The sequence below is a fragment of the Homalodisca vitripennis genome, chromosome 6 (assembly GCF_021130785.1).
Source record: "Homalodisca vitripennis isolate AUS2020 chromosome 6, UT_GWSS_2.1, whole genome shotgun sequence".
Lineage (NCBI taxonomy): Eukaryota > Metazoa > Arthropoda > Insecta > Hemiptera > Cicadellidae > Homalodisca > Homalodisca vitripennis.
Genome location: NC_060212.1, coordinates 154,393,234 through 154,465,322, shown reverse-complemented (window position 1 = coordinate 154,465,322; position 72,089 = coordinate 154,393,234).

The following is a 72,089-nucleotide window of genomic DNA, read 5'->3' as shown; positions in this document are numbered from 1 at the left end:
CATTGCCACTCTGAGCAAATATAACGTAGGGAAAGCTAATTTAGTTTTTTGAGTATATAATCTTTAACTTTGGATCCTTAACTATACTATATTTTAAGACTCAATAAGTAGAGTTTTCACAGAATAATTTAATTATATAATTATGGTTGAAATGTATTTATGCTTTATGGAAGAATATAACTGTAATAATCGTGTAACAAAACTTTACTTAATCTTTTAATAAACTGCATCCAGACCGATACAAGAGGAAACACTACATTTCATGTTATAAATGTTATTATACAAACACTTTCTTCTGTAATTATCTATAACATCTAACCTCAAAGTCAGTTAAAAGAAAAACTTCCTAAATGGTGAAAACATATAAATAATAGCATATACAGTTCGTAATTATGATATTTTATTTTATGATAAAATAAGTAAATCATACTGTTTAATTTTTCATATTAGGCTAGAAACATTAAGATAACGGTAAGTCATAGCACGCATTAGGTTAGAAATGAATTTGAATAAAATTAAATGTACGTTTTAAACTCTTTCTAATAATACATTTGATATATAAAAATGTTAAAAAGTTGTCTAAAATACATTTTCAGAGGGCTTCAGGCGAACAAAGACGGATCCTGAAGTTGGAGACCCGCCCTTCCTCCACCGACCATCACTAACTTCCTTGTGTGAATACAAATGTGGATCATTTTCTTTCAGTATATATGACGTCTTCCACACTTCGTATTAGAAAATGACCATATTGCAACTGAACTATTTTTCTCAGATTTACTTGCATTCTAACCGCTATTACTATTGAATGCGTACACCAGACAATTGAAGGACACGAATACTAAATAAATGTTAGCTTTCTGAATATTCGCTAAATTATTAATGCACGTGACTTTGCATACAACACGTGCTTATATCCATTTTAATATTTGACATAGGTAACTCATTTTTATGTTCCATACATGTCGTTATTTTAATTTTCAATTATCAAGGGTTAAATACCTAATATAACCTACAGATTTAAAATTTTTTTATAATATAGCTCGTATATAAACACATATGTATTATAAGTTTCTAGATTTTGTGCACAGTCATGCCATATATATATATAAAACTATATATTATAAAACTTTGTTGTTTTGTTAAACAAATCTGTTCATTAATGGTGAAATTATTTTTATGCTAATTTTAATACTCAAAGGCATAACTCGTTTTAGTAAATTTAAAGCCAAAAATATATTAAAATTATTAACACGAGCTAAATTTGTAACTCAAAATAGGTTTAAAATTATAATGTTATAAAATTACTTCAATGGAGGTCCGTTAGGCGGATACTTTCTTTTATAACACAGTCCCGAATTGCTAAATTGTGATCCAAAGTGCGATTATGACTTACTTTTGGGCCTTCACATAAGGGTGGACGTAATAATAGGCTATTAAAAGTCTGGTAGCTATTTTATTGCTGGCGAATTTTTGACAACACAATGTTCACTTACGAATTAATCTCTATCCATCCAAGAAACAATAAAAGAGTGATACAAAAAATAATACTCTATTAAAGCGTTATAACAGTGGTCAATGGGTCGTAACAGCAACCAGAACGCCCCCCTCTTGATTGAAACTTTCAGTATTAACTTTAAAACAAAACCTTAACAAAATACTTTGGTCTATGTATGAAGCAAGATTTACTGTATCTGGTCAGGTAATAATATTTGTAACAAGCACTTCAGTAATTCATCGCAGTGTACAATTATATGCGGCATCACTCTACATCGGGGCATTCGAGACATAGGCGCCTAATGATCGGAACTATTCAGGCAAACGGGTTAATAACGCATATTATAAAATTACACTGATGACACTATGATACGTAATTTTCTTTCACTTTCCTCTATTTTTAATACCTTCAGTTATAACAGTGGTTAAGCTACTGGATATAACCCCTAGCGCTTATTTGTGTGAGTTTTAGGTGTAGAAATTTATAGATTATACCGTGGGGAAGGTTTAAATAATTTTGAAAGAAAAACTACTGTTGTAATTAATTTTTTTTTTTACTTATGGACAACTTAGAGTGCTCTGAAAAATACAATATTAAAATGTATTTGAAAATAACTGAGGGAGTCAACCAATTTTAAGTAGGAAAATAGTAGAATGGTATTACAGTCACCTTCCTCCAAGGTGGCTTCGTAACTTCTCTCATTAAACAGATCAACGTCTTCTAAGGTCACTGGTCTCATTACGGGGCATGGTCACCTGAGGAAGCATCTACACAGAGTTGGCATCCTCCAGGAGGATCCGCTCTGCGGAAGGTGTAATGAGCAGGAGGAGACTGCTGAGCACCTGCTCTTTGATTGCCCTGCAATAGCAAGAGAGCGGTATGCCATCTTTGGTAGCTTGGACAGGGGTGGTGAATTTTCCCAGGAGGACTTGATAAGTTGTTTTCGGCGGTTTGTTGAATAGCTGAAGTTGTAGACTGGTGGGCCTCATGGTGTTTCCGGGGTGCGCAAAAAGCCCTTGAGGCTTAAGTGCATTGCAGTAGGCCGCCCCAAGAAAAAAAAGTAGGAAAATACGAGTCTTTTGAGTCATGGAGGGCGGGTTGACCAGGTAGGTACAGAAGTCGATAAAGGGAAGGGAATCGGACAATACGAACGCAGTAGTCGACTAACTATGTTTTGCTGGCAGTAATACGTTTTTTATCACAGTACAAGTATTATTTTCCGGAGATTTACCGAACTACCGAAGTAAATGCATTATTGTATATTAAAGCAACAATAAAATGATTCGTTTCTGTTTATCTTTTTGTTTTTCTTTTCTTTTCCTTTTTTATAGGTCTTAAAATAAGGTTTCGCACTCTTTAAGCATATCCCGTATGTTGTCTTACTTCTTATAGCCATAAAACTTCATATACTAGAATTTGTTGCATCTTTGTCATGTCGTTCCATTATCATAACTGATTAAATTATTACTTTTTACACAGCTTGAATTTAGTTAATATGCATCCAAACAGAGTATGTTTACTATTTAGTTATCTTTAGTTATCTTTAAATCATACAATTGTAATTTTGTTCTAATATTTACATTATATATTAGTATTATTGTGATTGCAAACTCGAGTGAAGATGGACTCGGTTCTCACACACAGGCTTTTGCCCATGTGGGTACCTTCTCTTGTATATTATTATCACATGTTTGTATTATATGTAAATGAGATAAATAAATGAAAATGAAATGAAATGAAAGATCAAATATCCAGCACACGCGCAAATGCGCGGGAATTCACGCTTTCACGCTATGACGTACAAGTATACGGTTCAGTATTTTTTCTACAGATTTGGTGCATTTTAATAAATCAGACCTGTTTTCATAATATGATCATTGAAAAATTAGAAAAGTATCTTTTATATAAAAAATATTGATCAGGAAACCAGCAATAAGGCAGTGGTCATAATTATTTTCTGTATGTCACGTGACCTTACTGCGTCTTTGAAATTACACTTTATCGTCTGTGGTTTGGTAAAAGTTTATAGAGTTACCTTTTTACAATTTAGGTTTTGAGCTATATATTTCGTCTGTATTTAAACTTGCAAAAACTTATTGGATGAAAACCACTGGTGATTTTTATGGTTTTTTACAGAATATTATACCATATTTTCAGTATGTATGTGACATAATTCTATATTACTTATAAGTTATAACTATTTTGTTAAGCTTAGGAATTTAGAACATCATAGCGTTAATAGAATGTTACTACCATGAATGCCTTTATTTTGTATAGGGAGAAATGCTTTTATTCTATTACAAGAAAAGCATTCTTTTTTTCTAAACGGGAATCTACTTGAACTACCACTAGGATTAAGTGATGGACGTTACTAGTGATGTTACAACTTGGTGCAACGTGCAAAAGTTCTAATGGCATGTACTTGACATTTGATACTATAAGAAAATAGTAATTTACCACTGTTATTTTGAACTGATAATATCTTTTTCTGTTCAAATCCTATTAAAGAAGGTTGTCTTCAACAATCAAGAAAGCAAAAATGGGACGATAACTGAAAACTTCACAAGAAGTCCCACAGAATCACTACTGAGGTGTCTAATTAAAAAAAAAAAAAAACTGTGGAAACCATACCATGTTGACGATAAATCACTTGAGATATGGTCGATGGCTAAAATAAAAAAATACAATCGTGGCTTTGGTTGGTGCAATCAGCTTGAAATTTATTACAATGTTGTTGGGATAGATGAAGATACTGAAAGTTTTATAAATACAAATATACGACAGCACGTATTTAATATAAAATTTTTAAAGAATTATGATTGAATGGTAACGTTATACTCAAAGGCGGTATTAATATGTAAGTAACGGCTGATGTATGTTATAAATCTGTACAGCGTAAACAATTTTAAACTGTATTTGAAAATTTAAAATGACGAATTGCGGCTACAGGTACACCACAGTATATTCCTAACGTTTAATACCTTCAAAGTTCTCACCCGTGTTATGCCAAGAACGTCAGAGAGTGGCTTCACAAGACTTTCGCTGGCATGTGGATCGGAAGCCAAAGGATGTGACTATCAGGCCAGGTCACACCACTAACTTTACTCCCTGTGACTGTGACTAATAGCAGATTGACCGAAAAAATCCTAAATACATACATCTCAATAATTAATTACGTTATTAGCAATGTACGTACTCAATTTTGTAACAATTCTTTTTACAAAACACGGAAAATAGAAATAGACATCTCAAAGCTTATAGATTATTACAGATTTTTATAAAAACTATCAATGAGAAATTATTTAGAAAAATTGTAAACCACGAGGTATATTTTGATACTTTTACCCTTTAATCAGTCAAGTATAATTAGCCTTTAAATGAAAATGCATTTCTCGTTTCTAAACAGGATCAAAATTTAAAATAAGCTGTTGCAACATTTATTCCAAAATGTCCTCATTATAGAACTCCAATTATTAAAACGATTTAATACAGCAAGAAAAGAAAGAAAACTGAAACATCATTTTCAGTAAAATATTTAAAGAAGATGGAACTTTTTCATTGTCTCTTCAGCTTTATTATTTTCTTTTTAAGTATCCTGAAAGTTCTAAGGTGCAGTAATTATAAAAGGAATACTCATTTCTTTGAATTCAAGATTATTTAAAATGGAATGAATATATTTAAGGTTTTTATTATTCCGTGTTCTCTAAAACATGATTAAATAAGACGGGCATATGCTTATATAAAGCTCAGCGCTTAATATTCAATGGTATGGCGAAATTAATTGTTATAAGCCTAACTAGAAGTAATTTTATTGCCAGTTCACATTATTTTAGCTGAATAAAACCAAGGTATATCCCAAAACACTAAATATTTGTATCTTTGAAGTACCAATTTTTCCTACATAATAAAATATGATTTTCATTAAATTTAAATTAAAGAGTGATTTCATACCACTCTTTGATAAAAGTTTATAAATGCCCATCAAACCGTTGAGCTGTAGATTTATAAAATTTACACCACTAACTCATAATTTGCCATTATGAGTATGGAAAAATTGGTTTAGTAATAAACATAAAAAATATATGCATGAATATATGCATGAATATTAATTCACCACTTTTTTCTCTATTAAGAAAAGATTTTAAAAATTAGTCTCATAGATAAGAGTCTAACTGCAAAGAACCCCATAGCGAGGCAACTGAAAGGAACGAAGAATCCTACAGCTAGGCGCCTTGCTGTGGGACTCCAAGCTATGATACTCTTCACTATGGGGATCTTCGTTACAGGACGCCTCACTGTGAGACACCTCCTCGTATGATATTCTTCGTTATGGGATTCTTGATAGATCCCTTGCTATTGGATTTTTCGCTGTAGGAACCCACGAGTTTAATTACGTTTGATTTGTGTAATTATTCTATATTTGGTCATGTAAAATCGGTGTGTGTTTTATAATATTCATTACTTTGAAGACTTCCTTTTTAATGAAGAGAAATGCATATGTTTTACCTTTGATTGTATTAGTTCTACAGAAGAGAAATAACTCATTTAGATAAGGTGTGCTGTGGAAAGGGGATTAGTATGTTAGCTATAAGGCCTTCGGATACACTTCGATAACCGTGAGTCTATGTTCAGTGCCTACGATAATATTTTCCAGCAGTTTAGAAAAACAAACATCCTGTTTGATTAGTACTCTAAACACTCGTAGTTAATGAAGTGTCATTATAGAGTGACACCGTAGTCGCGATCACCGTTCCTCTTACACCGTCAATAGCACTTGAAAAATAAAATATATATGACACTTTAGTTAGCAGATCCGAACAAAGGCATCAGACTGTAGGTACTTGCTACACCATACACGTAGGGAATAAGATATATATGACTGAATCACTTCACAACTGGCTGGGCTCGCCTCAGTACTCTGGCCTGTCACTCTAAAGTGTCCGAACGCACACTTTGGCCATGCCTTAACTTATATGGGATGTGTTACCTCTTGTGTGGTAAAATATAATTTTTTGTACCTAAAAAAACATTGTCTGGTTTTTTATGCCACAAGTGTTACCCTATCTTGCTACTATTAATTAAAAAACCTTTATCATTTCATTCCTGTGATATCCCGAGGACATATAGAAACGCAGGCAACCATACAGAAAAGAAAATTTAATATTTTTTCCAGCAAAGAAAAAAGAAATTATACCAGCCTAGTGACTGGCTTCTATAACGCTCAGCAAAAGTTCCATGATTAGACATGGCCCATAAAGGAATGTATTCTAGATGAAGAAATGAGTTAACCCTAGGTTTCATATCATTGTTTCAAGAATCTAAAGTCCGTTGACCTAGAATACTACAACACAAAAGTTCTTTATAATAAAATCTTGTCACCTACTTTTAGCATTGGCTTTCCTTTGCATTATATTTTTACTCTAAAAATATATTATGACACATAATTTCATATCTATAATGTATAAAAATGTCATGTAATTGTTCTCTGTTTGTTTAGAAATGTATTTATTCTACTATCTTCTCATTTGCATCATTGTTGTCATAAGACCACTGTAAGAATTATTGCCAGGTTTAGAATAAGGAAACTTTATAAAACCGAAATAAATGAGTTAAAATTAAAATAAATATATATTTAGTCCTTGCTAACGAAGATAATTAACAGTGATAATTTAGTTTTTAATTTGCTATGGCATTGTTTATAGCTATAAATGTAAACCGATAAAATAATAGACTAAATTTAATGGTCTGTTATATTGTTTTTTTACAAACCATCAAAGTAAGTCATTAGCAGTAGATAATTCATGGTAAAATAATGGAAGAATTTGAACCCAAACGCAATGCCACGAGTCTGTGGTCGATGTGAAAGGCAACAAATTTTGGTTGCAGATGACATTTAATCTCATCCAAATGAACGAGCTAAACACCACCATTATCTTGTAGTCTATTGTATAAAAACAGGGTTCAATTTGGATTTTGGAATTTATTACTTAATATATAATAATCAAATTGTACATATTTAACTACATACACGGAGGAATTTAACAGCGGTACTGTATCCTTTTTTTTTAAAGAAAAGGTGTTCTTTTATAGTGCCAACGAAATGAGTTTGGGCATGAATAGCAATAAAATAGGAAATTATTATACGCGCTAAAATCCACAATATGACTCTTTCATGCTTTGGACTTTTACATTGGCAAGAGGCGGGTGGGCTATCTAACCCTGACCGGCAAAGCAAATCTAAATATGATGTAATTTTCATATATATTTTGTAACGAACCAGAATCGAAATTACCACATTCAAAGTGAAACTGTTTGTAGGGTTAAGCCATAAACCCGTTTCAGACCTATAAAAATGTAGTTTTTTGTTTATTAAGAATTTACATAAAGCTACTACTTGATACTGTGTACTACCTACAAAATATAAAATATACTTGCTTTCTCATAAGGTTTAGTCACAAATAAATAGTGTCTCAAAGACAAATTCAATGAGGTTTAGAATAGTACTTGTATATGGTATAATATATCTATATTACATATGTAACAGTACATATTTACATTAACTACGAGTGTTTAGAGTACTAATCAGACAGGATGGTTGTTTTTCTAAACAGCGGGAAAATATGATCGTAGGCACTGAACATAGACTTACGGTTATCGAAGAGCATCCGAAGCCCTTATAGTTAACATACTAATCCCCTTTCCAATTTACTTGAAGTTTTATAAATAATACATTAACTATGAGAGAGAGAGAACGAGAGAGAGAGAGAGAGAGAGAGAGAGAGAGAGAATTTCACATTACTTTTCCGAAATTTTAAATTTAGGAATATTTTACTATATGGTTTTAGATATAATGGTTAAATAAATTAAAAGGTAACCATGCTCACAATATTGTAAAGTATATATATAAAATATACCTAATGTATTTTATATTTTTAATCATATATTAACAAATATAAAATCGTTTTACAGTATGAAGACGTTATTACGGTAGTTTAATCCATTACATTATTTCAGTGTAAAACCTGAAATAATTAACTAACATAGTTTAGTCCGACAATGTTTGTCCGATTATCTCACAAGAAGTGGCAGTTTAATGTATGAACTGTTAAAATAACATTAACACATTGAAAATAAACTGCTAGCTGTTATTTGTCTCATGTTTATATGTTTATCAAGGCTCATTTTAAATCAGTAAATGTTAATAACAGTTTGTTAATTATATTAATTAACATAAAGAGAAGTAAATTTAGCCATTTGATACTAAACAGATAATAATTTACTATATTAACAAACTTATTTGTAATGCAAATTACTGTAATTGGAATCACCTAAAATCAATTCAAATACAATTAGTTGTTGTATACAACAAAACGTACGTTTAATTAACCTTTACTGGTTTCCTAGTAGCTATTAAACTTACATTGCCACCCTGAGCAAATATAACGTAGGGAAAGCTAATTTAGTTTTTTGAGTATATAATCTTTAACATTGGATCCTTAACTATACTATATTTTAAGACTCAATAAGTAGAGTTTTCACAGAATAATTTAATTATATAATGATGGTTGAAATGTATTTATGATGTATGGAAGAATATAACTGTAATAATTCTGTAACGAAACTTTACTTAATCTTTTAATAAACTCCATCCTGACCGATATAAGAGGAAACACTAAATTTCATGTTATAAATGTTATTATACAAACACTTTCTTCTGTAATTATCTATAACATCTGACCTCAAAGTCAGTTAAAAGAAAAAATTCAGAAATGGTGACAACATATTAATAAGCATACACAATTCGTAAATTAGGATATTTCATTTATGATAAAATAATTAAATCCTACTCTTTAACTTTTAATATTAGGCTAGACACATTAAGGTAACGGTAAGTCTTATTATGTTAGCGTTATGTATTATGTTAGAAATTAATTTGAGTAAAATTAAATGCATATTTAAAACTCTTTCTAATAATACATTTTGATATATAAAAATAATAAAAAAGTTGTCTAAAATACATTTTCAGAGGGCTTCAGGAGAACAAAGACGAATCCGGAAGTTGGAGACCCGCCCTTCCTCCACCGACCATCACTCACTTCCTTGTGTGAATACAAATGTGGATCATTTGCTTTCAGTATATTTGAGATCTTCCACACTTCGTATTAGAAAATTACCATATTGCAAATGAAATTTATTTCTCAGATTTACTTGCATTCTAACCGTTACTATAATGTAATGCGTACACCAGACAATTGAAGGACACGAATACTAAATAAATGTTAGCTTTCTGAATATTCGCTAAATTATCGATTATACTGTATTAAAGCGTTATAACAGCGGTCAATGGGTCGTAACAGCGCCCAGAACGCCCCCCTCTTGATTGAAACTTTCAGTATTAACTTTGAAACAAAACCATAACAAAATACTTTGGCCTATGTATGAAGCAAGAGTACTGTATGTGGTCAGGTATATATTTGCAACATGCACTTCAGTGATTCATCGCAGTGTACAATAATATGCCGCATCACTACATCGGGGTATTCAAGACATAGGCGCCTAATGACCGGAACTATCCAGGCAAACGGTTTAATAACACATATTATAAAATTACACTGATGTCACTATGGTACGTAATTTTCTTTCACTTTCCTCTATTTTTACTACCTTCAGTTATAGCAGTGGTTAAGCTACTGGATATAACCCTCATGTGTGTGAGTTTTAGCTGAAGAAAATTATAGATTATACCGTGGGGAAGGTTTAAATAATTTTCAAAGAAAAACTACTGTTGTAATTAATTTGTTTTAACTTATGGACAACTTAGAGTGCTCTGAAAAATCCAATATTAAAATGTATTTGAAAATAACTGAGGGAGTCAACCAATTTTAAGTAGGAAAATACGTGTCTTTTGAGTATTGGAGGGCGGGTTGACCAGGTAGGTACAGAAGTCGATAACGGGAAGGGAATCGGACAATACGAAAGCAGTAGTCGACTAACTATGTTTTGCTGGCAGTAATACATTTTTTATACACAATACAAGTATTATTTTCCGGAGATTTACCGAACTACCGAAGTAAATGCATTAATGTATATTAAAGCAACAATAAAATGATTCGTTTCTGTTTATCTTTTTGTTTTTCTTTTCTTTTCCTTTTTTATAGGTCTTAAAATAAGGTTTCTTGGGCACTCTTTAAGCATATCCCGTATGTTGTCTTACTTCTTATAGCCATAAAACTTCATATACTAGAATTTGTTGCATCTTTGTCATGTCGTTCCATTATCATAACTGATTAAATTATTACTTTTTACACTGCTTGAATTTAGTTAATATGCATCCAAACAGAGTATGTTTACTATTTAGTTATCTTTAGTTATCTTTAAATCATACAATTGTAATTTTGTTCTAATATTTACATTATATATTAGTATTATTGTGATTGCAAACTCGAGTGAAGATGGACTCGGTTCTCACACACAGGCTTTTGCCCATGTGGGTACCTTCTCTTGTATATTATTATCACATGTTTGTATTATATGTAAATGAGATAAATAAATGAAAATGAAATGAAATGAAAGATCAAATATCCAGCACACGCGCAAATGCGCGGGAATTCACGCTTTCACGCTATGACGTACAAGTATACGGTTCAGTATTTTTTCAACAGATTTGTTGCATTTTAATAAATCAGAGCTATTTTCATAATATGATCATTGAAACATTAGAAAAGTATCTTTTATATAAAAAAAATATTGATCAGGAACCGGCAATAAGGCAGTGGTCATAATTATTTTCTGTCTTTCACGAGACCTCCTGCGTCTTTGAAATTACTCTTTATCGTCTGTGGTTTGGTAAAAGTTTATAGAGTTACCTTTTTACAATTTAGGTTTTGAACTATATATTTCATCTGTATTTAAACTTGCAAAAACTTATTGGAAAACTGGTGATTTTTATGGTTTTTACAGAATATTATACCATATTTTCAGTATGTATGTGAGACATTACTCTATATTACTTATAAGTTATAACTATTTTGTTAAGCTTAGGAATTTAGAACATCATAGCGTTAATAGAATGTTACTACCATGAATGCCTTTATTTTGTATAGGGAGAAATGCTTTTATTCTATTACAAGAAAAGCATTCTTCTTTTTTCCGAGTGGGAATCTACTTGAATTACCACGAGGATTAAGTGATGGACGTTACTAGTGATGTTACAACTTGGTGCAAAGTTCTAATGGCATGTACTTGACATTTGATACTAAAAGAAAATTTTAACTGACCACTGTTATTTTGAACTGATAATATCTTTTTCTGTTCAAATCCTATTAAAGAACGGTTTCTTCAACAATAAAGAAGGCAAAAATGGGATAATAACTGAAAACTTCACAAGAAGCCCCACAGAATCACGTACTCACTACTGAGGTGTGTAAATTTAAAAACTGTGGAAACCATACCATGTTGACGATAAATCACTTGAGATATGGTCGATGACTAAAATAATAAAATACAATCGTGCCTTTGGTTGGTGCAATCAGCTTGAAATTTATTACAATGTTGTTGGGATTGATGAAGATACTGAAGAGTTTTATAAATACAAATATACGGCAGCACGTATTTAATATAAAATTTTTAAAGAATTATGATTGAATAGTAAAGTTATACTCAAAGGCGGTATTAATATGTAAGTAACGGCTGATGTATGTTATAAATCTGTACAGCGTAAACAATTTTAAACTGTATTTGAAAATTTAAAATGACGAATTGCGGCTACAGGTACACCACAGTATATTCCTAACGTTTAATACCTTCAAAGTTCTCACCCGTGTTATGCCAAGAACGTCAGAGAGTGGCTTCACAAGACTTTCTCTGGCATGTGGATCGGAAGCCAAAGGATGTGACTATCCGGCCAGTTCTCACCACTAACTTTACTCCCTGTTACGGTGACTAATAGCAGATTGACCAAAGAAATCCAAAATACATACGTCTCAATAATTAATTACGTTATTAGTAATGTATGTAATCAATCCTTAACACAAATTTGTACAAAAAACGTAAAATAGAAATAGACGTCTCAAAGGTTATAGATTATTACAAATTTTAATATAAATTATCAATGAGAAATTGTTAAAAAAAAGTTGTAAACTATGAAGTACATATTTTAAAACTTTTACCCTGTAATAAGTCAAGTATAATTAGCCTTTAAATGAAAATGCATTTCTCGTTTCTAAACAGGATCAAAATTTAAAATAAGCTGTTGCAACATTTATTCCAAAATGTCCTCATTATAGAACTCCAATTATTAAAACGATTTAATACAGCAAGAAAAGAAAGAAAACTGAAACATCATTTTCAGTAAAATATTTAAAGAAGATGGAACTTTTTCATTGTCACTTCAGCTTTATTATTTTCTTTTTAAGTATCCTGAAAGTTCGAAGGTGCAGTAATTATAAAAGGAATACTCATTTCTTTGAATTCAAGATTATTTAAAATGGAATGAATATATTTAAGGTTTTTATTATTCTGTGTTCTCTAAAACATGATTAAATAAGAGGGCATATGCTCATATAAAGCTCAGCGCTTAATATTCAATGGTATGGCGAAATTAATTGTTATAAGCCTAACAGAAGTAATTTTATTGCCAGTTCACATTATTTTAGCTGAATAAAACGAACTGATATCCCAAAACACTTACACAAAATATTTGTATCTTTGAAGTACCAATTTTTCCTATACAATAAAATATGATTTTCATTAAATTTTAAATTAAAGAGTGATTTCATACCGCTCTTTGAAAACAGTTTATAAATGCCCATCAAAACGTTGAGCTGTAGATTTATAACATTATTATTGGTTATTCAGTAAAATACCTATGCTATTTTATGCTTAAACCTTCAAAAATATAGAAACGGAGTGGATTGTTTGAGATTTTACTTTTTTTAATATAATTACACAAAAAATTGTTCAGGACGTTAAAATTTAACACTTAAATGGACAATAAATTACATCAATACATGGTATAAAAATGTTTCATGTTTTATCAATGCTTGACATAACATGAATTTATATTTGCAAAAATTTAGACGCAGGACTATTTTATTTGTAACACTTTGATTAAATGTAAGGTCTAAAAGTTGTAAAAGATGTAATTATATACTGAATTATTTACCCAGGTTAATGAAGTACTGTTATACCTAATTATTTTAAGTATTTTAAAATTGTATATGTAAACTGGAACAATTATTTTTTAAAGTGAGATAATTGAAAGAGAGAGAGAGAGAGAGAGAGAGAGAGAGAGAGAGAGAGAGAGAGAAACTTTATTACATAAGCTTTGAGCTTAGAAATGGTGTCACAAGGTACATTATTTTAAAATTCTCGTCACATCTTTAAACAGTTTTTGATTTTGATGTCTTCAGCGTGTTGGCCTTCTTTCACAGCGGGCCACAAACTCCTCAATGCTATATACAGGGTCCTCAAGCATCCACTTCTGAAGTCTTCTCTTGAGTGTCTTCGGGTTCCCGCATTTTAGGTCCACTGGAAGGAGGTTAAAAAGTCTGGATCCAGCATATGACGGCTTCTTAGAAAATCTGGAGGTTCGGTGTACAGGGAGATTGAAATTATCACGGTTTCGGGTGTTGTGTTGATGCAAATTTGAATTTCTTGATAAGTTGAGGGTAGTCGAAAAGGCAACAACCTCGCAGATGTAAATGGCAGCTAATGGAAGGACTTGGAGAGTTCTGAAGACATCCCTGCAACTATCTTCCCTCTGAAGGCCCCCAAGAACTCTAACAGCGCGCTTTTGAAGAACAAAAACTCGCTGGGTGTTTTCCTTTGCACAATTTCCCCAGAAAATTATCCGGTACCTCAGTTGGGATTCAACAAGTGCATGGTGTGCTGCCCGTGTTGCATCAACTGTTCCAACACTGTTGATTCTTCTCAGGGCAAAGATGGAAGAGCTGAGCCTTTGGCAGAGGTAGTCGATGTGGGCGTCCCAACATAGTTCTTGATCCAGGATTATTCCGAGGTGTTTGATTGACTCAGTAACCTGAATGTCTGGAGGACAGGTGATGTCATTTTTAAATTTGCCAAAGAATACCTGTTTAGTTTTGTTTTCATTGAAAACCAGGTCATTTTTGGCGCAGTATTCCATGGCTTTACTGATAGAGATAAAGTTGCTGATCTCCAGAGGCTCCAGTTCTCTGTTGCTGGTCAAGAGCACCGAGTCATCTGCAAACATGACGGTGTGGCTGTAGGTGTCCATGTATTTGGGGAGGTCTGCTGAAAAAAGTGCAAATAGGACAGGGCCCAACACAGACCCCTGGGGCACTCCTCTAGATACACCCAACAACTCCGATCTCACTACACTAGTGGTTCCCTTAACAGTATGTTTGATCTCAACTAGCTGCTGCCTGTCAGAGAGGTAGGATCCAAACCAGGCGAGTGCTGATCCAACTATACCAAAAGTTCGAAGTTTTTCTAAGATAAGCTGATGGTCAAGGCAATCAAATGCCTTGCTGAGATCCAGGAAGGCTGCGCAGACCGTGTTCCCCGCTTCTAAGCTGTCAAGGATGTGCTCTACTATATCTGCAACTGCGGTGATGGTGGATCTACCAGGTATAAAGCCGTGTTGTCCCCTTGGCAGAAGGTTGTTCTGGTGTAGATACTTCAGGAGGCGAACCAAAATCACTTTTTCTAGTACCTTGGAAAAAGTGGGGACCAATGATATTGGTCTATAATTCTATTGAAACATTGATTTAGACGTTAACCTAGTAAACTTAAGGAGTTTAAATTATCCATTTACCTATGTAAATTACAGCAACTAATGTAATGTATAGGTTTATTTACGAATTGGTGCGACATAGTTATCACTAACTTCTTTTAAAATTTTAAATCAAGAGTACGCAGATATTGTCTTCGTCTATGGTTTGCCAATGGAATTTGTTGTACAGCTAAACGTGAATATGAAATAGATTTCTGAACATAAGAACACCTTCTCACGTAAAATTTGCATTTGTTTTCAATAACTGACGAACAAATGAATATTTGTTTGAAGTTTATTTTTTATGAATTTTTCCGGACATTTGCAATTTTTAGTGATACAAAAAATCAGTAACACTACGTTTCGAGATCTGCAGTCTGATCTCTTCTTCAGAAAATAAATAACCTAATAAATAATTTTACAAACTAGGTAAAAATAAGCTAATCATACCAGAGCGTTGTGAAACCCTTAATTCCAGGATCAAAACCACCATGTTGTGTGTCAAGTTCGATAACTTTTAAACATGCACTTATTAAAAAACTAAACACAACACTAATTATTAAAACTGAATTACAAAATACAGATCACAATAGGCCTGCATTCGTCGACTAACCACCTACGACTAACCAGAGGCCAATAGCAAATGGCGATCGTCACGGGAGGAACAAGATGGACCTTTTCCAATTGTTAATGGTTCGATAGAACTTTCTATAATACATCCTGTTAGATAATATCATTAACATGATACTACGCAGTCCTCGGCCTTGCACTCGCTGACTTTGAATCAGCTTAATTACATCTCGTAGTTACAGTCTGGAGTACTTTGAAAAAAAAAAAAATTTATTCATATCACTTAAAAAGAGTTCATAATCTGCATCCTGGTGACAGTGCATTAAGATTACAATTTTTTCGATAGGTTATTTGCTTCCTTAATTCTTTATTAAGAAGTCCGTAGATATAAGGTTGAATTTACAAAGGTGAGTTGACCATTAACCCACGTCAGGAATATATAGGTGTTTCGTGTTCTATTTTCATGAATTTATATTTGGAATTAAAATATTACAATAACATTAACTTAAATTAAAAACATCAGCACTTTTGCCGACAAAAGTTAAGTGCGTCATCAAAACAAAGGGAAGGCAAGTCGGATTGCGCGTGTGAAGGAGTGAGTGCGTCGGAGCGCGAGGGTCACCAAATCTAGAGCAAAAAATCTCCCTTCTACGAGGGAGAAACTCCCCAAGTAGGAAATATTAATTCATCACTTTTTTTCTGTTTTAAGAAAAGATTCTAAAAATTAGTCTCATAGCTAGGAGTGCGACCTCGTGGAGTCGCGACCGGAAGGTGGGACCTTATAGAGGAATAATCCGTGGATCCGCCACTAGATTCCGTCTATTCCAAAACCTAACCAGCTTTGATGATTAAATAAATACTAATAATTTGGGTATAGTTCCGAAAGGTTCCCTAACAAAATACTACTAAAATCTAGACCACCCACGCTAACTTCTCCCGGTCCACCCTGCTCGAAAGCTGCACAACGACTCTCTGTGTGCACAACCTCCGGTCACAGCCTGAAAACCTAGCAGGAACCATCCTACCAGAACCTGTCCGGAAGAATTCCGGATGGTAGGAGGCTCCTATTGTTTCAGCTAAAGGCTAGAGGTCGGCCCAGCTGGCTATAGCGTTCGCGGCAACAGACGGATAACGCGCACCAAATTCAAAACTGTAGCGGCACTCACCGCATCCTCCCCTCCTTCTCCGAGGAGTTCGAAGGCTTAGCCATTAAGAGTGGTAGAAAGGGTGAGAGGAAAGTTATTTGGAAGTGAACCAGTTAAAGTTAAATTGAGCCAAAAATCTTAAACTAGAACGCAGAGTTTACTAAAATATTCAAATAACACTACCATGCAGAAAGGCGGTGCAGAAACCGCGCCCATTCTCGCTGAACAGCTCCAGTCCTCAACCACAGACAACTTCAACCCATAAGTGGAAAGCAACTAAGATCTATCTATCACCAATATGTCACATACCTGCTAAATACTTCTAACTCTTCCAAGGTTAAGGTTGGGCTTCTTTAAAAAGTTTAATTAAATTATAGAAGATAGTCTAGGTAAAAGGAATCAGTATTCTGGAAACCGTGTTTGACTGAGAATCACGACCTTCATTCAGCCCCATCATCAGACTCAGACTTCCCTCCAAAAATAGGCCAAGTAGGAAAGGAGAAGTTAAGGAAATTTTATTCTTGTGTAACTCATAGATATTTCTTCCATCGTAGCTGGCCATAATCCTAGTCCTGTTCCCCTTACTTCCCTCCCCCCCTCCCGCAGCGGGAGACAAGCCTGCTGCCAACAAGCCAATCTACCGGACGCAGAATGAGAGGGAGTGAAAGGTCCCCATGACCTCTCTGGAAAAACATATACAATTAATTGTTTGTTCATATTCTTTCAATATTTGAAATACAGGAAAGGTGGTGAAAAGATGAAATGGCCATTGGAGAAATAAATCCAAATCTATATGATGAGGTCTCCTAGTGACTACAGTCATAAGAGGCAAGGAAAGAGGAGAATTGGTCTGCTAACAAGTTCTTTAAACTTATCTACCCTATTAGTTTTTCAAGATTGTTTGGTGACATATGGCGAGTAGTATTCCCTAAATGGAGTGTTCAGATCGAGAAGGAATGGGCCAACAAACAATAACTCAAGAGAAAAAAAAAACTCCTGTTGGCTCAGAGTTAGTAGGCCAGGAAATGATTGGTAATAACCATTAATATGTGGATAGGATAACCACTCTGTATAACTAACACATACAAATAAATATACATATAACTGACCATTACAAGGTCGTAACACGCATGCTCGAAAATACAAAGTAATATCTATCACGAAAAAACCACACACGAACACTAAATTACACAGAGATAAACATTTATAGCAATAAATAACGATTGACTAACTGGCGTGAGTGCTTCGCTATAGCTTTAGCCTAGTTGTATATAGGAGAAAACTTTGTTGAACAGTCGACTATAAGGGAAATGCTAAATAATGTCGGTTCTAAAGCATTTATCGATACAAATTATTCTCTATCCCTAATTGCCTTAAGTTATAACTTAACAAAAACAAAAAAATGAATAGGATAGAGATAGTTAAAGATGTGTTAATGAAGTGTGTTTGGGGTTGCGCATAGGAGGCAATGAGACTGTCGCTGCTCCCATTATTGATTACAGAAAAAATATATAAATAAATGCTAAATCATGGAAGCTGTAAATACTTCAAACAAACAAAATCTAAACGGCAGATCTCATAACCACCCATCCCCGTGTAAGTGTGTAGTAGACAGTTTGGACCAAACATCAGAATTGCCAAACCCAACACCAGGTAGCAAGAGGAGAGCACACGCAGGTGAACTCCTTAGCCAAATCCACCTCAGTGCCAGGCAGAGCCACCAATGCAGGGTCCCAAGGAAGAGTAGAAAAAGAAAAGAAAATGTTATTTGTAAGGTGTAAAATGAAAGAAGAATGAAAATAAACTCAAATTAAACCTAATATCACAATGGCTTTTTCGGAATAGAGGAAATATCTAGTGGCAGATCATTGTCGTGGAGTTGGAAGAATGCACTTTTTAATATGGGATACATGTGCTGACCTCACAAATTTCTTGGTTTTTGGGTCACGCAAGGCAACTGTTACAGGGGAAGTAAAGGTCTCAATTTCCAAAGGTTTAGACCACATAGGCTGCAACTTGGCTGAGATGTGTTTGGGTGCATTACTCAGGTTAAATAGTCGATACATAACTGTATCACCCACTCTAAAGGGAACCTGTGCTCGACCTTTATTATACTGTTTGGATACTTTATCCTTAGCACGGATCAGATTGTCTAGAGCTTTACTCCATCTCTGTTCCATGTTTCTTGGTTCAGAATTAGGTTCTAGAAGTTGGTCAAGATTCCATTTATTTTCCAAAGGAGTGCGGATAGTGTATCCCAAAAATATTTCAGAGGGTGATGTGCCAGTGCTCTCATGCTTAGAAGAATTAAAGGCGGTTTGAAAATAATGTAGGTTTTCATCCCACTGAGTATTGTCTTTGTGGTGGAAAATTCGCAAGGCAACTCCGATATTTTTGTTCACACGTTCAGCGTGCGAACTTTTCGGGTAATAAGGAGAAGTCCTAATGTGTTTAATCCCAAGCTCATCGCACATGTTTTTGAACTGATGAGATTTGAAACAACTGCCAGAATCAGAGACAATAGACTGGGGAAACCCAAAGTAGGAAAATAGGCCTCGTTTAAGGGCATTTACTGTAGTTAGAGCTGTTGAATTCTTAGTAGGGATCATGACTGAATATTTGCTAAATGCGTCTACAATGGTTAGTAGCCACTGGTGACCACGTTTAGTTCTAGGGAGAGGACCAACATAGTCAATCATGATCTTTTCAAAAGGTCTTTGAGCTAGATAAGACGATAGATAACCATATTTTGTGTTTGGGGCTTGCTTACAGCGCTGGCACTGCAAGCATGATTTAACCATGTTAGTTATTGTTGTAGTAAGATCAGAACTGTAAAATATTCTTTTTAACCGACTTAGTGTTTTGGAGATTCCCAAATGTGCTCCAACTGGGGACGTGTGATACATGGCAAATAGCATGTGGTGTAGTTTTTTGGGAACAACAACACGCGGTCTGCTCTGGGAAGGGGTTTTATAGACTAAGACATTATCAATTATTTCATAGTTTGGAGGGTGTTGTCCAGACTTAATTGACTTAATTATATTTTTTAATTCTGGGTCTAGGGCTTGATGTTCTCTTATGTCTTGGAAGGCTTCTGGTAGAGAGAAAAGAACTAAACATTTTGAGGTAGGATTTTTGGGTTTGTTTGTTGAAAGTGTTGAACTTGTGTCATGTTGTTGGGGAGTTGTGGGGTCTTCCTTGTACAAACGAGAGAGGCAGTCTGCAACAACGTTCTCTTTGCCCTTAATGTGACTGACTTGAAATTTAAATGTGTTTATTAAGGCAATCCATCGTGCTATTTTTCCAATTTGCCTGGGGTGGTTCAGCAACCAGGAAAGAGCACTATTATCCACAAAAAGAGAAAATTCTCTATGCTCTAAGTAAGTTCTGAACTTTTCCAAAGCAAACACAACAGCGAGAGCCTCCAGTTCAAAGGTAGAGTAGTTCTTTTCATGGAGGTTCAGGGCACGACTGGCGTAAGCAACAGGTGCTAGGCTGCCATCCAAAGTTTCCTGGGACAAGACCGCACCCACAGCCGTGCCAGAGGCATCGGTCTGCAACGTGAAGGGTTTTTCGAAGTCGGGTAGCCTCAAAACAGGTGAAGATACTAAAATTGCTTTAAGTGTTTTGAATGCCTCCTCCTGAGAAGGTCCCCATAAGTATGGAACGCCCTTCCTTTTTAAAGAATTTAAAGGTTCCGAAATCTGAGAAAAGCTTTTAATGAATCTCGAGTAATATGAGCACATTCCCAGAAACCTAGACAGTTGTTTTAAATTCTTTGGTGTTGGGTAGGAGTCGATAGGTTTACTTCTGTCAGGATTTAGACTGATTTTACCATTATGAAATATGTGACCCAGGAATTCGATTCTAGGAGATGCCACAACCATTTTTTCAGGACTAACCGTCAGACCAGCATCTCTAAGCCTGTCTAAAACTATTTTAAGATGCTGTACATGCTCGTTGAAACTGTTACTGAAGACAACTAGGTCATCGAAATAAACAAAAAGGAATTTGAATTTTATATCTCCAAAGACTTTGTCAAGTAGATTTGCCAAAACCATGCCACCGGAAGCTAAGCCGAAGGGCAGATAGTTATACTCGTAACAACCTGTGCTTGTGACAAAAGCCGTATATTTTTTGGAATTCTCATCAAGAGGAATTTGATTATAAGCGCTTACAAGGTCCAGGTGGGAAAAATGAGAAGCCTTCCCTAAATACTGGAATGCTGACTCCACCGTTGGCATGGGAGTGTTCTCCAGCTCAACCATCTTATTTATGAGACGGTAGTCTACCACCATGCGACTTTTACCATTCTTTTTCGGGACTAAAAACGCCGGACTTGAATATGGAGAGTCACTAGGACGAATAATACCCTTACTCAACAGGTCTTTAATATGGCTGTTTAGCTCTTTCAGTTTGGGAGGAGCATAATGAAAAGGTTTTGAGCGGACAATCTTATTAGTTGTTATACGGATGGTATAAGATATTAAGTTGGTTTTGCCAAGGCATGGTGTTATGGTATCCGGGTACTGCTGCAATAGGTTTTTTAAAATGTGTTTTTGTTTTGTGTTCAAGTTTTCTCCTAATGTTGGTGCTGTATGAGTTGATTCTATGTTGGGTTGAGCTGACTGATCCTGGAATTGATTAATAATTAAGGTTGTGTCAAAGGAAAAAGTTATTCTACGCTGAGCCGCATTGATCACCATTTTACTGTGATCTACAAAGTCCAAACCCAAAACAACTGCCACCGGTAGGCTATCTGATACAAAGAAAGGAAAAGTCCAGGAAAGGTGTAAAATTTTAAAATGCAATTTAATCTGTTTTTGGAAATTCATGTAAGTACCATTCGCTGTCATGGCTTGAGTTCTGGTGTTAAGTGAGTTGACGTAAAACCCTTTACCTTTCTGTAGGTCCTTAAAGACTGACCCAGATATTATTGAGTATGTGGAGCCTGTATCAATTAGTGCTTCAAGTTTGATTTCCTTTATGGATAGCCAGATAGTAAGGGGATCTACTTTGGGTAAAGAAGGTGCCAAAGAGCGGACAGGGCGATTCACCTTCGGTTTAGGGGAGACAATTTCCCTGTCTAAAAATGCCTCCCTGGGAAGTTTAAATGTTTCGGCCTGGAATTGGACTGACCAGAATAATTAGCTTGCCTATTCTGCTGACCGTTTTGGTAGTTACGCTGACTTGTGTTATTTTTTGGTGTACTATATTGGCCTGAATGGTTATTCCCTGATTCCAAGTGTGAATGACCGCCATTACGACTATTTTGAGGTTTATATTGATTAAAGTTACGTGAACGGTGATTTTGGTAGTGGTGTTGACCGTTAGTATGGTTAGAGTGGCCACTGCTTCGGTTGTAAAACAATCTGTTGTTTTGTTGAAAACTTTGATTATATGGTATGGAACTATGAAGGGATGTAGGTGGGGATACGTTGGTTGTTTGTGGAGTGTCGTAATATGTAAGACGTAAGTCATCTACTGTGGGGGCCAATTTTAAAAGATCATTAATGCAGTGTGGTGTTATAAGTCCTGATAAGCAGGCTCTAGTGGAGGGATTGAGACCTGCCATAATAGTAGTAAAGACAACTGCATTATCTACTGTAGGGTTTAAAAATGTAAACATGGCACTAATGTTGTGTACATAGTCAGCTAAGGACTCTGAGTTAGTTTGCTGGCGGTATAAAAACTGATTCTGAGCTTCCCTCAGTGTTCTATCAGTTAGGAGTGAAGTACGTATTGTCTGGACCAGTGAGAGCCAACTAAGATTAGACGTGATAGCATTTAACCATATACCACGAAGTCTACCCTCAGTCCGCGGAATAGTATTCGTAATAAATAGTTTGTCACTTACAAGGTTCAAGTTGAATATTTCTGTAGCTTTAATTACAAATTGTACGAGGTCTGGGAGGGACGAACCTGAAGTCATAGGCAGGGCTCTAATCATTTCGCGAACAACAGAAGGAAATGTCGCATCACTATCTCTATTATGGCTTGAGAATAACTCGGCAATCTGTGAAGACACTACTTCTGTAGTGCGTTCAACTGTTGTTTGTGTAAGTTGTTGCATAGCCACTATCAAATTTTGTATATTCGGATCTATTATTGTTTGTGAAGGTGTGTATGTTATGTTGGACTGGCCCTCAGATTGTTGTGTGACTGTTGGTGTAACATCAGTCGAGGCTGCTGTAGTTTCTAATTTGGACTCATTAATATTTTCGTCTGAGTCGATTTCACCTAATTTATATTTTTCTTTAATATAAGCACGAAGCTGAACTCTCATTCCCTCAAGTGTACCTGCTGGTGTGATGCCCAATAGAGAGCATTGATCCCGGGCCTGAGTTGCTTTTAACTCTTTAATCCACGCTACAGTTTTGGGGATATTGTCTGGTTTATACATATTTAAAGAGAGCGAAAATAAGAACACAATAAGCTATACAAGGGAAACTGGTACCAATATGTTCACTTTTGTAATTATTAGACTAGAGGAGTCTGAAAACAATAACAGTAAAAAACAATTATTTCAAATAACTTGGGCTGACCTAGCTTTGAGAAAAATACAGCAAACCAACACCTACTGGGAGGAAAAAAAATCAGGTAGTTACTTTAATAAATTATAAATTAGTTTTATATTGATGTTAAAAAAGTTTAAGTAGTTTAATTTTTTATAAAATTTTCTCTGTAAATTAGCTTGTCTATCTCTTCTAAATAAATAAAAATTTATTATATTCAAATTGCATTGTTAGACTTATAATTATTGTAACAACTGTTTAAGTACCTGAAACAAATGCTCGTATCCAACATCAAACATATTTCCAAGAGAAGCGATATTTAGAACACAAAGGTTAAGATTCTACCGAAAGTAAAATATTGGCTATAACAAAAATAACAAAGTCACCAACTACCTTACCTGTATTCGTAACTCAAGGTTAGTTACAAATTATCGTCGCAAGCTGTAATTTACACAAAACAAAAGCACCAGTTATTATTATGTGTTTAACACTAACTAATATAACCAACATCTAAACGTATATAAGGCTAAGTCGTAAAATAATTTAAAGAAATCATTCGGTTTACAATTTATTTAAGTGAAAACGAAAACAAATTACCGTTTACTTACAAGGATAACTTACGTAGTACCTTAAAACATTGACCGGAAATTATAAGATATTCGTACTTAAATGTAGTAGTAAAATCTATAAAGTAGATTAAAATAATTAGACTTCGTTATCTACGGAGTGATACAAAAACCGGATCTGAGGAACTCTGCTTACGCAATTACGTGCTTGCACGGCAAACTGACTAAACTTGTGTCGAAAAATATTACTGCAGTTCCAAAAATAAGAAGATCTAATTCGGATAAAAATATGAAGTAAAATAATTATAACTATTGCGAGCTTAGAACTATAAGTATAATTACAAGGAAAAATGACAAATTTAAATTTTAAAACTGTCTTAAAACGAAACGAGAAATTCTTGTTTGAAACAGACAGACAGACGGAAATTACGAACTCCGTGATAATAATTTTTAAAAGACTTAAGCCTTATGAAAAACTTGAAAAAGGAATTGTGGCTGTAATAAATAATAAATGGACAGTTATGTAAATTAAAGTCAACAAAGAAAAATACTGCATAACACCTATAATTAGTGAAAAAAAATGGTGTTACAGTCTAATACAAAGTGTACTTCAGGTTACTAGTATAAAAGAAAACTATAGAACTTGGTTAAACAAGTCGTAACTCTGCTTAGTTAAAGCTTAAATGAGACCTTACTGTTATTAGTTATTAAAAAAATACTATTTAAGAAATATTTAAGAATATATTTATATTTAAGAAATACTTTATAAAAAGGGCAAAAAAGTACGGTATTAAATTATTAAGGTTGAACTATGAAATTCTATTAAAGTTAAACTGAGAACAATAAAATAAATGTTTAAATTAATTCAAGTAATAACGGTTTACACTTTAAGCTTATTTTAAATGACTAGAACTAATTTAGTTATCTGATTCTGTTGGTGAAGGTCGCTGCTTCCCTCGTGGCGTCGGTCGCTGCCCTGGGGTGATTTACGCCATAGTTTGAGAAATTACCACTGTTAAAACGAAAACTAAAAAAAATGGACGGAAAGCGTGAAATTTAAATTAATGCTGGTTAGGAATGGTGTTGGGAATCCGAGGCGGACGGCTCGCGCTACCAATATTTGCGACCTCGTGGAGTCGCGACCGGAAGGTGGGACCTTATAGAGGAATAATCCGTGGATCCGCCACTAGATTCCGTCTATTCCAAAACCTAACCAGCTTTGATGATTAAATAAATACTAATAATTTGGGTATAGTTCCGAAAGGTTCCCTAACAAAATACTACTAAAATCTAGACCACCCACGCTAACTTCTCCCGGTCCACCCTGCTCGAAAGCTGCACAACGACTCTCTGTGTGCACAACCTCCGGTCACAGCCTGAAAACCTAGCAGGAACCATCCTACCAGAACCTGTCCGGAAGAATTCCGGATGGTAGGAGGCTCCTATTGTTTCAGCTAAAGGCTAGAGGTCGGCCCAGCTGGCTATAGCGTTCGCGGCAACAGACGGATAACGCGCACCAAATTCAAAACTGTAGCGGCACTCGCCGCAGGAGTCCCTGCAAGGAATCCCTTATCGAGGCAACTCACATGAACGAAGAATCCTACGGCTAGGTGCCTTGCTGTGGGACTCCAAGCTATGATACCCTTCACTATGGGGATCTTTGTTACAGGACGCCTCACTGTGAGACACATCCTCGTATGATATCCTCGCGGGATTCTTGCTAGATCCCTTGCTATAGGATTTTACGCTGTAGGATCCCACGAGTTTAATTACGTTTGATTTGTGAAATTTTTCTATATTTGGTCATGTATCCCGGTGTGTTTTATAATATTCATTACTTTTAAGACTTCCTTTTTAATGAAGAGAAATGCATATGTTTTACCTTTGATTGTATTAGTTCTACAGGAGAGAAATAACTCATTTAGATGAGGTTTACTATGGAAAGGGGATTAGTATGTTAGCTATAAGGTCTTCGGATGCACTTCGATAACCGTGAGTCTATGTTCAGTGCCTACGATCATATTTGCCAACTGTTTAGAAAAACAACCATCCTGTCTGATTAGAACTCTAAACACTCGTAGTTAATGAAGTGTTAATGAAGTGTCATTATAGAGTGACACTGTCGTCGCAATCACCTCTTCATTCCTCTTACACAAGTGAATAGTCAATAGCACTGCACTTGAAAAGTGAAATATAGATGACATTTTAGTTAGCAGATCCGAACAAAGGCATCAAGCTGTAGGTACTTGCTACACCATACACGTAGCGAATAAGATATATATATATATATATATATATATATATATATATATATATATATATATATATGAGTGAATCACTTCACAACTGGCTGGGCTTGCCTCAGTACTCTGGCCTGTCACTCTAAAGTGTCCGTACGCACACTTTGGCCATGCCTTAACTTATATTGGATGTGTTACCTCTTGTGTAGTAAAATATAATTTTTTGTACCTAAAAAAATTTTCTGGTTTTTTATGTCACAAGTGTTACCCTATCTTGCTACTATAAATTAAAAAACCTTTATCATTTCATTCCCATGATATCCCGAGGACATATAGAAACGCAGGCAACCATACAGAAAAGAAAATTTAATATTTTTTCCAGCTAAGAAAAAAGAAATTATACCAGCCTAGTGACTGGCTTCTATAACGCTCAGCAAAAATTCCATGATTAGACATGGCCCATAAAGGAATATATTCTAGATGAAGAAATGAGTTAACGCTAGGTTTCATATAGTTGTTTCAAGAATCTAAAGTCCGTTGACCTAGGATACTACAACACACGAGTTCTTTAAAATAAAATCTTGTCACCTACTTTTAGCATTAGGTTTCATTTGCATTATATTTTTACTCTAAAAATATATTACGACACATAATGTCATATCTATAATGTATAAATATGTCATGTAATTGTTTTCTTTTTGTTTAGAAATGTATTATTCTAGACCTACTATCTTCTCATTTGCATCATTGTTGCCATAAGGCCACTGTAAGAATTATTGCCAGGTTTAGAACTAAGAAACGTTATAAAAACCGAAGTAAATGAATTAAAATCAAAATGTAAATTAAAATAAATATACATTTAGTCCTTTATAACGAAGATGATTAACAGTGATAATTTAGTTTTTACTTTGCTATGGCATTGTTTATAGCTATAAATGTAAACCGATAAAATAATAGACTAAATTTAATGGTCTGTTATATTGTTTTTTACAAACCATCAAAGTAAGTCATTAGCAGTAGATAATAAATATTCATGGTAAAATAATGGAAGAATTTGAACCCAAACGCAATGCCACGAGTCTGTGGTCGATGTGAAAGGCAACCAATTTTGGTTGCAGATGACATTTAATCTCATCCCAATGAACGAGCTAAACACCACCATTATCTTGTAGTCTATTGTATAAAAACAGGGTTCAATTTGGATTTTGGAATTTATTACTTAATATATAATAATCAAATTGTACATATTTAACTACATACACGGAGGAATTTAACAGCGGTACTGTATCCTTTTTTTTAAAGAAAAGGTGTTCTTTTATAGTGCCAAGGAAATGAGTTTGGGCATGAATAGCAATAAAATAGGAAAGTATTATACGCGCTAAAATCCACAATATGACTCTTTCATGCTTTGGACTTTTACATTGGCAAGAGGCGGGTGGGTTATCTAAGCCTGACCGGCAAAGCAAATCCAAATATGATGTAATTTTCATATATATTTTGTAATGAACCAGAATCGAAATTGCCACATTCAAAGTGAAACTGTTTGTAGGGTTAAGCCATAAACCCGTTTCAGACCTATAAAAATGTAGTTTTTGTTTATTAAGAATTTACATAAAGCTACTACTTGATACTGTGTACTACCTACAAAATATACTTGCTTTCTCATAAGGTTTTGTCACAAATAAATAGTGTCTCAAAGAGTACTTGTATGTGGTATAATATATCTATATATACATATGTAACAGTACATATTTACATTAACTACGAGTGTTCAGAGTACTAATCAGACAGGATGTTTGTTTTTCTAAACAGCGGGAGAATATGATAGTAGGCACTGAACATAGACTCACGGTTATCGGTAATCCCCTTTCCAATTTACTTGAAGTTTTATAAATAATACATTAACTATGTAGAGAGAGAGAGTGAGAGAGAGAGAGAGAGAGAGAGAGAGAGAGAGAGAGAGGAGAGAGAGAGAGAGAGAGAGAGAGAGAGAGAGAGAGAGGAGAGAGAGAGAGAGAGAGAGAGAGAGAGAGAGAGAGAGAGAGAGGAGAGAGAGAGAGAGAGAGAGAGAGAGAGAGAGAGAGGAGAGAGAGAGAGAGAGAGAGAGAGAGAGAGAGAGAGAGAGAGAGAGAGAGAGAGAGAGAGAGAGAGAGAGAGAGAGAGAGAGAGAGAGAGAGAGAGAGAGAGAGAGAGAGAGAGAGAGAGAGAGAGAGAGAGACAATTGACAATTCCTTTATTTTACCTGCCCTGGCTTAGACCATAGGTCCACTCTTCCGCCAGGACAGGCTCCAAAATAATACATTACAAAATAAAACTGAGTTGTGACGAATACATCATTTACAATAATATTTTAACTGTACTAAAATTGTATACAAAATTTTACATAATAACAATTAATAGTAATTAAATCTGTTTCTGTACATGAAAAAAGAACAAAACAAAACAAATAAATAAATTACCACAATTATCAAAGTATTGAGATTATATAAGTTGTATCAAGAATCAACATAATAATAATAACAATCAATTTTACAAAATGTAGAAATAAAATATTTTTTCTGCATATGAATAATGTAAATCTATTAAATACAAAAATTTATAATAACATTAAACAGTATAATCACAAAAAAAACACACTTTTGTCTCAAATTTATTAAATTGTTTATAATAATTAGGTATATCTTTGTAAAAGGATTCCTCTCAATTTTTCTTTAAACAATCTTTTACTTGTAGCATTTTTTACATCGTCATCCAGTGTATTCATGTTTCTTATAGACTGAACATGGAAAGAATTGGAGTACGTAGTAGTCCTATGAATTGGAAACTGTAACGTGACATTTCCAAATCTCGTTTGCCTTGCATGTACTTGATCCATTCTGGTATAATTTTCAAACAAATAATCAGGTTTATGTTCCTTAAGAATACTGTACATAACTGTTAAAACATTATATTCAATCCTTTCTTTTATCTTTAACCACCCTAAATCTCTATAAAATGGTGTGACGTGATCATCTAATCTCAAACCATAAATATACCGTACGCACGCATTTTGTGCTCTCTGTAACTTAGTAATTAACGTACTATTTACATCACAATAAGCGGCCAAAGAATAATCAAAAACAGGAAAAATTAAGGACATAACTAACAACTTTTTAACATAAAACAGGTGGGTTAAAGCACAATTTCTTAAATTGGTACAAACTACTGTAAACTCTTTTATGGACATAATTTACTTGATCTGTCCATGATAAAGAATTATTTATCCTTATTCCTAAATTAATTACAGATTTCTGGTACTCCAGATCTTCTCCATCTATTTTAACTCGTGTAATATTTTCTAAATTTAATTGTGGCAACAGTCTTTGAGTACCAAAGATGATTGGCTTACATTTTGAAATATTCAGATTAAGACCATGATCACTGCACCATTTAAATAACACTTCCAGATCAACATTCATCATATTAACAGCATCATCAATTTTATCAATGTCACAATTAATATACAACTGCATATCATCTGCATAAAGCAACGATCTACAAAAAACAATTGGTTCATTTATTCTGTTTATATACAATGAGAACAATAGAGCAGACAAAGTGGAACCTTGGGGTACACCAACTGAATTTAATTTCCAATCTGAAAAGGTACCATTTACAGTCCTAATTCTTTGATACCTGTCACTCAAGTACGAATCAAACCAATCTATGACTACTTCACTCAAATTGTATGATTTAAGAATAGAAAGCAACAATTTATGACTGACACAGTCAAAAGCACGACTGAAATCTAAAAGCATTAAAATTGTCAGTTTTCTCTTGTCTATAGCTGATCTTATGTCGTCAGTAATTTTAATTAAAACGGTCTGAGTACTATATGATTTTCTGTAACCTGATTGATACTTATAAAGAATATTATTTTCATTTACAAAATCACACAATTGTTTGTAAACTAACTTATCAGCGATCTTGCCCAATACACATAAAATATTAATTGATCTGTAATGCCTATACTCCAGCGGATTGTCTACTTTAGGCAATGGTAATATCAAAGACTTCTTCCACTGTTTCGGATATACTCCATTTAGCAAAGAAAAATTTAAAACATAACATAAAACATACTTAATTTCATCATAAATTATTCTAATGAACTTAAGTTGAATTCCATCATCCCGATTGCGTTAGACGAGATGTCTTGTAATACTTTCAAAATACAATCTACAGTGACTTCCCTAAAACTAAAACTTATATTCCTAGCTTGAAACACATGTCTCTGGTTATTATAAAACTCAACAAGGTTATTATTTATATTATTGCTAATACCACAAAAATAATCATTTAAACTATCTATATTTACGACTGGGTCTGATAAACTTTTACGCTCCTTTCCACCTCCATTATCTCGAACTACCTTCCACAGATCTTTACAATTCTTATTGGTTTGAAATAACGTTTGAAAATACTGATTCCTTCCATCTCTTAAAAGCCTTTTTATCCTATTTCGGAGAACTCTATAATTCTCCCAAATTGTAACATTTTTAGTCCTTAAAAAACGTTTGTACAATACATCTCTCTGTGACATTAAATCTTTTAATTCATTAGTAATCCAAGGACAACAAGTCTTTCGTTGTGATATTTTCCTCTCTGGCACATGTTTGTTATAAAGCTCTTTTATATTACTACTTAATATTTCTACTTTATCATCAATAGAATCGCTTAAGTACAAATCATTCCAGTTCAACGCCAAACATTCTCTTTTAAGACTATCTATCGATATATTCTTAAAATCTCTCACCATCACACACTCCTTATTTGACACAAGTTTCATCTTTAAATTAATTTCTAAATAGATCAAATCATGATATGAGATACCAGACACTGGTTCTTGACCAAAAGTTTTAACTCTACAAACATCATTACATATAATTAAATCAAGCCAAGTGTCTGATCTTGGTAGGTGAAAAGTAGGCTCCAACGGCAAAACAGATAAATTCAAATTGCTTATTAAATTTAACAACTCAGTCCTATCATAAAAATACCTCTCGGCACTCAAATCTGTATTAAAATCTCCTACGATGACTACATTATTATAAATTGGTAATAATTGCGCTAGGACATTAAAAAATTCAGAAATGAAACCAATTTTCGGAGGCCTATAAACTGTACATAACAACAACTTCCACCCTTGAGATATTTCTACAATTAAATATTCTGGCTTACGACAATAAATTGCCTGTGACGTTGCTAAAACTTTGTAACCAAGTGACTTCTTTATATAAACACCAATACCTCCTCCCTCTTTATTTTCTCTATCGTGTCTTATAAAATTGTAACCATCAATATTGTATGGTTGGGACAAAACAACAGGTTTCAAAAATGTTTCAGTTATTGCAACTATATCAAACAAATTATTGTGAAACAAATCGATAAAAGACTCTTTGTGTACTAACAAATTTTCAACATTAACATGAGCTATTTTTACACATTTTCTCGAGCTATCAAATTTTTCTTTCAACTTTGCTACAAGAGAGATATTTCTATTAGAATCTGACATAAGACAATCTATTTGAGCTACAAACAAACAACACCGTACACCAACACAATGAGACAATATTTAAACGGATAACCAAATAAATCAAACTTAAAACACATCCGTTTTCACACATATCATAAATAACTACATTAATAACACATTTTCCAAGGCTTTTTGCTGCTAGTCAAGCCAGCTTTTGTAAGTCTTCCATTGATTTAATTACAACAAATCGATCACCTTCATTTTTACGCATAAAGATACGTCCATTTTTAACCCACAGGAAGGTGTACAACTTGTCCCGCCTGACTTTACGGGCTTCATTGAGGAGTTTCCGCTTATCCTGAGTAAGGCTGTCATTGATATATATCGGTACCGCGTCCCCCTCCATGAACCCAAGGTCTCTAGAATTCACGTTCCTTTTCTGTTTACGTTTTGAAATAAACTGCTCCTTATCAAGTTTGCGAAGGAAACGCACAACAATACCGCCCGGTCTAGCGGAGTCCACCACAGCAGATCTATATCTGTAGCAATTATCTATCATTTCCTCTTGAAAATCAAAGCCAATTTTTGCAGACAGCTGCTTAATAATGTCCATAACATTTTCTCCTTTCTTCAATGGGACGCCGTTGATTTCTACCACATTGTCCCTCATTGCTTGTTCCAATTGATTTACTCTTTTAGTCAAAATTTCGTTATTTCTTTTTAAATTACACTGTTCCTGACTTATGATCTCAAAATCTTTGACTAACTGGGTCACATTGTTTTCAATAGATTTGATACTCTCTCCATTCTCCTGAACCCATGTAGAGTAGATTTCAAGAGAATTGGCAAACTCTTTATTTTTTTGATTAACCTCAAGACGACGAAACTCTTTCATTTCCTTGAGAATATCACAAAGTGTAATATTCTCTTGTCTACAACTTGCCAATGTGGTTTCAACATTTGTCAATAGTCCTGTATGGGGATAGGCAACGGGACTAATCTTATCTGCGGCAGATAAGGCCGCGTCTGCTTTCTTATCTACCGCTACGTCTTGAACAATGCAGACAGGACACAACCAAGTTTTTTCTATCTTTAAAAAATCCTGTCTCGTCATTTTAATACATTTAAAATGAAAACTTTCGCAACAATAACTGCATTGTGCTCTATGCGTATTAAAAGAAAAGCCCTTTTTACATGTATGGCATAATGTCTTTTTAGTTACACCCGATACAAGAGTAGTACTGGAATCTGAATCGGCCTCGGAACCACCCTGTTTAAAAACAAAGGCTTTCTCACTTACTGGCGTTTCTGGTGTGGCATCTCCTCTTGTACTTTTCTTCTTATCACAAATACTACACTTCCAGTTAACTTGATTAGCTATGATGTAATCATAATCAGTCTCGGTAAGGTTTCCTGCACATCCCAAATGAAAAAATCCTCTACACTCAATACAATTTAATTTCTTCTCCTGTAGATCAATATCTGAGTCACGCTTTAAACACTGCATTTTACTATTACCATTAATACTTCACATCAATAACAATTACAATTAATTATAATCTCCAATACGAGTAGTAGAGCAGGAGCGCACGGTCCCACGATCCTTACTCCACAGCGGCCGCGCCACAACTGAGAGAGAGAGGAGAGAGAGAGAGAGAGAGAGAGAGAGAGAGAGAGAGAGAGAGAGAGAGAGAGAGAGAGAGAGAGAGAGAGAGAGAGAGGAGAGAGAGAGAGAGAGAGAGAGAGAGAGAGAGAGAGAGAAAACGAATAACGAATCTTTAATCAATTGAAGAGTTGGCCTTTAAATTAAATTATATAAAAATAAACCAATGTACTTGAAGTTTTAGAAATAATACATTAACTATGAGAGAGATAGAGAGGACCAATAATATTGGTCCTTTCTCTCTCATAGTTAATGTATTATTTCTAAAACTTCAAGTACATTGGTTTATTTTATATAATTTAATTTAAAGGCCAACTCTTCAATTGATTAAAGATTCGTTATTCAAATTATATACTCTAAAACCAACGTTATCATGTATTGTTACAGAGTCACTGTTAAATTGTTACTTACAATGTTCTATTTTTTGTATATAGGTGTATATGTTCTTGGAAGTAAATAATTTTATCTATTGTTCTATTCTATTATAATCACCGCGTGAGTAGTTTATTTACCCGAGTCAAAACCATCACAACCACCGGGATCAGTAGGGTTCACAAACTTATGCAATAGACTAATAGTAAACTGCTCATCTCCACGCAAGTATAACTTGAAATAACAAACTAGACATAATAACCTGATACAGAAATACATATATACATAGATATCACGTTCCTTACATGATTTAGTTAATACATATATGTACAAACACACTGATCTCGCACATAAATGATTACACCTGCTATAGTCTACTTTAATATTCCCCACAAAAAACGCTATAACATGCAAAAATTAACTAAGAAAACTAATTATTTATTCTATATCAATAATTCAATATCAATAATCAATTTATTTGATAAATCAAATAAATATGGATTCAATCATACACATACTCACATTGTACACCGTTAAGGCTCCAGAACTATATAACTCACAAACATTTGTTGTTTACATATTCCAATTTAAACGTGTTACATTGGAAAAAAACTCAAATTAAACTACAAGCATAGTACATATTTAATAGAATTACAGCATTTTGCTTTCTTATATGTATGAATTAATTCTATATCTTTTGTGCTGAAATCGCGTGGCTCAAAAAATACCATAAAACCCAAAACATCTAATAGAATTTCTTTTTAAATCAAACTAGTAGTTCTAAATATAATTTTTTTATTCCATGCTGCGTTTGTTTACGACCACTGATAAGTTATAATTTATAGTAAATATATATATATATATATATATATATATATATTACATATGTCTTCAACGAAAATAACATAACCTAAATATAAAACATATTTATATATCAGGATATCTTAGACCATCTGCCTCATATTTCTAATGATAACAGGATAACTGCAATGGTAAACATCTGAACACAACTTATAATGAATCTTCAGTCTGACAGTTATATGTAAAGATAGGTATTTTGTTTTTTAGTTTAGATTCATATCATAGGAGTGGCAATCACTGTTTTCTGTACACTTTTTACAGTTATTTTGAAGCGAAAAAATTGTAATTCTCTATAAATGTTTAGAATGCAAAGGCCATTACAGTAGTGTACAACTGTTTGATCTGAATATTCCTGACACAGAACCTTCTGGTTTTCTAACACCCTTGTATTTCCACTAAGTTAAAATGATTTTAAACATGTACTAGGCTACATTTTGTTCGGAATCCCTTGGTACAAAATTTCTACAAGGGACCGTTGAACATTAAACATTTAAGACGGGTGTCTGATATACTATATATATATATATATATATATATATATATATATATATATATATATATATGTGTGTGTGTGTGTGTGTGTGTGTAGTTAATAATGGTTCTAGTCGTGACTTTTTTCAACGATTTGTTAGTGTGATTTTCTATTGAAACAATTTACTTTAATGTATTTTAATGGGATTTTTTGGTAGTTTTCACATTACTTTTCCGAAATTTTAAATTTAGGAATATTTTACTATATGGTTTTAGATATAATGGTTAAATAAATTAAAAGCTAACCATGCTCACAATATTGTAAATGATATATATATATATATATACCTAATGTATTTTATATTTTTAATCATATATTAACAAATGTAAAATCATTTTACAGTATGAAGACGTATTACAGTAGTTTCATCCATTACATTATTTCAGTGTCAAACCAAATGTATCACTGTAAGCTAATGTGTGATTGCGTGGTTAACAGTAGTTACTTTATATGATTGATGAGACTTGTAACTGTACAAAGTTCGTATCAGTTTATCTTAGCCTCCCCATGCTCATTAAATTTAGGTATAGACTGTGCCTTATCGAAGTCTATCATTTGCGGGTCTGATAAAATTTCCTTACTGCTTATATCTCTTTATATCCCAACGATATTTCGAAAAGAACACTGACCAATAGACTTCAAGTTTTGCATGAATATTCTTTTCTATATAGGCAACACTGAGTTCGATAATACAGTTTGTCACTCATGTGATTTGGTAGAGAATCACCGAAATTTAGTTATTACGTAAATACTTTAGATTGAACTATGGATAACTATGATAGCATTGAGAAAACTTAATAAGTTCAATTTAATTCTTGAATTTATTTTAGTAAAATTTCTGAAGAATATAGCGTTGCTTTAGAAAAGCTTTATACAGTAAAAAGGTTACTCATGTGATGTAGAAACAATTTAAGTAATAAAATGACTTGAAACTTTGTCTAATACAAGTGTAACGTACTTTTATATTATCATTAGACCTAAAGACGTTGCTCTAAAGCAAAGTATAAAAATTCAAAAATACTTAATTCAGATGCATGTGTCATAAAATTACAAGTTCATTTGAGAGTCAAAGGGAAGAGAACTGTCGGTGACAGGTCTTTTACACTACTAATCGTTGACTCAACGACCCTTTCTGAGAAAATAAAAAATAAGACAGGGTCATTTAGTCTAAAGCTCGTTGAGACAACGACCCTATTTTGATATTTAAGATTTTCTTCATAGGTTCGTTGTGACAATGACCCAGTAAAATGAATGAAAAGGATCAGTTACTCAACTGGGTTCGTAGCAACAACGCCCCTTATTGCCTGTTTAGTTGAATATTTCAAAAAATGGGTCGTTGCCTCAACGACCCTAAATTATATTAAATGTTTATATTGACAGAACCAGGTCTTTTACTCAACCATTCTTTGTGTCAACGGACCAAAATGGAGAAATGTATAAGCAATGTGAAGAAGGGTCGTAGCGACAACAACCCATTTTTCAACTAAATGGATAAAATATAGTAAGAGGGTCGTTGAGACAACGACCTACTTTAAACTGTTCAGAGGTTCTTTTAGTCTACTAGGGTCAATGTGTCAACTGCGTGCAGCCGGACAATGTGGCGAGATGTTGCCGCGCACCAGTCGTACGGCACTGAATGTGGCGCTCGTACTGATGTAGCGTATATTTTATTCTCTTGCCACTATAAATTTACAAATGTAATTATTTGTTTTGTATTAATTTAAAACTATATTAATATACACCCCTTTTAGCGGATACAGATATACTTTATAAGCAGTAATGATAACACGTTACCAAGTAAGACTGATAAAAATGGAATACAAATAAATATTAAAAAATGGAAATTGTAACGATAAATAGCAATTCTAAATATCAAGAATATAGATCAAATTAATAATAGTAGATAAAAATTACATATAATTTTGAAAGTAATAAGTAATTTAGCTTATATGCTATGAATTATTAAAACGTAAATTTTTATAATTTAAAACTTAAATTTTTTTTGAATTAGTTTGATTGTCTATATAAACTATACAATTCATGCCAAATAAATATATAATTTTATAAAATTAGTTTATTTGTAATATTTAAATGAGTGAATAGAATGTTAGTGCTGTTCACAGCAAAATTTTTCTTTTATTTTTCGTTCACCTCCCTCTTCTAATTTCAATATGTTATTAACTCTATCTATATCTCTTAATTTGTAAATAATTTACTTTGTTTATTGAATAAAGTTGATACTTGAAGTTTAATAAATGCTTCTAATACCTGCACAAAATATTGATATATACATGTTCATACACATTTACGCTTATATTAATAATGTTTGAGGTGAAAAAGAAGTCATTGAGAGTTTCTTTAGTGGATTAACTTCAAGATTTAATATATTAAGATATAATCGTATCTAGTTGTCTAAGGAGAATCTTAACTTTAAGCATAGGTTAAGTGTCTACCATCATTTAACCATTCTTCATTGTAGAAAATGAATTAAATGAGGAGAATTACATTTCAACTATGCCGACAAAACTGTCTTCAATACATATTTTAAAAAGGAGAATTGAAAATAATCTCTATAAAGTTATATACTAAATTTATGAGAATGTGACTAAAATGAATTATGGAAGCTAAAAATATGTTAAAAGTTACGTCATAAAGCTTCCTTTTTCCGTTTCAAACCACCACATAGAAATCATATGGTACAAAATGTTATTATAATTTTAAAATGCCCCTTCTAGCATTTTGTGATTCTTCTTTGCTAGTTTGTGATTCTAGCATTAGCTCTTAAAACTATGATTCGATGTAATCCCTGGGGTTTATTATTGGATTTGTCAGTTTATAGTTAAATTAAAAGATATAAATACTAAATACTATTTATTATTTTCAAATCACCAGAGATCTAACCATACACTTAGTCTAAAGGAACAAATCATTAAAGAATTACGACATGTTATATATTAACGTTCCAGCTTTAATTAAGGACTCTGTACTACAAGAGTCCACTACAAAAGGACAATGGACTTAGACCTCAGTATTCTACCCATTGACATAAAATTATTTATTAACAATTGATTAATGTTTGAATCTTTGAAACTATTCAAGCAAGCAAAATTTCAGTTATTTAAATAGTGCAAATAGAAATGTTTCACTTCCGACTTCAGAATTCTAAAACATCTTTACTGTCATATTTAATTAGCCAAAAATGGATTTATAGTGGAATTTTCTTTAATAACCACCATTTATGTCGGAAATGCCTGCTTTGCCATTAAAAAGGATGTCTCCGTGACGCATCTGTCATGAGAGCAAAATTGCGTGTGAAACTAAGGGTAACAGTGAGGGTAGCTAGTAGTAAAATGTTAACCAAATTCGTCAAAATTCACTAGTAGCAAAACAAGTAAGACATATCCTATCATTGGCAAATAGTATTGTGAATCTAAAAATGTGATTTACAAAATTCAATGTAACAAATGTTGGCAAGGCAATGTAACAAGGCAAACTCAACATTGACGTCGGAAATATAATTCACTCGAACTAAAAGTGCTCTCACTTGTGCCTAAGAAGCTTAAGTAACTGCGCGATAAGCCGTGTAACTGCTAGTAAATAAATAAAAAGTCTGTTTTAACAAAATTGAACTATTAAATTTGTTGAATAGATTTTATTAACATGAGTTTAACTTTTAAAATAAACATGTTTTAATTATCAAATCAATCGTTTACATGAATCGTAACTAGACTGAAAAAACTTAACGCAGCCCTTCTTAAACTTTGGTCGGAAGGGCTGTTTCACATTAGAGTGACAAGTGGTTTTATATTTTTAAGTACCTTATCAAGGTTATCTAAACTAGATTAGTATCCATCGTATAATGTTCAAACGTTGTTTGGAATTTGGTACTCCAAAGCTTCATTCTTTTTAAAACATGAAAAATTAAAAGCATTATAAAAAGTGATAGCTTGAAATTCTAGCATGCGGAAGTTGTGTAACTTCCGTTGCTGCCAAGTATATCAGAAGTTATAACATAAATATTACTGCTTCTTTTTTGCGCACTTTTTTAAATGACGTTGTCCTCTTATATCCATGAAAATAATAAGTAAAATTTGTAGGGTAATTAACAATATATTTTTTCTAACCTCACATATATTTTAAAAAACAAATTATTTAAAATTTCATTCATTATTTTGCATTCTGTTTATTTCTGTTTTTATCTGCAACAATTTATTTTCAAATGTGTCACCAATTGTTTTGCTATTGTAAAGTTTTTAACTATTGTTGAGGGTTTTTTGTAATCACTGAATTTATTCAGGGTATGTGAATCTTGTTTAGAGTTATTATATCGCATGGTTGTATTGTATATAAATGTCGTGTGATTTAGGACATTAGGGTTTCCCTAATTTTTGCTAATTTTTCAGTGTCTGATGTGGTTGAGGCTTGAGAAATTTATCTTATTGCTGACACCTGGTAGGTAGAAGCAGATGTTATAATATGGAAGAAAAACTATTGTGTAGACTTATCTCTTTACCTAATACCCCTCACAGAATTTCTGAGAATAGTTTATAACCCTTCCACGTACTTTCATTAGACCCATTTAAAAGGGACACGCAAACTCGAGACCAGTTGCCATAAAACTATTGTCTGGTAATGACACCATTTAGAGAAAGGAACCACCTCACCAGAGCCATTACCTGAGACTACCTCACTGTTAATTATGTTGTAGTTAAAATATTTGTTCCATTCCATTGATATTTAACTTTGATTAATTTGAACTGTAAAAATCATGCAATGCTAACAAACATCTGTTTACAACTTATACATGAAATTAACAAATCGATTACATGGAATAGTAATCACGCCAAATATTCTACGTAACAATATACCATATATGACGCCAGGGACTCCCTTATTGGAGGAAGAAAACGAATTATAAGTTTTTAATATTAAAGCACGTATGCATTAAACAGAGGTAAACATTAATTTAATACTAACAAATGACCGTTATAATTTTCAAAATAGACAAATAGAATAACATGATAATGATACATTGACAAAGGAGAAAATTAATCCTTCCAGAAGTTTCATATTTTTAGAATAAATAATATAATTAAATGGCGGTACCATTACAAAATTTTATATAGGCTAAGGTCAGTCTGGTACACATGATGTTTCTTAAATACTCATAGAAATAGTAATACCATTGAAGCATTTATTTGATATTGACTGTGTTTAATAGGTCATAAGTTGCAAACCTAAAACATATGGTATTAACGCACAAACCTCGGAAATTGTTTGGTGCTTAAAATGCAAAGTATGACCTCAATATTAGCTTTATATTATAATATGCATCATATACGTTTGATAACGTACTGTATCGTTGAACTTAATATTTTAGTGCGGAAATATCAAAATACACGTTATTGGCATAAGAATGTGTATTTAGAATCTCATTAAAAATCGAATGGAAGACTTCAAATGTGTTTATGTATATAAAACGTAACACGCGTACGATCTTACTGTAATTTACTGGAGAGCACATAACACCTGCAGATATCTTAACTACACTGGGGGCAGTTTCCCACTGGGGTATCAAAGAGTAGAGGAAAGGTTGATTTTTACTCATAAATGTTAAATGCCAATTTAAACGTGTTTTCATTTCTATACGATGAACATTGACTTCAATAGTAGTGCATATCACTGTATGAATTGGCTGAGCGTTCGCGAAAATCAGTACATTGGTCTTATGTGTCACCATACTGGCAACAACAAAAGAATCATACAATAATAAATTTATAGACCAGCTGAGTACACTCGTATGAAATTTTAATACATGATGGAGGATTGGTTGGTGATACTTTTGTTACAGTATGAGATCCATCGATACTTTATTTTATCTATATACATTCATTAAATTTGTATAAGTGGCACTAGCCTAATTTAATTTCAATAAACATTGAATCGCAAAAAGTACTTGCTCCACCGGGACTCGAACCCGGATCTCTCACTTGCCGGTGAATGTGCTACCATTACACAACATAGCCCTCACTTTTTACTATTCAATTATTTTGTATTTGGCAGTTTCTTTCACATATGTGTTTAAATAAACCAAACTAACATATGATCGGAAGACCAAATACCTGTCAATAACTTCTATTTAAATTCATTAAATTTGTATAAGTAGCAATAGCCTAATTTAATTTCAATAAACATTGAATCACAAAAAGTACGATTCAATTATTTTGTATTTGGCCTTTTGTGTCAATTTATTATTATTTCAAGGCAGGAGTACGCGCACCACTTGTCACGTAACAGGCTTTGCTAAAGTTGCATGAAATATTTCAAGTCTATACATCATTTCATTTTTTAGATATCCTGCGGACAGACAGCCAGATAATCATACAGAAAGGAATTTTTACATCCTCCTGGCATACAGAAGTCATTGTGCCAGTCTAATGAGTGACAGGATACAATGACGCTCAGCCGAAAAGCATGAGTAGACATGCACCAAAATGGAGCTCCTTCTTGTCTAGGTACAAATGAAGTTTCATATACAATTTAAAGCTTACAAAAATAAGACATCTTTAAAGAAATCTTGCGGATGGATAGGGTACTTGTGTCACCATGCCACATGTAAAAATATCATATGACTGTACACAGTTGCTTACAAATTAATTTATTCTGCAATTTTCGCGTTACTATCACGGTTAACCACAATAGCAATTTTAAAATGATCGCTATAAAGTCAATGACGATTAATAAGTCAATTCATTCTCGAGATATTGTGCGGTCATACAGACTTACAGAAGTTAAATGTTTCGTCCTTCTCAGTTGAGTGGCTTCGCTACTGTCAATCTGCGGCTTCTGTCATTCGAATTCCTCATAGTGTATGTTTGGAGTTGTCATTGTCGAAATCTACTATTGGTGTTTTAATTTGTTTGCAGCTTTCTCATTTTAACTTTAATTTGAATGTTGGGTAATGTTTGATTAACCATTTAATAATAATTAGAAACCTCAACCTGTTTCCGACAGAAGAAGAATTCGTATGACAAATATTACTAAATGTTAATAAAAACACTAAGTTTCCAAATTGTTTGTTTTTTGGACGAGGCCTTTCAAAACCAAAGGTTTCATCTTCAGGCAACTCCACAAATAAATAGTTACAATATATTGTTTGTTACAATTAATATTAAAATAACATAAATGTAATCTTTCTTCTCAATTTATTCAAAAATTAAACTCTAGTCAAATCTAATTTTTCATACTAGCTGAAATATTTCCAAAATTTTTGTATATGCATTTTTACACCATATCTGATTTTAATATTAATTGTAACAAACAATATATTGTAACTATTTATTTGTGGAGTTGCTTGAAGATGAAACCTTTGGTTTCGAAAGGCCTCGTCCAAAAAATAAAACAATTTGGAAAAGTAGAGTTTTTATTAACATTTAGTAATATTTAAAGAATTTTCCAATTGCTCCAAGAGTCTTCAATACGAATGATAGTTACATTACTTCAGTTTAAGTAACTGAGTGAAATGTATTTTGAATACATAAACAAGTAATAGGAATCATAACAAGAATGTTATGTTTTAAAAATATTTCTTATATTTTATAAATACAGCTGTTACCAGACTTTAAATCTAGTTCAATAATATACATGTATAATAAACAACAAATTTACATACAGTACGTATACAAAGTATTTACCCTTATATCAGATGTTAGGATTAAACTCGGCACAGACGCAGCGCCTTCATGCCTACCGAGCTAGGAGTTGACTGATTGACCCTGTTTTGTTTTAAAGCGCTTGTTTGGGACGGAGGGGCGTTGAGACAACGATCAGTTGAGTAAACGCCCTCGAATGTCTTAATTGAGTTTCGATGCATTATAGGGTCTTTGCGTCAACGACCCCATTTGTAGTTCTAAACTTATATTCTTGATATGGGTCGTTGTGACAAAGAACCTTTTGATTTAACTTTTAGTTTTCTTAGTAAATCGGGTCGTTGTCACAACGCTTCGTAGAGTAAAAGACCCTCTGTTATTTGTTATTTTTTCAGAAAGGTTCGTTGAGTCAACGATTAGTAGTGTAAAAGACCCAGCACTAATATTGCAAATATAAAAATAGGGTCGTTGAGACAACGATTCGTAGAGTAAAAGAGCTGCCCCCGAACTGTCGACAAAACAAAAACTGAAATACGGTATGTTGAGATTTTTTCTTGTTTTCTTCAGCACTATCTTTCATTGCCTTTTCTAGTAGTTTATAATGGTCTCGAGGTCTAGTCGTGACTTTTTTCAGCGATTTTTTAGTGTTGATTTTTTATTGAAACAATTTACTTGCATATATTTTAATGGGATTTTTTGGTAGTTTTCACATTACTTTTCCGAAATTTTAAATTTAGGAATATTTTACAATATGGTTTTAGATATAATGGTTTAATAAATTAAAAATAACCATGCTCAAAACATTTTAAATAGTCAAAATATAAGTATAAAACATATATTTTGTTTGGTATTCCAAATATTACTTCTCTTCCAATCAATACACTGATATTATTATTTTGTTGAGGTGTTTATAACAATGATAACCATTCGATTTTGAGTTAGATTTGTGAGGTAATAAATTTAAAAATAAGAACAGAAAATATGCTTTCTATTAATATAGATAATCACAAATAGTTTGTAGGCACACTAATGCACGCTGATTATAAATACTCTAACCCAAATGGTGTTACTTTTAAACTTGTGATAATTATTCGAAAATTAATACTAAAATCATCCTAATTACACATAAATATTATATTTATTACAAAATTGCAATATAAAAGTGAATAAACATGTTATATATTTCAATTAAGTTTCTTGGAACATTACAAGATGAAATGCTACGCAGTATGAAATCCTTTGTGCTTTGACCAGGAACCATCACTAGTGGCTTGGAATGCCAGATGACTTGGAATTTAATAATATGCAAATGTCTAAAGAAGGGTGACCATTTCATTAAATAACATATTTGTTTTGACATTGCAAGTTGCATAATATATTCTTTTATGATTTAAACACGGAAATTGCCCAATTACCTTCATGGAGTTAATATGTAAAGTTAAAATAAAGTTCTTTTATGACTGCAACATTAAAATTATAATAATTGTGATATAACATTAAAATTTAATCAAAAGACGACAATGATAATTGTTATACATAAAGCTTTATGCAAAATAAACCTCAATATAACATAATTTATTGAGCGGTGTGCAGGATCGGATGGTAAGGGCAGAAACCATAGGGCTGAAAGTAACAGAATTTCTTCAGGACATTTATCGTCGTTTAATGATAGAGTATTTGAGTAATACTAAGTTTCGATATTTTCAACGTAATTTCTTACTTCAGAATTACCAACCGTATACTATTATTTGATTATATTCTACTTTAATGAAGTTAACACATTATTTTCCGTGCCATTATATGAGCCAGAATCCAGTAAACAAACAAATTAGTTACAAAATCTACTTATGTGATGCCTTCACAGGTGGAAAATAACCTCACACATTTGAATAGGTATAAACATGATGCTTAACCGATTTTAATAATAAAACCCCCACAAGAGCGATAATCTGTGGATAGAAAGCCTCCTCTACACTAATCTTGTAGCTCAGTTTTAAACATTTCTCTACTACTGAAGCTGTATATAATTAGAACGAGGTCATGGTACTCTATTTTAATCTTAATCACTATTGGTCTAACTAGTAATCTGTAACATACAAACTCACTATCGATTCCTTATTCTGAATAATCAAAATCTTACACAAAATTAATATCGAACAACAGGAAGGACAGTGCAGTATACTTTCTAAACAGAGTCAATCTTACTGGTACCCTCAAATCCTGGGCTCCTTCAGAACAGGTCCAAGTACATTGCTAGTATTTGAAACACTCAGAATACTCCAAATTGGTTTACGAAATATGGAAGAGGTTGATTGAACTGGCAAGTAGTAGATAGTTGGATGTTCTGACCAAGTTGCAGATAGTGCATTTCATGCATCAATTATTTGATGACTTTGTTTAGTTTTTTCGTGGATGCTCAACTTTTGCGTTTGGTTCCATTTAATCTGGTTTTCAGTCGAATGAATTGTCTTCAGCCAACTCGGCATAAGGTTATGGAATAAATTTTAGTGGAAGATCTTAGCCAATCTCACCTAATCAAAGAACATGGGTGGATGCTTAATTTACACCCTTAGATGTAGGCAGTGGTTGGCCCATGAATTTTGCTAGCATCGTCGAAGAGATATTGGTTTTGAATTTACCTTTCAAATGGCAATATTTCATAAAGATATAGGTCGTAACTTGAAAACATAAAGAGATCCCGCATATACCCAACTTTGTGAAAGGGGGTAAGAAATATTTTTACCCTCTAAAAAGTACAATATACTATTTAAAAAAATATGGCTAGGATTGTACATCAATATCTTAATCCGTATTTATTATATCTAGGCGGACTCTCATATATATCTCAAAATATATTTACTTTTTTGTGTTAAATATTTGAAAAAAATATTTACACCCCTTCGTAGATACATATGTTCTGTTACAGTTCACGACAAATATTCCAATGATTTCGGAAAAGGTAAGAATTAAGTGTATCTAGCTACAGGAAGTAAAGTAGCAGCAATATGTTTGACAAATATGTTCTCCTTTTGAAACTTTCCTCTTCCTCCTTCCTTCGAATACACCCAAGGTCCAATTTGTCATACTTCCAGTACTGTATTGTTTCAAAGTATCGTTCAGAAACACTAAGTCATTTCAATTGCTGTAGCTTAACAGTTACTACTAAGAACAGTTCCGACTATAATAGAGTTGTAATTTATCATAGTTCTTACATGTCCATTCTATCCTATAATCTTATGTTATTAAGTAATAAAAAAATACTACCTATATAGTACCAAACATACGAAGAATTTACTGCATTATCTATATTATACATATACCATATACATTATACTATATAAGAAACATAAATAATAAAAATGAGGTTGTGAATAAATTATTACAATATTATTCTTATTGCAAATTAGTATGACACCGAAAAATAATGCTTTCAAATTCCAGTTTGATGGTTCACTATTTTACTTTAGATGGGGAAAAAATTTATGTGTCTTATTATGAGTATTTACGATTTTTTAATCACTTTTATTGATTAAGAACCATAATTAACATAAGCTATCCGATGATAAGTTGTGTATGGGGATTAGTGAAATTAATTGTGAAGGTGTAACTGCCTGAAGTTCTAGCAAAAGTCTTATTATTAGATTTTCTCAAAATTAGTGATAAATCAATACACTGATGAATCTTAAACATAATAATTTGATACTGACGACACATAGTAATTCTAGATTGAATTTAGAAATTGACTTTAATACTTAAGGAGCTCAGAGGAGTCTAGTAATTATTGACATAATTAATCAGAAATACTTTCATATGGACTCCCGGCCAGGCCTCAATTATGGATAGGCCCTTGATTTTTGTAAAAAAATAAATTCTGTTTTATCGTTTCCTAAGTTTATGTTTAATTTTTACTATCGGAAGATTTTAGTTGTGATTATGAACTTGCAAGGTTTTACAGATCCAAATAAGTACAAAACCATTTACAGATAAGATTGAAAGAACTATCTCAAATATCAAACGTGTAGAACACAAAGAAAATATGAAACCAAAACATACATCTCAAAGTTCATTAAGCAACATTTATCACCAGCCCTTAACTTATCTAGAGATTTAAAGAATTCGTATAAAATTAGTCCACATCCTTCAAATTATGATAAAGTGAAGAATAAAATAATAGTTGTATGTAATAGCCATGTAGGAGGTCTGGCAGCCTTGCTTCAGCCCCGTCTGTCCAATCATATCGTCATGGTTCAATGTAATAATTGTGCTTCCATGACGCGTGTTTTAGATTCTCTAAGTTTAATGCAGTCTGAGTTAGGTGAACGGGACACTGTAATTGTCTTGGTTGGCGCCAATGATACTAGTCCTGACCACTGCTCAGGTGTAAAGGAGAAACTTTGTAGTTTCATTAATTCTTTAAATGGTAAAATTCTCCTTATTGAAATTCCACTATTATTTGTCAAAGTCTACTAAAGATCAATGGAAAAGCAGCAAGTACTAGTACGCTGATTTCTTTTACAATACAATTACATTTCAATTTATGATGAGTAATCATTATGTTGGTAAAGTACATACATAATGAGTGTGCAACACTTGAATTCTTTCGGTAAAAGATTGTTGTGCTCGCATTTACACGCTTGGCTTTCTCATTACGCATCTGTTTCCCAGGCTGAGGAAAGAAGCCGTACTCCGGTTGTTTTTTATTGATTCTAGAGATTTGTTTGGAAGTCCTAGCGATCTGGCTTTTCTGTCTAGGGCTACTGGGTGGCTGCTATATATTGTAGACCTAACGTTCCAAGTGGAAAATCCTTCCATCCAAGCCAGACCCGAAAGGTTACGGATTCGTCTGCTTCCTGGACGAGGTCTGCTACAAGGCTGTGAAGGCTTCCAACTGTAGAGCCAACTTAGGACTCTGGCAGGTCTCAATTGTCTCCTCGACAGTCAAGGACAATGCCACGAGTTCTACAAATCAACCTCCAGCACAGTAGGGCTGCCTCGGCAGCCTTCTGCCAGTTCTTCCTCCAGGAGGGATTTGATCTGGCACTGATTCAAGAACCATGGCTTCACCAAGGGAGAGTGGCGGGCCTAAATGAAACCAAAGGTAAGTTAATTTACTGTACCTCTCTAAGGAATGTCAGAACCTGCATCCTGTTGAGGAGAGGCTTGGATTTTCTAACCCTCAACGAATTCTGCTCCAGAGATCTCACTGTGGGCACACTGACCTGGAAGAATGGAGGTATAGTGCAGAGCACAATTGTAGGCTCCGTATACTTGCCATATGATGCCAGGGAACTCCCTCCATCAAGAGACCTAGAGCTCCTGGTGGAAGAAGCACAAGCCAGACGTCAACAACTTCTTCTAGGTTGTGACGCCAACGCCCATCACTCTGCTGGATGGGGCAGCACCAACACTAACCCTAGAGGTGAGGCACTTTTACAATTTCTTCTAAGTAGGGACCTATTTATATGTAATAAAGGTAACCGCCCTACGTTCGCAACACGAATTAGACAAGAAGTTATTGACATAACAATCTGCACACAAGGAATACTTGGAATGGTTGATAAGTGGCACGTAAGCGAAGAGGCCTCATTATCGGATCACAGGTATATCCTCTTTAACTTGCAAGATGAGGCTGCAGAGGTCCTCTATCGTAATCCCAGGAGGACTGACTGGTTGGGATATAAGTCTGACCTTCAGTCACAGTTGGGATCGGTAGGCGGAAGGGTGCGATGCTTCACAGACATAGATCAGATAGCTTCTGACCTGCAGAATGCTATAATCAATAGCTTCCATGACAATTGCCCATTGCGACGGGGGAAGAGTCGAACCAATAGTAAGTGGTGGACTGCAGACCTCGCTCGCAAAAGGGCTAATGTCAGGAAGCTGTACAATCAATGCAAAAGGAGCCGTATCTGGGAGTCCTATCATAGAGCTCTAACAGAATACAGCCTAGCAATCAAAAAAGCAAAACAAAGTTCCTGGAGGCAGTTTAAACAGAAGGTAAATGAGTTAAGCGCGGCAGCTAGACTGCAACGCTTGCTAGCCTCAACTCCAACCGGTCACTTGGGATCTTTAAGGTCCCAGGGAGGTCAACACACTTCCGGGTCTAGTGATAGCCTCAAACTTCTCCTTGAGACTCACTTCCCTGATTGTATCTTTGAGAATGACGACACTGGAACGTCTGGTAATCACGAGGCAGGCTCACGGCCAAGAGCTTGTCGTGGTAGCTGGGCCATTGCCAGAAGGATTGTCACTCTCTCTAAAGCCAAATGGGCAATTTCTAAATTTGCCCCTTTCAAATCTGCAGGAGGGGATGGAATCTTTCCGGCCCTGCTTCAACAAGGGCCGGAGAATCTCCTTACCCTTCTATGTGAACTATTCAGGGCGAGCCTAGCCTATGGGTACATACCACAAGTCTGGCGTCTCAACAGGGTGGTCTTCATCCCTAAAAAAGGGAGAGCGGACTACTCTGTCCCTAAATCTTTTCGTCCCATCAGTTTATCTTCGTTTCTACTGAAAACATTAGAAAGACTGGTGGAGAGGCACCTGAGAAAGGGAGTTCTCTCAGACACTCCCCTTCATCGCAACCAACATGCATACCAGCAAGGCAAATCCTGTGAATCAGCACTGCACCAATTAGTCAGTAGGATTGAGGATAGCCTGTCCGCCAAGGAATTGGCATTGTGCACCTTCATAGACATTGAAGGAGCTTTCGACAATGCCAAATTCACTGCAATGGTAAGTGGAGCACAGCGACGTGGCCTCGAGCCAGCTCTGTGCCGGTGGCTTAGGGCCATGCTGTGCTCCAGACGGATCAGGGCCGATCTCAATGAAGTATCGCTTGTGATCGCACCCACAAGAGGATGTCCTCAAGGAGGCATCCTGTCACCTCTACTGTGGAATCTAGTAGTAGATGGTCTACTTGAGGACCTTACTAACAACGGAATCTATGTCCAAGGATATGCAGACGACATAGTCCTTATGGTACAGGGAAAATACACAAATGTTGTTGTTGATATCATGAATACCAACCTTCAACATGTACACAACTGGTGTCAGGGAGAGGGACTGAAAGTAAATCCCTCTAAGACAGTAGTTGTACCATTCACTAGAAAAAAGAACCTAGAGTCTCTTTCTAGGCTGAAACTCGCATCCACTCAGCTGGAGTGGTCAAAGACAGTCAAATATTTAGGACTGACTCTAGACCATAAGCTTACGTGGAATGATCATCTTAATAATATCCTGCACAAAGCAAAGTGGGCGCTCATGACGTCCAGGAGACTTGCAGGAATCTCATGGGGCGTAAAACCCCATATAGCACTATGGCTTTACAAAGCAGTTGTAAGGCCTCAAATCACTTATGGTTCATTAGTCTGGTGGACAAAGGTGAATCAGGTAACTGCCAAAGCCAAGCTTGAAAGCTTACAAAGGCTTGGCACAATCTTTGTAACCGGAGCATTCAGGAGCAGTCCCTCAGCGACCCTCGAGGTGGCTTTAGGACTTCTACCTCTTGATGTTCATATAAAAGCTGAAGCGCGTAAGTCAGCTTATCGGCTGATGGTTGCTGGCTTGTGGAGGAATGGCGCGTCTAACGCGAGCCATGGCGCCATCACTGAGGCTGTAAACCCAAGCGCTATTCTCGAAATGGTCTCCGACACAATGAGAACGGAGTTCGTATTCAATAAGCCATTCTCTGTTGACTTCTACTCCAGAGATGAGTGGAAATCGCAAGATAACATCCCAACAATAAGAAAGAGCTTTGTCTGGTACACGGATGGCTCGCTTATTAAGGGTAGAACTGGATATGGAGTGTTTAGTCAATCCCCTAGAACTGCCCTTAGCGGCAGTTTGGGTCGGAACTGCTCCATATTTCAAGCCGAAATCTATGGTATCCTAGCCTGTGCCAACCTAGGCCTCACCAGAAGGTACCAGGAAATGAACATCTGTATAATGTCAGACAGTCAGGCAGCTCTTAAAGCTCTTGACTCCAACAGCATTTCATCCAAGCTTGTGTGGGAATGCTTTAACACTCTCTGCAAGCTTGGATCACGCAACTGTGTGCGTCTTGGTTGGGTACCGGGCCACACAGGCATAGGTGGCAACGAATGCGCCGACAGGCTTGCCAAAAGCGGAGCAAGCATGCCATACACCGGTCCAGAACCGAGTTGTGGTATAAGCAAGTCAGCCGCTTATCAAAGTATAAACAAATGGTCCAGGAAGACGCACCGCTTGCGGTGGCAGAGTCACCAAGGACAAGCACTCGGCAAAAGACTGCTTGCCGATTCTAGCTCCGGATTCACCAGATGGCTGATGGGGCTGGGGAGGGATCGGGTTAAGCAAGTGATTGCCTTGATCACTGGACACGGCCACTTCAGGAAACACCTAAACACTCTAGGTTTACGAAATGAGGACTCGGAGTGTAGACTCTGCAATAAGTCTGAAGAGACTGCAAAAACACATAATACTGGACTGTGAGAGACTGGGAGCAAGGAGAAGGGCTCTTTTCGGTGATAAACAACCAGGCGACGAACCAGATGCTAGTATCGGGGAAAAGCTTCTTAGCCTAATTAAGGGCACGAAGATAGGCTTACCCCTCTAACATCAAAGGGGCACACAATAAGCTCAGGTTGACGTGTGAGGATCTAGGAATCCACCCCAATATCCCAAAGGAAAAAAAAAAAAAAAAAAAAAAAAAAAAAAAAAAACGTTCCAAAGGGTTGTGTCTGTATACTTGTAACAGAAAATTTTACAACTCGTTGATAAATGTCGGTTTAATTTTCATCTTAACTGTATACTTCATTTCGAGTCCACTTTAGTTGTGATCGTCATAATTTGGTAATCTTATCGATGTACAGATCTAAAGATGGAGACTGCGATTTCTTTATTTTTATAATTGGAGAGGCAATCCGAGTTCTTACGAACTGTAATATTCGAATAGTTACGTGTGATGACGTATTATTCATTTCTGGAAAGCAGAAAATGTGAATTTATTTTTTCATAAGGGGAGTTACTCTGCCTGTCCATCAATAGACTCGTGTATTACCAATGTTGTAAATAACGTCGAAAGGGATTTGCATCTCCTCTGTAATTATTTCCATTGCCTGGTCTTGGTCAGATTACACTGAAGTGTTTGATTGATGGTTGGTCTCGTTGGGCTAAATGTTGGGTTTTGTGTAATGTAATGAATAGTTTTAATATCAGATGTATTTTTGTAATATTTACTTGTAATTGTGAATTTTGGAATGGTAATTGGTTATACTTTTCACGGAATGTAATAAATATATTACTCCTCTAAGAAATAGAAACACAGACGGACTTTTTCATGTAGGTTTCTCTTCCTTGTGTAGGTAAATATACCGTTGCGTAGGTCACTAACTGTAAGACAGAACTGCGTGAATTACCTCTGACTTATTTAAATATTTTGTCAAAGGTAAATATGATAACATGTTTTACATGGAAAATGATGAACAAATGTTTGACGTCAAAATAATAATGTGTATACATTCTGACTGCTTAAACGCTCACAAATAACTATCCATGGCGGATGACAGAAGTAGGATTTTACTATAATTTGAGTTTTTCCTGGTTTTTATTTATCGAAATTGATAAAATTCCCTTTCTATATTATTATCTTACATACTTTCCGTGTTTAAAACAAGTGTTCGGTGCTCCTATAATGTGCTAAATATTTACATTTAGTTAGTAATATGTGGGTTGTTAGGATTCATACACATAAGTTACGTTTATATGTACTCTTATGTTTTAGTAAATACATTACTTTACTATTCTGTTGAGGCAAGAAAATTCGTACTGGAAGAAATACAAAACAAAATCGTTCACTGCATGTTATTTTCCACCGCTAATATTAAATAAAAATGGTGAATTGTTTTATATATTTATCACACTGTCAAATACATATTTTAAATAGGGTTTTTAATTTAATATTTGATTATATAGTGTGAAATGTTACTTGAAACGTTGTAAAAAAGGGGCATATACAATGATAATTTATGTTATGTAGATTAGTGTGCATTTGAATTGACGGCTTATGTATTTGAATATGTAAACTATGCCATTGTGGGAAACGATATTGTCCTATATTTATGAATCTTCATTAATAAAAATATATAGATATCAAGAAAAATATCCTATGGCTTGAAGCAAGAACCGCTCAACTGAGATAAGTGCACGGAAGAACATCTAGTATCGTCTTGACCTCATTGCCGCTTATAGGTAGACGTATCAGCGGGAAAACTTACTCAACTACTTCATACACAGGCGGGTTATGAGCACAAGTCGTTTAAACACGTCCGGCTTCGCTTCAAGTAATAGTTGAAGCATATGCAACAAAAATATTATTATTTGATTGTGTGCTGTAAGCAACAAAATTCTCAGCTTTTACTTATGCTTTTGCACAATGTGTTAGTTTTACATTACATAGTTTTAAACTTTTGTTAAACAGTTATACAACTTCAAGGTTCAATTTGATAAACACTAGATGGCGTTGATATTTTATAAAAAATATATTAAATATCAATAAAGATTAATGTACACATATTAGTTGTTCAGCAGGGACTAGAACTAGGATATCTCACTTGCAGTGCTGGCGTGCTAGATTTTTGTGACCAACCCTTGTATCTTATTCGTAGCAGGTAAGTGTTTATATGTAACACAAATCTAAGAATGAAAAAACGTGAAATGTAGTTCATTCATTTATATCCATACCCGTGGTAATAATCATAAATATGGCTACAATTTATTTGGCTAAAGTATATGGCTACAATGTATTTTTGAATTATTGCATACATCTACTACTCTATCTATACAATGTTAAATAATTTTACACTAGCGCAATATATTAGGTTCTAGTAACCCTCCCGACTTGCTGTGTTTCGATTGTAACAAGTGTAGAATATTAACCCTTCCCTCGCGGCAAACGGATATATCCGTTATGCGTGATTTTGACCGAAACGCGGTAAAGTCTATTTTGTGTTATTTAATGAATTTTAGTTGCTGTGGAATCCGCTAGAGTTTAAGGGAGTTTGAATACTTGTTCCGAAAAGCAGATGTTACAGTTTGGACCTCATTGGCGCGTCGCAGTGGTGGGAGGGCGTGGCTTTGTCCCTCGTGGCGTGATTTAGCCTCAGTCTGCGGCGAACCGTTACGCGGTAAACGGATATATCCGGGCACGGCATATTTTAGTGTTTAACGCTGTTTTGCTATATTTCCTTATTTACTCTTCGTGTTTCTGTTGTATTTAGCATTATTTATTTAGCATTAGTATTTTGTAAAAAATATTAATTTTACCTTATTAAAAATATTGTTAGAAATTCAAGTAAAGAGGTTGTTTTTTAATTTTTTTTGAAAATTTGTTAAAAAATATATGGGTCTGATTATTTTGTGATACTGTATTATTTTTTATTTCTAATAGCCACCACTAACTAAAAAAAATTAGAGTTGGTAAAATATAAAAAATATTTTAAAGGTAATTACGTGTTATGAGTCAAAATTGAAAGATAAATTCCGCTTGGGAAGGGTTAAGTAAATAGATTATATCTAAGATTGGTTGTAGGTTTCTCACTTAACGATACTTTTTGAAGCTATCTATGTGGTCACTCGGTTTAAAGGGAATTTTTATTATTAGTGCATTAATTTTCAGTCATCGATTGCCCCAAAATAAGGGGCTGTGCATAACATCAGATTGTAACAAGCAATGATTGTTGACAGATCTGGAGGCTAAAGTTTGTATGTTAGTGTGTACCACTATGTAGTTTGGTATAAGTTTTATCGACACGCCATATAGGATGGAATATTCACTATACGATCATATGAAAAATATTTTTCAAATAATATCAAATTTTTTACAGTATTTTATGGTCCTATACCAAGAATTTACTGATTTAATTTATTATATCAACAAAAATAAAAAAGGCAGGCATAGGTGATATACAGATAATTCCAATAATTACTGACATAGTTAATGCGATTGACTGCTCTATAGCTTGGACTTTATCTTGACAAATGTGAAAACACAATTTACAACTCGTTACAAATGAATGACAGAATTTGTGGCACATTCGTACTGTTTCGATCCTTTAAAAATACTAACAGTATTTTCGAGCCTGATTAAATACATTATTAGCCATAATAAAACAGTACTGAAACTGAATCAGCTGTAGTTGCCTTCTCGATCAGCTGATTCAACTGTCGATTGTTGCTGCGGCTTTGTGTTCATTACTCCTTTCTTATTTGAGATTAGTTTTTGCTACCATGGTTCTAACAATGGTAGAGACAGTTTTTATCGAAGAGCATTATTTACGCTCATACGGAAATGGACGTGCGGGTGGGCCAGGCTTGCCATACACTGCATTACGCTTTCAGGACAATTCCACTAAAATACGCTTAGTAATGCTGTGATTCTTAGTGTCAGTGAAAGTTTCGATGAAGAGGTAGTGTTTTGACACAGTGAAAGGGCTTTTCAGGTCGCCCAACTACTGTCCGTACACTGAAAACCACGGAAGAGTGTTACAGTAAGTGCTACAGTCACTGAAAAGAAGCCTAATGACCAAAACGATACAGGTCTTGATTGGTTTGCGAGAGAATTAAGGAGATTTTACCGTGCACGAAACCTGTTGTTAAATTCACAGTGGTTACAGCAAGATGGCGCAACCAGTCTCACTGCCGTTAACAACATTGCTTTCCTCCAACAAAACTTTAGCAACCGTCTCATCTCCCTTAGAACAAACTTTCCTTACCCAGCCCACTCCCGCGATTCTTACACCGGACGCCTACGTCTGGGGAATGTTGAAAGAAAACATTTTCAGCGAGGACCCACTATCTACCATCGTTTAACTCAAAGAAAAAATAACCATGTGTACTAAGAGAATGGAACAACCCCTATTCATAAAAATGATGCAAAACCTAGAAGAACGGTACGAGTGATACCTCAAACTAAACGGGGGTCATATTGAACATGTTAATACCCGAGTTTAACCGATTTTGCTTCCTTTGACTTGTATTTATTGGTGCAATCTATATGTACTGTTACTGTGTTTACCATAATAAAATATTACCACTTCAGTACCGTTTATTTTGGAAAGTACTGTTTATTATGGCTAATAATGTATTTAATCAAGCTCGAAAATATTGTTAGTATTTTTAAAGTATCGAAACAGTACGAATGTGCCACAAATTCTCTCATTCATATATATCTCAAACTTAGTGGCGTAAATTATCTTGGATTATATATATGTATATATAAATACGCGCGTGTGTGTGTGTGTGTGTGTGTGTGTGTAATTGAACTATAAATTGGGGGAATGTTTGGACACTGATTGCAATACGGATTTGCTTCTAATTCTCAAGTATTACAAGCTGTTTTATTGCTAACAATAAAAAAGTTTTATATTAGCTTCAAAAAGTTTTTCTATTAGAATTACCTTTCAATCTCTTTGCATATTACAACGGGCAAGCAGAGAACTAAGCATTATTGCATTAATTTTCCAGTTCTAAACTATTGATTACTTTCCATAAGCAACTAAGATTTATTAATATAGTTTCAAACATTATTTTGCAAAAGAATGCAATTCCACTCGATCCAGTAGCGACACGAGCACCTCCTTGTCTTTATCTATCTGTGTACAAAAGGATTGACAACCCTGCTTCCCTACCTTCACAAAACAACAAATTAAGTTACATATAAGCTACATATATATCAAAAAAGGAACTTGTGTGTATCTTTGTTGGAATTAATTTATTAATTATGATTGATTATACAGAGAACATTTCAATAAGCTATATGATATTGAATGTAACTAACTCAGGAGTATAAACAAGAGAACCGTTTGTTTCGATAGCAACTAGATTACTACTACTAAAACGTATATTTTACAAAACCTACTCATTAATTAACAGTTTTTAAGGTGTGTCTTACACAAGTAATCACAAGTTTACATTGACCTAAGATCCATAGCTACTTTTTGTTGATATGGCATGAACTACACTATATTCTTTAGAAGTCTCCTTTTCACTCCATGTAAATACTTTTCCAAAAGATTCAGACAAAACTACAGAAAAATGTGTAGTCTACAACCTTATTTATGGTTTCCTTAGTATACCGTCCATGTTAGCTTAAGTCCACCCCTAGACCGAAACAAGTGGTCAGTGGTGGTTTAATTAGAGGTCAGCAGCGGAGGCTCGATATATAATAATGGTGTATCCAAATATCCAACAGTAGGCCTAGGTAGCAAAATTTAGAGTAAAAAGCAATAACGGAAATGATTCAGGGTAAAAATACATCAAAGTAAGGTAATGGAACTATAAGAAAATTTAGCTTGAAACTTAATCAATCAAAAAATATATATCTTTAAAACATTTATATCAGTTTTAACAAACATATTTCTATTTCTATTATTTAATAAATGTTATTGTATAAAATACTTACAAAGTTAAGGCTAAATAATAACAACCATTTCTCAAACCAATCTGACTTATATAATAATTGAATATTTATATTTTATAATTGAACTTAGTTAATGGATTTTTTAAGTTATTTAATAACTGAACAAAAACTGTGTACCAGTAATTAATGACAAAAACTTTGATATTAAGAATAGTTAGTAAAAAAGCATTGGGTAAGTCACATCTTTAACGAGGATGAAAGATTTTAATTTTCCTTAACTTAAAACGAGAAAATGAGAAAAGAGAACTGTAAAAATATTGCAAAACAAGATATATATATATATATATATATATATATATATATGAATGTATGTATATATTGTTATGCAATATTTATAAAACTCTAAAAATTACGCCTTTCCTAAAACTTACTAAAGACTGACAGGTTCATACATCATACCTTAACCAGTTAAAAGGAGAGTGGTCGCATTTACCAATAAACAGTTGAAATACGTTCACGTTGTCCAACTTAAGTTAAAAAGTCAAACTTCATGAAGCATTCTCTCACAAAGAAATCATAATCAATATTTCACGGTCAATGCTTCGTTAATACTAAAACTGGACGCTCTCGCCTCAAAAATGGCATCGTTCAGCGGTTACTGACAGCTCCCCTCCACTGATACTACTCTACTCAAATGCATGCGCTCTTTTTGCGCCATCCTATATAACTTCAATGTATAAATAAAAAAAAATTCTACGTTTATTGTATAGGGCGACTAATACCTTTTTAGAACTACATTTCGTTGGTGAATTGTTTTTATACGATTATTTCACCATTCCATACATGTGTTTACTAAGGTTTTAAACTGTATTATTATTGAATTTGTGGAAAAAATTAGTTTTCATAAAAAAAGACACACAGTTAGTTAGTTTTACTACATGCATTGTAGATTGATATATATTTTACGAAAGATTTATGTATTTTGCATTGCAAAAAGAATGTAATAATGGTTTTATATTAAATTTTCCTATAATTATAAACTGGGTTAATTCACATAAATATAAATATAACAAATTCAAATAAATAAACACATATTAATACTGAAGAATATTATCAGATAGCATTTAACACTCGACTTCACCAAGAGCACAAAAGGCCAACTAGTATCATCTTGACCTTATTGCTACTTACTGGTAGGAAAAACAATAGAAAAACATAAAAGTCCATTCAGCCACAGTTCCAAAAAAATGATTCGTGTCGGGAAGGAACGAAATTTTAGCATTTGTAGCACTCTGCACTGTGCTAATGGTTTTCATTTTTTTCGTACTGTTCTGTTCGCACCGAGGTTCATTTTCACTGTATATGATTTTATGTGCAATTTTAGTATAAGTTTGAGTTTTATTTCACTCTAACTAGTTGGGTTTTTTCATAGGTGAAACATCCATGTCTTCACGTGCCGGGCGGGCGTGTTACCATAGCACAATAGATATTCCTCTCGCTTCCTCCATAGGATTAATACCTGTCAAATGACTGTTAATATTCATTACAATCGTATTAATCAGAGATGAATGCAAATGTATTAATATAAAAAATGAAAAACAAAAAATGTTTAATACACGCAACCTTCCCTTAGACTCTCCCTATGGCTGATAGTAATTGCAGATACTAGACTTGAAACTAAGAATATTAGAACACAATATACAGTCTCTTTTGATGATTCAATTTGAAAATGACTGATCCTTCACTCTCTCTTCAGATTTTCTTGCATACTTAATTAATCCGATATCTAACTTATTCATATATTTTTTGTTTTAAAGGGACATCGTTTCGCCTTAATGCCAAACTACATGGTATATGTCTAAACAATATAGACTATAATATCATATTACTATCGGTCATTATTTGATTTATAAATATGACTTGAAATCAACTCAAACTTCAAAATCTCATTTGACCTCACACATTAGATCACCAAAATGTTTGCTCCTTAATGACAGATTAAGGAAAGTTATGATGGTAAATTACCCCAACAAGTCAAAACATAAATTGTTTCTGAAGATATTAGACCGTAAGCCGCGACCTCCATTAGCAAGCATTATTTGTTTGCCATCTACATAGGAAAGTATCAATGGCATGGTTTAGATTGATTTTAGAGATGTTTTTATTTAGACCTTTCATTTAATATGAATGTAGCTTGAATTAAGCCTTTCAAGAAAAAAGAAACAAACATATTTTAATAAAGGAAAACGTTTCAATATAAATTGAACTAGGCAACAAAAACAGATTTGATAGATAGGGGAATATTTTATCCCCATATTCTTTCAAACACATTTCTTTAGGAACATACTCGAGAGTGGTATAATAATAATAATTTACCCCTCAGTAGACATTACATTCTGAATCTTATTACTTCAGAAATATAAATATCAAATTAGTATTTAAAGAGACTAAAATTACAAGTTTTCCACTCTTGTAGTTATAGTTATATTATACTCTTGTAGTAATATACTAAGACAGATAATATTTCAAAATGCTATAAAATAAATATATGAATTACTGTGAGGTAATATTGTAAATTGAAATTTTAAATGTGGAATAGTGATGTGCAGTGTTGCAATTTACACTTACAAGGACGAAATGAAGGCACTATCTGATTAATATTTGGATGAAAATAAAAATTCTAAAGATATTGCGAACAAAACATTCAGAGGGAATAGTTACATTTTCCATTTCCCTTTGTCTTTGAGTAATAACGTAGAGTATTGAGCTCTCTTTACTGTGCAATGGGCAGCATGATAATAATATTCTACTCGAAACCTTGTCTATTGTTGTGTTTTGTTACTGTTACTGAAATATTAATAAGAATTAAATCTCTACGTTAAAATTCAGAAAATACCTTTGTATTGGTTTCACAAAGTTTCAATTGAAATTTCCTTTCATTCGTTTGCATACCAAAACGGGAGCAAGAAGAAACGGAGCGTTATTCCATTGACTTTAATTGTTACAGACTCTTGACTGCCTTTCAACTGCAAACTAAGTTAAGAAAAATTCTAAGAGCATGCAATTCTTATAGTTAAAGACTTGTATTTAAGTTATGATATAACTTTATTTCGACCAGTTACAATATTATGTAGTAATACATTTTAAATCAAAACTATTAAACCTTTTCGATCACACTTAGCATAGTTTGTGAAAACAACCCTGCTCAAGTAGTAGGTTAAGTAAACTTTCAAAGAATAAATAATCCACTAGTACAATAAACAAGTACTTCAAAAATAAAACATATAAGCCAGTACAGGAAATGTATTAGTTGCTTTTAGATCGATTACAGTTTTTCAAGACCTACATCACTCAATTTACAAACTACCACATTTAAAAGTTTTACTTGGTATAAAGTTAATGAGGAATATTTTAGTTTCGTCGGTGTGGGAAGAATATACATGGAAGTAGTAATCATGTACCTTTATATACAGTTATCAAAATAAAGATATTACCTTAATGCAGGTTTTCTACTTATGATATACACCTTACACGCAATCTAAAAAGTGTATACATGTATATATACATATAATTTAAATAACGCTGATACTTATGCAAGGCTTTGCACAGTATATGTATGGCCATTACGACGTTAAAAACTTTTAAGAGTTTTAATAACAACTTTATCCATATAATTGTAGGGATTGTTAATACTCCTTACAAGGACATCGCTCTCGTAATGTTTTGTACAGTTCCTAACTGTCTGCATTTCGTATAATAGTCATAGGCTACTCACAATACATCACTACATGAAATTTCTCTCTCTTATTCACATTATCAAGGTAGCAAGTAGTTATTTATCCTATACATGCTGTTTTGTAATGACACTTCAAATTGTTCCATAAATAATTGGCTGAGTGTTACAAGGCCTATCGCTAGAGTGCTGGAGAAAAATTAATTTCTTCCTCTCCGTCTATATATTCCCCGATATCCTATAGTCACTATAGACTAACATAGATACTTTAAATTTTGCATGAAAATGATTTTAATGGTGAATGTGAATACTTGGAAGAGAATTATTACACAAAACAGCTTGGGATAAATATTGAGAAGGTTTAACTTGGAATGTTAGTATCAAAGAGATTTCCACCAGATTTAAGTCCATATTTTTTCCTTTTTTGCACCTCTTATGTACTAATAAAGGCATTGTGTGTTAATGTTTCTAAATTTATCGTATGGTATTACTCTATATCCAGTATTACGCATTCAGTACTCATATAACTCAACAGACTTTTACGATACCTGTTGAGTATTTTTAGTAGATAAGGGATTATGTCGTAAATTATTACATTACACTAGCTGCATTGGGTATTTATCCAGAATACTTGATAATATTTGCTGGAAAACGACAATCAGTGGGAATATAGGCTTTCTAAATCAGCATTCGGCTGTACAGCAACCCAAATTCGTCAATAATTTACTATAGTGTTGAATACATGTTAATTGAGACGAACAGACGTATTGTAAAATAAAAACAAAGATTTAATGAGTGACGATGTATTGCATCTAGTTTGTACACGGTGCATCGATGTAACAACTACATTCAGTGATGCTATGTACAATGAATTATTGCTGCTATGTAGGGTTTTTGGGATGTCATTACCAATTTACCACTCAGTCATTCGTTATCCGTTGCCAAATATGATTTCATCACCAAAATGAATCGTAAACTGCTGTACAATACTGCAGAAATTGCAGATTGTTACTCGGATGTCCCACTACTAAATACAATAAAAAATTGTAAATGTGACGCGTTTTTAATTTTCCAATTTTAAAATCCACGAAAAAATATTATCAAATAACTAGAAATCTATTTTACCACGCTAGTAAGATAAATCTTATACCGCAATAATACTCATTTCATGATGAAGAGGTTAAATATTAAAAACATAATTAAAATGAATAATGCTAAATTTTAAATACAAATATTCGTACAAATATTAAAAATGTTTAAAAATATATTCGTTGTTTTCATTATTCATTTATAAGTGAGTAAACACCGAGTGAATGACAGTGAGTTGAACACCGTTGTAAATAATACAGTTATTGCTACGGATAAAGTATATAATTGCAATAACAATTAAACCCACAATATTTTTAAAACTAATAAATTAATTAACTTGGTTCTTTCGTAAAGGTATTTTTATTGCACAATAAATTAATTTATTGAGTTAATACGGTATCAGTGAGCCAATGCGCCAAATACAGTTCCGGCAGAAACGTTCACTCATCACTTCATACGCTACTACAGGCTAAACTAAACTTCCAATAAAAAAATGTTAAATTACAAATAAAAATATTCATCTATTTTCACACAACTTTCTCGCTGACAAATTTTGTCTGACCAAAAAATAAAAAAAATCCTCGCTTACTACTTTTTTCTTGTCATTGTAAACGCTATGTATAATGTAAACAATAATCAAAATTATTTCGAAATTTTTTTAATATTTAAAAATGTAACCAATAGATTGCCAATATTAAGAGCTTTAATTTGACGCATCTTACAGAATTGTACGACAGTGGCTTCACTTTTAAATCGCGAGAGGAAGCCGTAAAGGTCACTGATTTTCGCAGTCTGTTTTCATACTCCGCCGGGACAGTTTTAACACAGCGAGACTGACTTTTTCATGCAGGTTAGTAGTCCGCGGCCAAGACTACGGTAAAAAAACACAGCGAGACTGACTTTTTCATGCAGGTTAGTATCATTAGCATGTCGGTGACGCGAACCGAGGATTTTACCCCCTACCAAAACGCTCAACGCGCCTAAAGAAGTTTTCACTTCAATAAATAAATTGTGACCACATTATAATAACACTTCCGGCGAAACAAGGTGAATTTTTATGCACCAGGTTGCACTGGCTAACTATTCATCATTTCGATGGTTCTCATCGATCAAACTATCTCACCGTTAGTTCTAACCAATACGATCAAATAATGGGGTCACATTGCCCATGCATCAACTGGCACTGAAACAACTTTACTGGATGGAGGGAGAACAGTTCATTCAGCATGTGAGCTCCCACTAGGAATTGAAAAAAAGCCAGGTACAGTGTGCACCATAAAAAATAATCTTCGATGGCCGAGTGCTAAATCTATGCTAATTATCATCTCGGATAAATTCATTACGGAAAACAAACATTCTGTTGAGATGTTGAAAAGAACACTCCAAGATATATAAAACACAAACTTTTACTCCTTTCGTTTCTCCTCTCATTTGATTTAAGAAAACACTTTCACTGTTACTCTGCGTTCATTATACCCCATGAAGATCAACGTTTGTTTGAATTAATCGATACTATAACACAATGTTGAAAAATTCCAACTAAAAATAAGCATGGGCATTAAACCTTTACAAGATCCATCCATTGAAACTTTCAGGAAACAGTATTAGATAGAGAAGTAAAAATAAAAATACTGGTTGCACTGAATTTCTCACTATATTTTGCACAATCGTCGACTCGCAACATGACTTCGTAATTAAGCAAGTCGACGTTTTATAATTAAAATCGATGGTAACAGTTTGCGATGCCAAGGAAGCTGTAAAGTTGGAGTTTTTGAACTCCTTGGATTTGATAGGCATGCCACCACATCTTCTCTGACTCAAAGTAGGTTTTCTGATTACTTTAATTAGGAATTTAAAACCAACAAGGCTGTAAAATCTGTACGCGATTGCTAATGAAAAAGTTGAAAAATATTTAAAAAACCACCATTTGGAATGCCAAGGCTGGAGGCAAAAATCTTTTTATGCTGCATTTTACATATTTTCAATACCGACATGAAAAGATTTTAATTTCCGTTTCGATTGGCATTCACAATGATAATCTACAAGTCACAAGGCCAAACAATATCCCTGGCATTTTCTATCGTACGCTCATTTGTTTTTGCTAAGGACAGACTTGCAAATACATCGTAAATTTAAATGTTTGTAAAATTAAATATAGATTATTACTCATACTATACGATAAAAATACTACTTTTATAACTTTCCTTTAAATTTTTCAAAATATTAACATTACAGTGTCATTAATTAAATACATTGAATTGAGAAAATGAAGTTTTGTATCAGGGGTCATCGTCAGCTCTCCATTCCTCTCTCTCTCATATAGCCGAAACACATTTTCCGGGTCAGCTAGTGTAATGTATAATATTTAAAGTAAAATATGTTTAATTTTAAAGGTGTGTAATTGTTTTTACAAGGTAAAGTATTCAAAATTTTGTAGATTTTTGGTATAATGTGCTAAATTTGCAGAACATATTCTTACCTCACAAGAAATAATTTTCTCAGTTATTTGTTGCGGAATGTCTAATCAAAGCTGGAAGTCTGTTCTCTATTTCCTGGGTCTGAGGCAATTTGAAATAAACTACGTAACTCTATTTATTGCACGTGGATGTGTAATGTGCATAGTTTGTGGGAAATGAAATCTAGACAGAGAAGTCCATTTGGAAATTTGTAATTTACTGTTGAAGAAAGAAATTTCTTTTTAAAAATAAAAAATGTTATTATAAATAAATAAGTTTGTTGTATACAACTTATTCTTTCTTTATAATATATATATTTTCTACATTGCATCTAATGTCATGAACAATTTTCTTAGTACAATTTGTTGTTTCCTATTAGTATTTACGATTATAATATATGTAACGTCATTTATCATTGTTCAATATCCACTTAGACTACAGGAACCTAAATTTAATAACTAATTAAGATTTTATTAAACAATTGTTAAAATTGCCAACATTTTTCTATGTACACCAAATGATAATATTTGGAATATCGAAGTTATAATGCTGTATAATATACTAAAGTACGTGAAATACGAGTTTTAAAGACTGGCTGTTAGAATTTCATGTTTAATAATTTTTATTTTTTATTAATATAGTTTATTTACCACCACCCAGGGTTGTAATGATATATCTCGTACTATAAACATTCAAAGGGGTATGAATAGGGTTACTAAAATGGTAGCTCCTTTATAGATTATATTATTCTTAACTTGAAATAGGTAGGTAAAGGCAACCACATAAAAAAATCTTGAGTATAATAAAATATGTTGTACTACTAGATGTTTCAGTAAGTAGATTAAAATCTCTCTTAAACTATGGTATGGTATAAAACGTAGTTTTTATTACTATTTAAATAATATTTTGCCAAATATCAAACATTAACTTAAATTTTCATAAAAGTTTCATTCAGATGTGAGTACTAAAGAAACTAGTGTTTCGCAGTATTTAAACAAAAAAATGAATTTCGCTTACCTGCTTTCAATTACGTTATACTGATATCGTGTAAATAGTAGCTGATTATTGACTAGGGATCCTTTCCTCTTGGTTTTCCTTGGAATTTTCAGCCTCTGCCTCGATAATTTTCTTTGAACATGATTATTTCTATTACTTACTATTGACTAAAAAACAAAGATTCATACAAAATTATTAAACGTGTATAGAACATTTTCGTATTTTATTCATATTCAAAATCAATTTTACTTATTGGTTGTTATAAATAGATATTATATCTCAGAGGTAGTTTTAAAATGAATTCCGATTATATACACTTGCAAATAACAATGTAAATAAAATTTTCTTCATTCTTAGTTAACGATAGTGGAAAACCGACTAAGAGAAAAAATCTGAGATTACTTGGATTTATAGAATAGTTTCGTACGTTTTCCATAGTTATACGTTAGAAGGTTATAACGCTTTGAAGATTGAAATAAATCCAGGATATTCAGAAACAAAGATTGTACCTAACTCTTCTTTTCATTTCTATCCTCTTTTGTTTCATGAAGTAAATATAACCTCACCTGACGGAGGTTATATATGCCAATCCTAGTAACGTTGTTATTACTCTGTAACATATAACAATGGTAAATGTTCAAAACCCCATTATCCTTTCAAAACTTCTATCAAAATCAACAAAGTGAAAGGTAAGTTTAAAATAGGACTTTAGGTTAATATAAATTGATAATGGAAGTAATTGTGAAATTAAAATGCATATAATTCTAGATATTGTTGAACATAAAGGTAGAATAGTGATTTAGGTAACAGTCTTCTTCCTATAAATATTTTTATCTTCTTATATGTAAAAATGTACCTTAATATTACAAAATGATTTATAAAATCAAGCTTTACTATGTTCGGTAAAATACTAAATTTTATTACAAAATATAATTTCAGAATAATAAAAAAAATTGCTTAGATCTTTATTAAACAATCAAACTTTAACATTTTTAAATGTCCTAATAAATTGTTGTTTTTTACTTTGGCCACTTTATAGTATAGCATTATTGCCATTATAAAGAATAATTTTAATACAACTCTACAAACTTTCAATCGTTTTGACTATAAATTTACACTACGCGCTGCGGTTGCTGAATAAAGCTGCGCCGATCTGTAATTTAAGCGAAATTTTCATAACATAATAATGATAATAAGAATCTCATTCAAGTGGTTTTTAGTATTACTGCAGGACAAACTATTCCTGTATGTATCTGTTCACTCCCATGCACTATATTTTAATTTTAAACAGCGAAAATATCCAGACTATGAATGCTTATGTGGGGTAAGTGTTTTAACACCAAACAAACTGAGATTTGATTCTCGGCTCAACAATCAAACAGTTTTGTATCCATTGCATTATATTAGTAAATAATAATAAAATTCAAAATAATAATGGATATGTCTCATACCAGTAAACCGCAAAATTTTAAAATCTTGACCTAGATGAAGTATGATTGAATCTTTAAAAATAATTATCAACAAGAAAACTAATAACAATACCACTGCTGATTCAAAACAGAAACACATCACCGGATAGTCTCTGAATTGATAGTATTCTAAATAGCAGATATATTGAAAAGATTCGCTATTTGGGGCAAGTCATAAGTTGATGGTTGTCTTCGATGTTCGCCATCGTGTATGCTTTTCCCCTGTGGACGTTCATCACATGGATCCAAATTCTGAATTGTGGCCGCTGACGATATGTCTTCATCTTTGCGGTTTCTCTTAGGACAATCACAACTTGGAGCCAAATCATAAGATGATGGCTGTCTACAATGTTGGCCATCGTGTATGCTTTTCCCCTGTGGACGATTACCACCTGGATCCAAATTCTGAATTATAGCCGCTGATGATATGTCTTCATCTTTGCGGTATTAATCAGGACAATTACAACTTGGAGCCAAATCATAAGATGATGGCTGTCTACAATATTGGCCATCGTGTATGCAGTTCCCTCGTGGACGTCTACCACCTGGATACAAATTCTGAATTGTGGCCACTGAAGATGTGTCTTCATCTTTGCGGTTCCTCTTAGGACAATCACAACTTGGAGCCAAATCATAAGATGATGGCTGTCTACAATGTTGGCCATCGTGTATGCAGTTCACCCGTGGACGTTCACCACCTGGATCCTAATTCTGAATTGTGGCCGCTGACGATGTGTCTTCATCTTTGCGGTATTACTTAGGACAATCACAACTTGGAGCCAAATCATGACGGCTGTCTACTATGTTGGCCATCTTGTATGCAGTTCCCCCGTGGACGTTTACCACCTGGATCCTAATTCGGAATTGTGGCCGCTGACGATGTAAGTTTTAGTCATATTTGTGGTTCCAGTTAGGACAATAACAACTTGGCGCCAAATCAAAAGTTGATAGCTGCATATTTTTGCTATAGTTTCTACTGTTTCGAAGAAGATTGAGAACCATATCCTAAGTATATTTCTTCTTAATTTGTGTGGCCTATTTCTTAATGGTTACTGTGTAATTATTATTTCATATTCAGTCTCATTAAATATCCTAATTAATTTGTTTTTGCGATTTATCGAATGTTATCTAACATGATATTTTGGCCGTAGTACTAAACCATGTATTTTTTGCTAATAAAGTTATATATAAATTGGACATATTTTTAACTATTCTTTTTGTACTTGGCTCTACACAATTCAAAATATTTACAAATATTAAAACTATTCTTAAATTCAGTAGTGGAAGAATACATAAACACTTATCAACATGTTAGTTTTGATTTGGGACATACATTCATAAGACCGCGTTTGAACAATTGGTGGCCAGACTTTAATGCTTGCTAAATGCTGACAAACCAATAATGAACCAAAACAATTCAAATTTGTATAATGTTTTATCTACGTTAGGCATTATAAATTAAAAGTAATATAATATCCTGATCAATAAAAAAAGAGACAATGTTAGAAAATTACAACATTCAGTAAAATTTAAAGAAAGAAGTTATAACAATTGATAAATATTTTTAAAATATACGATTCAAGAAGACAGATTTGCTATTGATAAAGAATTTTAGTGCTAGTAAATCTTATATATTATTCATAAACCTTTAGTGACTTTAAATTTTGTATAACTATACTTTCTAGGACTATTAGTGTTACTGTATGGTTCTCTAAAAAACCTCGTAAAATTATATTCAACTGAAGTCACGGCTGTTAGAGAAAGAATTTCTGTCCGATTGTCCAAACATGGACTGTATTAAGGGGAAAATGCTCAAAAAGTTGTATTATTTCCTGTATGACAGGTATTACTTAGAAATATAAAATGTTGTCTAAAACACAAATACTCTCCATTGTATAAGTTAGCGTGTTAGTACAGATTTAAGCTCAGGACTTGAACATTAAACTTATGACCCTGCAGTGCAGGAGTAATAAATTATTTGCAGTTTAATGTTCTGCCACCACGTCAGGCAAACTGTTACTGTGTTTATGTTCTATAATACTCCAGAGTCTTGTGGTTGAAACGTTGTCTTTAAAGTTTCCTTCCTTTACTTCCCAGGTAAATATATTACAGTCAAAATATTTCCAAATGAACTAAAATTAACCAACGAAAATGTACACAAGCAATTTAAATTGTCACTACATTCAAGGGTTATTTTCTACTTAGAAACAGTTCAATTTCAAAGCTTCATGTACTGCACGCACCTCAAATATGTAATATATTGTAGCAATGAATTATGTAAAGTTAAAATTTATTTATTAAAACTGCATCAATGACTGCTTGAAAAACTGCTTCAATTTTCCTTGATTTACAGATTTTACAATCCGCAAAAAATAAATCGTACTTTTTCAATATACGATTAAATTAGTTACGTTTCTGCGTACATAAAATTATTGCATGCAGATGTTGAGCTTTTTCGGTTACATTAGGAATATCAATATTATTTTCTCTTTTTAAAATAATTCTGTGTTTGCTTGTATGAGCCCTTTACATAATTACAGTTATCTAGACAAAATATATTCTTTGTGCTTATATTTACAGCAACAGTCCGATAAGAACAACATTATAGTTGAATCCATCGTTTTGTGCAATATATTGTTTCTTTAAAAGTTCGAAGACACTTATGGACAAATATAATCGTGTAAGCAATGATTCAACATTGTGTAATACTGAAGACTTTGATAAATATTAACTTTATTATATAATGAACATAAAAATTGTCATTTTTAAAACACTTAGTTGGAATTTCCTTTTACGGGTTTTTTATTAGTTACTTCATTGCAGTATCTATAATAATCATTAAAATTTATGGCCCATCAAAAATAGTTTTGTTTTAATAATTATAAGCAAATGTTTCCCGAGTACTTTTAATTTTAAATTTAATGCTAACCTAGAAAATAACTACACCATTGTGTATCATATTACAACCGAGAGAGCCACACCTAAATTGCATTTGAACAGCACGCGTTTAATGGACGTCAGAAAGGTTTATGTTTTTAATTCCTGATGTCCAGTAATAAACGCGAACCTGAGACTAATTTACCCATTCAATAATATCACTTCGAAACTAGGCCACTCTATGCCAGACATTCTTATAACTTTGGGTATTATAAAACTATTATAACATTCTGCAAAAGTAAAAACTCCTCTTGGTATAAAGTAAAACTCAAAACTTGATATATATGAAATTTCACAGAATTAAAAATTTTGAACTAACATCATATATTCTACTTTACTTTTTAACATGTAGCCTTCTGATTTATGCACAACTGTAACTGTTTAACCTCATTATAATACTCTGATATGGCTATTATTATTTGTGTTTCCGACAATATCCACTCTGTGAGACGGAGCGCTTTATATGGCCTGCACGTGACTCGCATAGACGTGTCTAAGCCTACTCATTCTCTGTATAATATTCAAATACCTGACGGACACAATAGCTCCAGTAATATCCTCTTGTATTGCATGCCATTATACAACACGTATATACTATTAATAGCATTTGGGATAACACATGAAAGTCCCGTGTGTTAAATGTATTGTGGGAGTTTATTTCTTTACTTTTCTCAGCAATTAAAGTCTAGAATATGTGACATCAAACTACAACACGATATTAGTAATGTCCTCCTAAACGTCCAGAAACTAACTGCTGTGCTAGTAGGAGCATTAAATCCAAATTGCAAGCCGCTTCTTAACTTAATTATAGTTTACTTTATCAATATTGAAAACGTGTTTTGTTTCAATTTGCATGTTATTTGCTTTCCACATGTTACATTACAGTGTATGTTCTGTATTTTAATTTATAACTACAATAGTATTTATGAGCAAGTTTATTATTATACGCAATACTACCAACGAAATCAAAATTAATTCGTTACTGGTACTATTTGTTCTGATGAATTTACGTTACTTCAAAATAAGCTTCGTACTTAAGAGGTACATTCATAAGCCACTGAATAATGATAATAATGATTATATAAAATATACTTTGTTGAATAAAAATCAAATAATAGCTATTCCCAAAGGAACTAAGAATGAGTTTAGCATACTAATACATCATCTATTTTTTTATTTATTCATTCCAACAGTAAAAACCAATACATACAAACGAAACGATACAATTAAATGTGTAAACAATAAACTATAAAGCTAAGAGGCACATTAATAATTAAAATAACCAAAAATAATAAAACAATATAGATTCAATAGAGTAATAACAACGATAAATACAATAGTAATGAGACGGCAACTTGTCTAACAAGAAGGTGAAGCTTATTAGTCAGTATATAGGTGAAGACAGGACAGAAGTTCTTTCTTGTATGTATCATACTGTAGGGATTACCTAGATTACTGAGCAGGTAAAAGTAAAGGTATCTAAAGAGTGAGTGATCTAAATGTATAACTGAGAGAGTAGCTTTAATGCAATAATACCAGCAACGATTTCTCTTATCACATTTATATCTTCATGCTAATAATTTAATAAAATCAATAATAGTATTATTATTATTAATAATAATAACATTGTACGAAGTAACTCAGTCCGTAACTGTTCTTTAACGTAAATGCGAGTTATATAAAACAAAATACGAGAAAATCCGGAAATTCCATTTTATATACTTTTAAAATCATTGATTAAAGAGTAAAAAAGGAAATAAGTCGTTTATTTTTTTTATCTGTTTTAATAATACTAGCAACTATTTGCAAAAAGGAATATTGATATTTACAGTAAAACAAGACAAGCCTGGAGCACTTACTTCGGGCAGATTCTTGGCAATATTATTGTCTTTCGGTTGTTTTAACAAAATTAGTGTAAATATAACATGCAATGGAAAAATAACTAAAAAACCTGCCTTAAAGATTAAATTCGTTAGTTACTAATATATTTAGAAGGAGATAAATTTACCTACAGAATGCTAAATGTAAGAGCTGAATTTTATTCTTGCCCACAGTTTTTTACCTGTTTTAGGAATAGTAGCAGGCATATTAAAACACGTCTAGGACCCTTTAAGTCTGGGGAATTCTGAACCTTTTCT